At 46.8% G+C, this 71,699-nt stretch overlaps 1 protein-coding gene across 3 annotated transcripts; it reads left to right on the top strand.

Moving 5' to 3' along the window:
* The first annotated feature begins 33,625 nt into the window (after nucleotides 1-33,625).
* Nucleotides 33,626-58,874, top strand: tab2 (TGF-beta activated kinase 1 (MAP3K7) binding protein 2). Of its 3 annotated transcripts, XM_085981841.1 has the most exons (10): nucleotides 33,626-33,774; nucleotides 37,912-37,989; nucleotides 40,784-42,432; nucleotides 46,020-46,133; nucleotides 48,980-49,172; nucleotides 49,810-51,346; nucleotides 53,404-53,564; nucleotides 54,096-54,189; nucleotides 56,231-56,311; nucleotides 56,991-58,874. In XM_085981841.1, the coding sequence occupies exons 5-10, from the start codon at nucleotides 49,071-49,073 to the stop codon at nucleotides 57,134-57,136; spliced, it is 2,121 nt and encodes a 706-aa protein (XP_085837967.1). In that variant the 5' UTR covers nucleotides 33,626-33,774; nucleotides 37,912-37,989; nucleotides 40,784-42,432; nucleotides 46,020-46,133; nucleotides 48,980-49,070; the 3' UTR covers nucleotides 57,137-58,874. The 3 variants fall into 3 exon arrangements, with proteins under 3 accessions (XP_085837967.1, XP_085837966.1, XP_085837968.1); XM_085981840.1 differs by lacking the exon at nucleotides 40,784-42,432; XM_085981842.1 differs by lacking the exons at nucleotides 37,912-37,989; nucleotides 40,784-42,432.
* The last annotated feature ends 12,825 nt before the right edge of the window (nucleotides 58,875-71,699 follow it).

The following is a 71,699-nucleotide window of genomic DNA, read 5'->3' as shown; positions in this document are numbered from 1 at the left end:
CTTGCCCCCGGTCGCTCTCTCTCTTGCCCCCGGTCGCTCTCTCTCTTGCCCCCGGTCGCTCTCTCTCTTGCCCCCGGTCGCTCTCTCTCTTGCCCCCGGTCGCTCTCTCTCTTGCCCCCGGTCGCTCTCTCTCTTGCCCCCGGTCGCTCTCTCTCTTGCCCCCGGTCGCGCTCTCTCTTGCCCCCGGTCGCTCTCTCTCTTGCCCCCGGTCGCTCTCTCTCTGGCCCCCGGTCGCTCTCTCTCTGGCCCCCGGTCGCTCGCTCTCTTGCCCCCGGTCGCTCTCTCTCTTGCCCCCGGTCGCTCTCTCTCTTGCCCCCGGTCGCTCTCTCTCTTGCCCCCGGTCGCTCTCTCTCTTGCCCCCGGTCGCTCTCTCTCTCTTGCCCCCGGTCGCTCTCTCTCTTGCCCCCGGTCGCTCCCTCTCTTGCCCCCGGTCGCTCCCTCTCTTGCCCCCGGTCGCTCCCTCTCTTGCCCCCGGCCGCTCCCTCTCTTGCCCCCGGTCGCTCCCTCTCTTGCCCCCGGTCGCTCCCTCTCTTGCCCCCGGCCGCTCCCTCTCTTGCCCCCGGCCGCTCCCTCTCTTGCCCCCGGCCGCTCCCTCTCTTGCCCCCGGCCGCTCCCTCTCTTGCCCCCGGCCGCTCCCTCTCTTGCCCCCGGCCGCTCCCTCTCTTGCCCCCGGCCGCTCCCTCTCTTGCCCCCGGCCGCTCTCTCTCTTGCCCCCGGCCGCTCTCTCTCTTGCCCCCGGCCGCTCTCTCTCTTGCCCCCGGCCGCTCTCTCTCTTGCCCCCGGCCGCTCTCTCTCTTGCCCCCGGCCGCTCTCTCTCTTGCCCCCGGCCGCTCTCTCTCTTGCCCCCGGCCGCTCTCTCTCTTGCCCCCGGCCGCTCTCTCTCTTGCCCCCGGCCGCTCTCTCTCTTGCCCCCGGCCGCTCTCTCTCTTCCCCCCCGGTCGCTCTCTCTCTTCCCCCCCGGTCGCTCTCTCTCTTCCCCCCCGGTCGCTCTCTCTCTTCCCCCCCGGTCGCTCTCTCTCTTCCCCCCCGGTCGCGCTCTCTCTTCCCCCCGGTCGCTCTCTCTCTCTCTCTTCCACCCGGTCGCTCTCTCTTTCTCTCTTCCCCCCCGGTCGCTCTCTTTCCCCCCCCCCCCCCCGGTCGCGCTCTCTCTTCCCCCCCGGTCGCTCTCTCTCTTCCCCCCGGTCGCTCTCTCTCTTCCCCCCGGTCTCTCTCTCTCTTCCCCCCGGTCGCGCTCTCTCTTCCCCCCGGTCGCTCTCTCTCTCTTCCCCCCCGGTCGCTCTCTCTCTTCCCCCCGGTCGCGCTCTCTCTTCCCCCCGGTCGCTCTCTCTCTTCCCCCCAGTCGCTCTCTCTCTTCCCCCCCAGTCGCTCTCTCTCTTCCCCCCCAGTCGCTCTCTCTCTTCCCCCCAGTCGCTCTCTCTGTTCCCCCCCAGTCGCTCACTCTCTCTCTTCCAACAACAACATGCCCTCGAAAAAGCCTCGGCACCGCCGGGCACTCCAGCTAGTACATTATAATTCCTCCCCTTTTAGATTAACAGTTCCATAACACTCATTTAACAATTAAATATCAAACTAATTACAATTAACACTTTTAACATGCAACATTAGCTGAAAATAGTCTATTTATAAATTCAGTCTTTGGGGAGGCTTCCTGATCCTTTCTGGATAGCGCCTTTCCCGAGTGACTTGCTCTTGGTGCGGAGGCGATTCTGGCCCCCTGTCGTCGGTTGGTTCATCAGCTTCCGATGCTACTGTTTCTGGGGTAGATGCTACCTGTACGTCGGGTTCATCACCAGGTACGTATGGGCGAGGCATGGGGTTGACTTGTTCCTGTGACTCTAGGATCTGGTCAGCATGGCGTCTCACGATGCTCTCCCCAACGTCCACTGTGTACATTAGTGGGCCCTGCCGTGTGCATATCGTTCCTGGCTGCCATTTTTCTGTTCGGTAGTCATGGGCCAAGACTAGTTGCCCTACATTGAAGCTCCTTGTTGGCTTCTCATGGATGTGCTGGAATTGCTTACTCTCAACATCTCTTCGTACGTTTGGCCTGAGCAAATCCAGGCGAGATCTTAACCTTCGGTTAAAGAACATCATGGCTGGGGCCTGGTTGGTGACTGCATGTGTCGCATCCGGTAGGCGAACAGGAAATTGTCCACCTTGTGCTGCAGCGGAATGTAGTCATTGTACATAGCCTTTATTGCCTTCTTAAAGGTTTGTACGAACCTCTCAGCCAATCCATTTGTGGCTGGATGATACGGGGCGGATGTGTAATGCCTTACCCCATTCTTTTTCAAGAACCTCAGGAACTCTTCGGACACAAACTGTGGTCCGTTGCCGGAGCAAATCTGTTCTAGCAAGCCATTCCTGGCAAAAATGGTCCGTAGGACTGCAATAGTTTTCTCCGTGGTGGTGGAGGACATTTTGATGACCTCAGGCCATTTCGAGTGCGCATCCACGGCTATTAAAAACATTGAGTCCATGAATGGACCAGCAAAATCAATATGCACCCGTTGCCATGGAGATGAGGGCCACTCCCATGGGTGTAGAGGGGCCTGTGGTGGTGCATTTTGGACTTTCTGGCATCCTGAGCAACTCTTGGTCAGGTCCTCGATTTGTTTATCGATTCCCGGCCACCACACATAAGCCCTGGCTAGGCTTTTCATTTTTACCCCTCCCAGATGACCCTCATGAAGCTCATTGAGCACTCTATCCCTTAACTTGGGTGGAATTACCACTCGGGATCCACACATCAAGGTCCCCTGGCATACTGACAGCTGTTCTCTTCTGGATGAGAATGCTGGCAACAGTGAGTCGCCATGTGCTGGCCATCCCTTCACCGTCAAATCATATACCTGAGACAGTGTCGCGTCATTTCGGGTCTCCTCTATACCAGCGTTAGTTACTGGCAAGCATTCAATTATAGTCGAAATGAAATATTTCGACAGGATCCACCGCTGGTGCTTCCTCCGCAGTGGCAGGCGTGATAGCCCATCAGCGTTTCCATGCTGTTTCGTGCCCTTATACTCGATTTCATATTGGTGCGCCCCTAGAAAAAGGGACCATCTTTGTAGCCGTTGCGCAGTCATCACCGGAACGCCCTTCTTTGGATTAAAGATGGAGACAAGTGGTTGGTGGTCAGTCAGCAAGGTGAACTTCTGCCCATGCAGATAGTGATTGAACTTTTTCACTCCCCACACTAGGCTGATGGCCTCCCTGTCAATCTGGGCGTAGTTACGCTCGGCTGAGGTTAGTGATCGTGATGCAAAGGCTATTGGCCTCTCTGAGCCGTCCGAAAATTTGTGCGACAGCACCGCTCCAATACCGTAGGGTGACGCATCACATGCCAACCGAATTGGTAATGCCGGGTTGTAATGGGCCAATACCTCTTTCGATGTGATTAGTGTTTTGCTCTTCTGGAAAGCTCGTCTACATTCGTCACTCCACTTCCATGGCACCCCAGTTTGCAGTAGGGTGTTCAGTGGATGTCGTATTGTAGACAAATTTGTCAAGAACTTATGGTAGTAGTTTACCAGCCCGAGGAACGACCTCAGTTGTGACACATTTTCCGGTGTTGGAGCCTTGACTACTGCCTCAATCTTCTCTGGGGACTTATGTAACCCCTCTTTATCGATAACGTGGCCACAATACGAGATCTGTTTTCTAAAAAAACTCGCATTCGGGGCTGTTAGCTCGGAGCCCATATTCCTGCAATCTAGTGAGCACCTGCTCCAGGTTGGCAAGGTGATATACCTATCAATTCAGTTCATGAAAAGCGACGAGTTAAGTTAGTAGCTATAGGTTTTTATTGGCTAAATAACAGAGCCCACCCTCGTGGGTGATCGGATCCAACAAGGAGGAATACCAGCCAGTCGACCACCTTTATACCTGGCAAGCAGGCGGAGCCATGAGGCGGAGTCAGCTGTGGTCAGCCCAAGTATAACAGCGTGACAAGAGGTGACCTTGTGTGGTGATACAACGGTGTAAACAGTGATAACCATAGTGTAACGATATAAACAGTGATAACCATAGTGTAACGATAGTGAACGATAAAAGTGGTTTACCACATTCACCCCTTGTTTAAATTTGAGTCCGGCGGGGTGAAGTGTACTACCAGTTCGGGTATGTCAGTCTGTCCGGAGGCCTCGTAAGCCTTTCTGATCGGCGCGGCGGCGGTGATGCAGTATCCGATGTTAATGCTGGTGTCTGCGTGGTCGGCGAAGGATCGTGGGGTTCCGGCATGCCGTCTACCTGGGCTGGATCTGGGGGGGTGGTGGGGGGTAACGGTGGTGTCTCAGGGATGCCCGAAGGTGCGAGGTCTCGTAAGGAGACTGTGTCCTCCTGCCCGTCTGGGTATGCCACATAGGCGTACTGGGGGTTGGCGTGCAGGAGGTCCACCCTCTCGACCAGGGGGTCCGTTTTATGGGCCCTCACGTGCTTTCGCAGCAAGACGGGCCCCGGAGAAGTCAGCCATGTTGGTAGCGAGGTTCCCGTAGTCGACTTCCGTGTCTGGGTGGATGAAACTCTCCGTGCTTCCGCTGTCGAACAGGCAGGTCATGGCGTGGCCGTTTACTTTGATGTCCATCATGGACTTGGACAGGTGATGCGGGTGAGCTTGGTCAAGTGTGACGGAGGCTAGTGTATGGCTGAGCGAGCTGCTGTAGTCTGCGGGTGAGGCGGTGGTCGGGTCTGGAGACAAGGTGGCGGTCGAGTGTGGTGAACAAAATGGCGGTGCCCACGACGTTGAATAAAATGGCGGAGAAGATGGCCGCCCCCACAACTCACATGAGGCACTGCCGGCGTCGGTGGCCTTGATCAAAGATGGCCGCCCCCACGACTCACACGAGGGGATACTGGCATCTGTGGCCTTGATGAAAGATGGCCGCCCCCACAACTCGCATGAGGCACTGCTGGCGTCTGTGGCTTTCCCCCTGCAGGCCTTCGCGAAGTGGCCTTTCTTGTGGCAGTCGGAGCAGGTCGCGTTTCTTGCAGGGCAGCGCGCCCTCGGGTGTTTCGCCTGGCCACAGAAGAAGCAGCCGGCGGCCCGATCGCGGGGCTCCGATGTCGCAGCCGGTACCGGCGGTGGCGGTCCCGATCGGTTCCGGGACGCCGACGCTGTGGTAGGTCCCAGAGGCGGCGGTGCGAGGGGTATTGTGGCCGGGGTCGGGCCCAAGTCCCAGGGTCGCGCAGCACAGTACCTGGAGTACGCCTCGAGGTCCCGATGGGCCACTTCCAGAGAGCGAGCGAGGGCTGCAGTTGTATTCAAGTCGAGGTCCTTTGATTCGAGCAGTCTTTGCCGTGAGTAGTCGGACCGAAGGCCTTTCACGAAGGCATCGCGGATATTCCCTTCAGTATTTTCTGCAGCCGTTACAGCTTTAAAGTCACAGTCCCTGCCGAGTGTTTGTAGCGCCCGTAAAAATTCATCTACAGACTCTCCTGGCTGTTGCGAGCGGGATCTTAGGAGATGTCTGGCATACATAGAATTTACAGGGCTCCGGTACTGCTCTTTCAGCAGGTTGAGGGCGTCCTCGTATGTAGTAAGACCCCGGATGAATGCAAATACTTTAGGGCTCACCTGGGCGGTCAGAACTCTTAGTTTGGATCCCGGAGGCACGCCGGATTCTCCCAGGTAGGATTCGAAACAGCTCAGCCAGTGTTCGAAGTCGAGGGCTGAGTTCGCCGCCTGTGGGTTTAGATCCAGGTACGGCGGTCGGAGGGCTCGCAGCCAGGCCGGCTGCTGGGGCTGTTGTAGATGGCCGTTTGGCTGAGGCTGTACGTCTGACTGGTCGTTTGGCTGCTCCGTTGAAGACATTTCAAAATTTAGCCAATAAAATTGATATACCTATCAATTCAGTTCATGAAAAGCGACGAGTTAAGTTAGTAACTATAGGTTTTTATTGGCTAAATAACAGAGCCCACCCTCGTGGGTGATCGGATCCAACAAGGAGGAATACCAGCCAGTCGACCACCTTTATACCTGGGCAAGCAGGCGGAGCCATGAGGCGGAGTCAGCTGTGGTCAGCCCAGGTATAACAGCGTGACAAGAGGTGACCTTGTGTGGTGATACAACAGTGTAAACAGTGATAACCATAGTGTAACGATATAAACAGTGATAACCATAGTGTAACGATAGTGAACGATAAAAGTGGTTTACCACACAAGGTGATCACTGTCATTTTCGCCCGTGACCAGGATGTCGTCCAAATAACACTGGGTCCCTGGGATCCCTTGTAGGACTTGTTCCATTGCCCTCTGCCAAATAGCCGGAGCAGATGCTACCCCGAATACCAGCCGGTTGTATTGGTAGAGACCTTTATGGGTGTTGATTGTGAGGTATTTTTTTGATGCTTCTTCTACCTCCATTTGCAGATACGCCTGGGCCAGATCAACCTTAGTGAAGCGGTTCCCTCCAGATTGCGAGGCGAAAATATCTTCAATCCGCGGAAGTGGATATTGTACGGTGTGAAGGACCGGGTTCACTGTTACCTTAAAGTCCCCACAGATGCGAACCTTCCTTGGTTCCCCAGGCGTGCTGCTCAACGACTTTTTCATCACAGGGACGATGGGTGTAGCCCACTCGCTCCAGTCTACCTTGGACAGTACACCTGAACGTTCCAGACTCTCCAGCTCTGCTTCAACGGCTGGGCGGATCGCATAAGGTACCGGTCTGGCCTTAAAAAATTTTGGGCTTGCGTTTTCTTCAATTTTAATCATCGCTGTCATGCCTTTTAGTGTTCCGAGTCCTTGCTGGAACACTTCTTTCGCGTCAGTTAGGATCTTTGACAGTCGCCCAGGTGTGACGTCGTCATCCTTTTTGTCAGCGACAGTCAGTGCCTGTATGCAATGCCAATCTAGCTGTATCTTCCGGATCCATTCACGTCCTAGTAGTGGTGGTCCTCCATCTGACAATACATATAGGTCCATTTTTGGTGTTTCCTTGCCGTTATATATAACGTTCACCCTTATTTTTCCTTTGGGGTAGACTTTTTGCCCCGTGTACGTCTTCAAGACAATCTTTGTATCTCTCAAGGGTATATGTGAGAATAGCCGCTTGTAGTCCCTTCGGTTTATGACTGTTAGGGCTGATCCTGTGTCCAATTCCATTTTCACTTGGACTCCTGCTATCTTGAGCGTGACCCAGATAGTTTGGTGATCCTCCATTTTGATCACATTATGTAGTTTCAGACAACCCAGCTCCTTGCTTCCGGAGTCTGTATCACTCTTCTGTTCTTCTGAACTACTCTCCGTCACCTTATGTACCTTCTTGTACTTCTCCTGTGGAGATTTCTTGCTGCTGGTTTTCTTTCCCGACCTGCAGACTCTTGCTATGTGTCCTACTTTTCCACACTGTCTGCACACTTTGTCCTTGAACCAGCAATCATTATGGTCGTGTGTTGTTCTGCCGCAGCGATAGCACTTCACTGTTACGTATGACATTTCATTTGTGCCATATTCTTGCGGTCTCCGTTGTATCTCTGCAGCGCCCCGTGCTGCTGCTTCGTGTGATACTGCAATGCTGAAAGCCTTGTCCAGCATAAGATCCTTTTCTGATAGAAGCCGTTTCTGGGTTCCTTCACTTTGAAGCCCACACACAAACTTGTCCCTTAAAGTATCTGCTAGTCCCGTTCCAAACTGGCAGTGTTTCAATAGCTTGCGCAGTTCCGTTAAATACTCAGCATTACTTTCATCTTTATGCTGGTTCCTTTTGTGAAACTTAAATCTTTCTGCTATCAGCAGCGGTGTGGGGTTTAAGTGGTCCTGTAGGATTGACACTGTTTTCAAAATCCTTTTCTACTGGCTTCTCTGGGGTTACTAGGTTTCGTAGTAAGCCATACGTTTTTGCACCCATTGAATTCAACAATACCAGCGCTTGTCATCTGGCACTTCATTCGCCTTGCAGTATACTTCTATGCGTTCGACATATGTCGTCCAATCTTCGACTTCATTTTCGAACGCTGTGATACTGCCACTCCGGCATTTTTGGGTGTGGTTAGACTGGCTTAAAATGGCGTCTCCCGCGCTTTCCTTTCTTCCCCGCTGCTGCTTAAAATGGCGTCTCCCGCGCTTTCCTTTCTTCCCCACTGCGACTTAAAATGGCGTCTCCCGCGCTGCTGCCAATGCCGCTCTCAGCGGTCCTCGTGGCAAATGGCGACACCCTGTGGGTTTCTAGCGCTGCTCCTGCGCTGCTGCCAACGCCGCTCTCTGCGGTCCTCGTGGCAATGGCAGCGCCTCGCGTTTTCCTGCGCGCCTCTCTCCACCGTTGACGCTGCTTGGCCCTTGAACACCGGCTGCGCTCTGTGCTCTCTCGCCTCTCTCCCCCGTTGACGCCGCTCGGTCCTGAACACCGGCTGCGCCCTGTGCGCTCTGCCCTCTCTCTCTCCCCCGTCGACGCTGCTCGGCCTTTTTTTGTGCCGCTCGGTCGGGCTCTAGCCCGTCGCTGTCCGGGAAGGGTCTGCGCAGTACCTGTTGCCAGCCCGTTTCGCTGGACCACCGTGACTGGAAAGCCAAGCCTGGCTCTCGACAGCCTCCCCTGCGATGCTCAAATCTCCGCTGGATGACTGGGCGGTTGCCCGTGGTTGACGCCCCTGCTTCTGGACTCGACCTTCTTCCACTGTTCTCCAGGAGCGAATCCCTGGGAGGTGATGCAGAGTTGCAGGTAGGTTCGAATCTGCTCGTCGCCAATGTTAGATCCGTGTATCTTAATGTTGTGTCCTTCAATAATCAGACAACAGACTGCAGGAACGATTCAACAGGTGTTTACTGAATGAGAGTTACTCTAGAACTACCTGTACAGATCACTACTCGGGGTTTATATACAGGTGTGGTCACTGCCGGTACTACAGTATACAGGAGCTGTAAAAAGTAGTTCTCCCCTTAAAAGTACATACATTACACCTACCTGGTGCAAGGGTAAAGGATACCTCTGAGCAGCTGGAGAGGAACTTGGAAAGGGAGGGGGAAGATCCAGTTGTGGTCTATGTCGGGACCAATGACATGGGAAGAAAAGGGAAGATGTCCTACTAAGGGAATATCTGAAACTAGGAACTAAATTTAAAAAAAAAAAAAAAAAAACGGACTTCATGGGTGGCGATCTCGCGATTACTACCCAAGCCACATGCTAATTGGCATAGGAGTAGACAGATCAGGAAGGTGAATGCGTGGCTGAAAGACTGGTGTGGGAAGGAGGGGTTCCATTTCATGGGACATTGACACCAGTACTGGGACAGGAAGGAGCTGTACCACTGGGACAGGCTCCACCTGATCCGGAATGGGACCAGTGCCCTAGCGGAAAGAAAAAATAAGGCTGTGGATAGGACTTTAAACTAGTAAGACAGGGAGGGATCTGGTGAAAATAACACAAGCCTGAAGATAAAAGAAATAGGAGATAAGAGTAAAGGGTAACATAAACAGGCAAGGAACAAATACAGTTATAGAAGATAAATATAAAATGACTTAAAATTAAAGTGCATGGAACAATTAAATTGTGTGTACAGTAATGTGCACAGCATCCGAAACAAAACGGGAACTGGAGGCAGTAATTCGTAGCAAGGAGCCAGGTGTAGTAGGGATAACTAACGGGAGGAGGAGGCTCCATGAATATCCCCATCCTCAATAAGGGTGGAGCCCAGCACGTCGTTTTCACCCATCTTCAGCCAGAAGTGCCGAGTGGATGATCTATATCGGCCTCCTCCTGAGGTCCCCACCACCACAGAAACCAGTCTTCAGCCAATTCGATTCACTCCACGTGATATCAAGAAATAGCTGAGCGCACTGGATACAGCAAAGGCTGTGAGCCCCGACAACATCCTGGCTATTGTGCTGAAGACTTGTGCTCCAGAACTAGCCGCGCCTCTAGCCAAGCAGGCATCTATCCGACAATGGAAAACTGCCCAGGTATGTCCTGTCCACAAAAAGCAGGACAAATCCAATCCGGCCAATTACCGCCCCATCAGTCTACTCTCAATCATCAGCAAAGTGATGGAAGGTCTTGTCGACAGTGCTATCAAGCAGCACTTACCCAATAACTTGCTCACTGATGCCCAGTTTGGGTTCCACCAGGACCACTCGGCTCAAGACCTCATTACAGCCTTGGTCCAAACATGGACAAAAGAGCTGAATTCCAGAGGTGAGGTGAGAGCGACTGCACTTGACACCAAGGCAGCATTTGACCGAGTGTGGCATCAAGGAGCCCTAGTAAAAGTGAAGTCAATGGGGATCAGCGGGGGGGAAACTCTCCACTAGCTGGAGTCATACCTAGCACAAAGGAAGATGGTTGTGGTGGTTGAAGGTCAATCATCACAGCTCCAGGACATCGCTGCAGGAGTTCCTCAGGGCAGTGTCCTCGGCTCAACCATCTTCAGCTGTTTCATCAATGACTTTCCATCCATCATAAGGTCAGAAGTGGGGATGTTCGCTGATGACTGCAGTGTTCAGTGCCATTCGCAACTCCTCAGATAATGAAGCAGTCCATGCCCGCAGCAAGACCTGGACGACATTCTGGCTTGGGCTGATAAGTGGCAGGTAACGTTCGCGCCACAAAAGTGCCAGGCAATGACTATCTCCAACAAGTGAGCGTCTAACCACCGCCCTTTGACATTCAACGGCATTACCATTGTCGAATCGACCACCATCAATATCCTGGGGGTCACCATTGACCAGAAACTTAACTGGACCAGCCACATAAATACTATGGCAACAAGAGCAGGTCAGAGGCTGGGTATTCTGCGGCGAGTGTCTCACCTCCTGACCCCCCAAAGCCTTTCTACCATCTACAAGGCACAAGTCAGGAGTGTGATGGAATACTCTCCACTTGCCTGGATGAGTGCAGCTCCAACAACACTCAAGAAGCTCGACACCATCCAAGACAAAGCAGCCCACTTGATTGGCACCCCATCCACCACCTTAAACATTCACTTCCTCCACCACCAGCGTACCGTGGCTGCAGTGTGTACCATCTACAAGATGCACTGCAGCAACTCGCCAGTTCTTCTTCGGCAGCACCTCCCAAACCCGCGATCTCTTCCACCTAGAACGACAAGGGCAGCAGGCACATGGGAACACCAACACCTTCAAGCCCCCCTCCCAGTCACACACAATCCTGACTTGGAAGTATATCACCGTTCCTTCATTGTTGCTGGGTCAAAATCCTGGAATTCCCTCTGTAACAGCACTGTGGGTGTACCTTCACTACACGGACTGCAGAGGTTCAAGAAGGCGGCTCGCCACCACCTTCTCAAGAGCAACTAGGGATGGGCAATAAATGCTAGCCTTGCCAGCGATGCCCACATCCCATGAACGAATAAAAAAAACACCTGAAACATGGCTATATAAAGAACAGGCAGTTAAATACTGCAGGATTTAACGTATTTTGAAAGGATAGGGAAGGAAGAAGCGGGTGGGGAAGTTGTACTAATTCGAGATAACAATGGCAGTAGAAAAAAATTATAACTAACATTAAGTTGAAACAGAATCCATATGGATTCTGATAAGGGATCGATCATGCTAATAGGGGTAGTCTACAGACCACCTAATGGTGGAAGGGAAGTGAAGGATGAAATATGTAAGCAAATCTATGAAATGAGTAAAAGACATTGGCCTAGAAATTGGGTATCGCCCCGCTTGAGGCGTTAGAACTGGCGCTGTGCAAAGTTTATAGCCAGACGAAACTTATCGCCGCCTGGCGCGATATTGGGTTGCATCGCCCCCAAAGGGGATTGAGGCGCGAATTCAGACATTGCACGGGCCTCCTAAGGCGCAAAACTTCCGGCGCTACCCAATATCGGCGCGGACGGGCGCAGCGCAGGTGATCTCAATTACCGATAACCACGAGACTTCCAGGTGCCGGCCAGCTCTTAAAGGGGTGGGTCAGTCAGCCTCAGCTTCCACACTCAACGCCCTGTAGGCCTCAGAATCGGCGCTCTTCCTTCTCTGGCGCAAAAAACTTGGTCAGGATGGAGAAGGTGAGACAGAGCAGAGTGCTTCAGCACTGAGGCTCTGGAGGAGTTGGTGTCTGCAGTGGAGCGCCGTCGAGATGCTCTGAATCCTGACAATGGCAGGAGGCCGAATCAAAAGGATTACCGCCGAGCTTGGAGGGATGTTTCTCAGAGGGTCAACTCCAGCAGCATGACGACCAGGAGCCCTGTTCAGTGCAGGAAGAAATTCAACGACCTCACTCTGGTCGTTAGGGTGAGTGTTGTTTATGCAAACTTCTGATTCCCTCCATCTGCACCTGACTTCGCACACCCTGTTGCCATGATACCCCAATGGCCATCTGTCAGCAAGCACCCATGGCCCTTTCTGGGCACACACATGCACATTTGACTCAAGGCATCATGTAAGGGCTCTTGCACCATGGGGGGCATGAGATGATCTCTCAAGGCATCATGTAAGGGCTCTTGCACCATGGGGGGCATGAGATGATCTCTCAAGGCATCATGTAAGGGCTCTTGCACCATGGGGGGCATGAGATGATCTCTCAAGGCATCATGTAACAGAGCTTCCCCTTCTTTCCCCTGCAGTCCAAGCTGGCGACGATCCGAAAGGACCAGCGTCGAACCGGTGGCGGACCTCCACAAGTGGTCACTTTCACGGATCTCGAGGAGAGAGTGCACCAGATTCTTGGAGGACGTCTGAGTGGTCCTGTTACCACTGCAGTTGCTGACCCCCTTCTCGACAGCGAGGGTAAGACTCTCACCTTTTTCAGCTGTCTCCTTCCACTTGGTCCCCCCGCCAGCATGCTTTCTCAGTGTGCAGCCATGTCAGCGCCTTGCCGCAATCTGGCATGTCTTGCCGCCAACCTGACCTTTTGCTAAAGCCACTCTTCCACCTCCCTGCTTACAGATGCTACATCACCAACTCTGGATCTGTGCCCTGAAGTTGCCAGTGTCAGTGCCTCCGGAGGCGAGGATCAGGAGGAAGCCAGAGCATCTGTTCCAACTTCAGGGGAGCGTACACATCTGCAGACTGGGGATAGTAGTTCCCTGGAGGGGGGGGGGGGGCTCTGCTGATGAGCCAGTTGCTGGAACAAGCGGCATGCAGCAGCGCGGGGAGGGGTAGGCAAGTTCGGCCACCGGCTCCCCGGAGGGCAAGGCAGGGAGTGATGACTGCTGCACAGAGTGCAGAGGAGGTGCGTAGCCTTGCTGAAATGAGCACCCAGGCCCGGCTCAGGCACACTGAGCTAATGGCTGCAGTGGGGAGGATGCCTCAGTCGATAGAAACACTGGCAAAGAGTGTGTTGGACTTTGGAGCAGCAATGGAGAGGACTGTCCAGGGCTTCGGGGCAGCAATGGAGAGGACTGTCCAGGGCTTCGAGGCTGCTATGGAGAGGACTGTCCAGGGCTTCGAGGCTGCTATGGAGAGGACTGTCCAGGGCTTCGAGGCTGCTATGGAGAGGACTGTTCAGAGCCTCGGACAATCCCTGGAAAGGTCTGTCCAGGGCTTGTCCGAGGCAGTGGAACGGACTGCTCCGGCCTTGTCCGAAGCAATGGAATGAACTGTCCAGGGCTTCTCCGAAGCACTGGCACCTGCCACACAGTCACTTGCTGGCCTCGTCCACACCCAGATTGAGGCAACGCGAACTCTCACTGCAGCCACCCTATCTGCATCAGCTAGGATCACCCCGGGCCCTTCCAGTACCATACAAGGCCAGGAATCAGTGGAGCAGGCGATTGTGGCAGTTGAGCCGAACCGGTCTCCTCAGAGAGCCAGTGTGTCGTCCGACCATGGTGCAGGTGTCCTCTCTCGGCAGGTGACCATTGCTCATGCCACCGCTGGTACGTCTGCAGTGCAGCTGCCACCACCTGCAGGGCACACTGCTTCCAGCCATGCTCAGATCAAGCAGCCTGTGTCCGCACCCTCCAAGACCAGAGGTCGGCCAGGCCGTCCCTCGGGCTTCTGCGCTTCCACACAGTCAGCAGGCGTCCCCCAGCCTTGACCCCGCCACTGGGGTTCAATTACGTAGGAGCAGCAGGGAGGGAAGGGGTCGACCGCGAAAGAGAAGTCGTTCTCCATCAAGGGGCCAGCAGTAGAGGGAGGTGCAGAGACGTTTCTTTGACCAAATTCAAGGACTCCCTCACCTGTTGTGATTGTTGGAAATGGTTTGTTTAGTTTTGCGGCATTGCCGAAGAGTTAACTGTTATTTTGTTAGTTATGGTTTCTGTTGACATGATGTTGTTATGCTTGAAGGAAGGACTTTTGTGACAATAAAGAAAAGTTTTAATTTGCAATGGTACACGTAACTATTTACAGTCATGCTGGCCTTCAGAGCCTTTCAAAGATCCGAAGTGCGCAGGACAAATGACACCCATCATTCCGCCAGAGGGGCCTGGAACCGAGTCCTGATGAGCCTCTGACGGATGGCCCTTCCACTTTCAGGAGCCCGCCCATCTTCCTCCTCCTCCTCATCCGCATGCTCCTTCTCCTCGTCCTCCTCGTCCGCCTGCTCTGCTGGACCTTGAGGGACAGCTGGCACTGGCTGGGTGCGTCGAATCGCCAAGTTGTGGAGCATGCAGCAGACGACGACGATGTGACCCACTTGCTCCGGCGAGTACTGCAGGGCTCCCCCGAATGGTCCAGACAGCAGAAATGCTGTTTGAGCACACCAATAGTGTGCTCTACAATGTTCCTGGTCGCCTGATGGCTGCTGTTGTACAGCTCTTCTGCTGGGGTGGCGGCCAAACGGAGTGGTGTCATGAGCCATGGGCAGAGAGGATAGCCCTTGTCCCCAAGAAGCCAGCCTCGTGGGCGAGCCGGCCCCTCAAAAAGGTCACAAAGTGAGGTCTGCCGCAGGATGAAGGCATCGTGGCTGCTCCCTGGGAATTGGGCGTTGACAGCCATGATCATTTGGCAGTGGTCACAGACCAGCTGCACATTGAGGGAGTGGAACCCCTTGCGGTTGCAGAAGTCCTCAGGATTGAGCAATGGCGCCCGCAAAGCCACGTGTGTGCAATCAATCGCCCCCTGCACCATGGGGAAGTCCACAATAGCAGCGAAGCCCTGCGCGCGCTCCGCCTGCTTCTCCAGGCTCAGAGGGAAGTTGATGAATTGACGCCTTCATCTATAAAGGGCAGCTGTAACTTGCCGGATGCAACAATGGACTGTAAACTGAGAGATATTCGCAATGTCCCCAGTGGCTGCCTGAAAGGATCCGGTGGCATAGAAATTGAGGGCAACAGTCACTTTAACGGACATCGACAGAGAGGTCCTGCACCGTAGACGCGGCTGCAGATCCTGAGCAAGCAGGTGGCACAGCTCAGTTACAACCTCCTTCCCGAATCGGAGCCTTCGCACACACTGCTCCTCCGACATTGCAAGGTATGACACCTGCTGCCTGAATACCCTCGCAGCGTACCCTCGGATTGGCCGACCTCCATTGCCCCTCCTCCTTCTGGCCAATCCCGGCCCTCTCTCCCGCCGTCTCTCTGCCCCTTCACAGTGTCCGGCCATGAGGACGTTGCAGCTCCCATTCCGATGCCAGTCGGTCAAAACGCTGTTAGGTGTAGCGCTCCAACTGCTCCGGACAGGTTTGAAGGTCCCAAGTATTCTAAGACTAAATTCCAAAAAATCTGCTCCACAATAGCTCACCAACTCTCTCCAGCAACGATCACAATGAACAGGCCAAGTGGCTGCAGCCTTTATACTAGAGCTGTCCCCTTTAAATAGCGCCCCCCGACTATGAGAAGGGCCTGGTAGCGTTCCATCGAACTGTCACTAACAGCGCCAGGTGCAAAGGTTCCGGGCGCCACCGAATATCCAGTCCGGGGTGCCAAAAAGGCGTTGCACACTGAAATGATGTCATGATCTGCCTGCGCCCGCGGGCGCGCGCAAAGAGTTAGTGCCGGCTCTAAAAGAATACTCAATATGGGAGGTGGCGCTATATTCACTGCGCCCGCCCGAACATTGGGTAACGCCCCAATTCTCGTGCTCTTTAGGCGCTAATCGCTGGCACTACCAACTGAATTTCTAGGCCATAGAATAATAATCATGGGAGATTTCAACTATCCCCAAATAAAGTGGCAAGAAGAGGTAGGGAAAGGGGAAAAGGGAATGGAGTTTTTACAGTGTGTTCAGGATTCCTTTCTTACGCAATACATAAGCCCAACAACAGAGGAATCACTGCTGGATCTAGTACAGGTAGACTATCCTTTATCCGAAAACCTCGGGACCAGCCATGCTTCGGTTTTCGGAAAATTTCGGATTTCAGAAGATATTTTATAAGACTGGGAAATTTGTTGGGGGTGGGGGTCGGCGGGGGGTCGGGGTCGGCGGGGGGGTCTGGGGCGGGGGTCGGGTGGGGGTCGGCGGGGGGTCAGCGGGGGGTCGGGGTCGGCGGGGGGAGCGTAAGTCGTGCGCCACTCTGGTCATGTCGTGCGCACGACTTACGCTGAACGAAAAAACTTTCGGTTTTTAGAGGTTTTCGGTTTTCGGAAGTTCGGATAAAGGATAGTCTACCTGTAATGGGAAATGAACCGGTGCAGATATGAGAAGTAAGCATAGGGGAAGCATCTAGGCAATAGCAATCGTAACGTAATAAGGTTTAAAATAATTGAGAAAGACACAAGTAAGACAACGTAATAGATTAGCAAAAAGCTAATTTGAGGGGATGAGAATGGAACTAGGGAAGGGAAACTAAAAAACAAAATTGACAGACAAAGAGATAGAACAGCAGTGGGAAATATTTTAAAAGGTGATCAATAGAATTGAGGAGAAATATATTCCGCTACAACGCAAGAACAAACTAGCCAATAATGAAACGACATGGATGAATAAAGAGACGAGGGTAAAATTGAAACTAAAGAAATAGGCATAGACAATAAAGGAGAGAATGACAAAAGGGAATATGAAGAGATTAGGAAAGAAGTTTTAAAAAAAATTAGGAAAACAAAGAGAAACTACAAAATTAAATTATCAAGGAATATAAAAAGAAATAATAAAGTACTCTACAGACACATAAATAACAAAATAAAAATAAAAATAGGGATAGGGCCACTACAGAATGCACAAGATAAACTCGCAGGCAATGGCAGTGAATTGGCAGAAATATTGATTAGGTACTTTGCCTCAGCATTTACCAGGGGGACATGACATTAGAAGAGGAGATCAAAAAAGATATAAAGACATTTAAGATAGAAAAATTAGGAGATAATTGATAAACTAATCAAACTTGGGGAGGATAAAATTCCTGGTCTGGATGGATTGCATCCATGCATACTAGAAGCAGCTAGGGTAGAGATAGCAGACACATATTATATATCTATATATATGCATTTTAAAAAGGAATGCCAGAGGACGGGTGGACAGCTAATGTGATTCCTATATTTGAAAAAGGAGATAGAACAAGTCCAGGGAACTATAGACCAGTTAGCTTAACGTCGGTGGTTGGAAAGATAATGGAATCTTTACTCAAAGATGCAATAGAAAAACATCTAGAAACCAAAAATATAATAGAGTAGTCAGCACGGATTTCAAAAGGGAATGCTTGACCAACCGTGTTGAACTCTTTGAAGAAGTAACAAAAAGAGTAGATAAGGGTAATGTAGTATATGTAATATACTTGGATTTTCAAAAGGCCTTTGATAAGATACTGCATAAGGACTAAGGTCAGAGCATGTGGAGTCAGGGGACAAGTAGCAGAATGGATAGCAATTTGGTTACAAAACAGAGTAGGGGATAAGAGCAGCTACTCAAACTGGGAAAAGGTGGGAAGTGGTGTTTCACAAGGAACAGTGCTGGAAATAGGAACAGGAGTAGGCCTTTTAACCCCTTGACCTGTTCCGCCATTCAATGAGATTATGGCTGATCTGTGACCTAACTCCATATGGGCCTTTGCCCAATATCCCTGAATACCTTTGGTTAACAAAAATCTATCAGTCTCAGATTTTAAATTAACATTTGACCTAGCATCAATTGCAGTTTGTGAAAAAGAGTTCCAAACTTCGACCACCCTTTACTTGTAGAGGTGTTTCCTAACTTTACTTCTGAAAGGCCTGGCTCTAATTTTTAGATTATGCCCCCTAGTACTAGACTCCCCAACCAGCAAAAATAGTTTCTCTCTATTTTTAGTTCCCCTTAAAAAAAACTTTCGATCAAAGCACCCTTTAACCTTCTAAATTCCAGGGAATACAACCCTTGAATGTACTTGGATTTGAACAACCACAGCGGCGGCGACGGACCTGTGAGGAGCGAGGCGGCGGTGGTGATAAAAGGTGAGTCCGATACGCAGGTAGGTTTACCAATCTCAGAGAGAGGGAGAGAAAGAAGTAAAAAGTAATCGAAGTGTGATGTCACCAGAAAGCAGGTAAGTGATTGGTTGGTGAGTATTTCTCTCTTTCTCCTTTTTTCCAAACTTAAATTTTGTGGTTTACAGTTTATAGGAAGTCTGTGGTGTAGCAGGGACTGCTGGTAAACAAGGGCCCTTCAGTATATCATTTAATTGTAGTGTAATTGGTGGGATTGATTTGATTTAATTTAATTTGAATTAATTAAAGGGTAAGTCATGACAGGAGAGCTCTGTGCCGTGGTATACTCCTCCTGCACTATGTGGGAAATCAGGGACACTTCCTGTGTCCCTGACGACCATGTGTGCGGGAAGTGTATCCAGCTGCAGCTACTGACAGACCGCATTGCGGCGCTGGAGCTGCGAGTGGATACATACTGGAGCATTTGCGATGCTGAGGACGTCGTGGATAACCCGTTTAGGGAGTTGGTCACACCGCAGGTAAAGGCTGCACAGGCAGGAAGAGAATGGGTGACCGCCAGGCAGAGTAGTAGGCGCAGGCAGGTAGTGCAGGGGTCCCCTGTGACCATCCCCCTCTCAAACAGATATACCACTTTGGATATTGTTGGGGAGGATGGCTTATCCGAGGAAGGCAGCAGCAGCCAACTCCCTGGCACCGTGGGTGGTTCTGCTGCACAGGATGGGAGGAAAAAAAGTGGGAGAGCTTTATTAATAGGGGATTCTATTTTAAGGGCAATAGATAGGCGTTTCTGCGGCCGCAAACGTGACGCCAGTATGGTATGTTGCCTCCCTGGTGCAAGGGTCAAGGATGTCTCAGAACGGCTGCAGAACATTTTGGAAGGGGAGGGTGAACAGCCAGTTGTCGTGGTGCATATAGGTACCAACGATATAGGTAAAAAACGGAATGAGGTCCTAAAAGCTGAGTATAGGGAGGAGGTAAATTAAAAAATAGGACCTCAAAGGTAGTAATCTCAGGATTGCTACCAGTGCCACGTGCTAGTCAGAGTAGAAATAGAAGGATATTTCAGATGAATATGTGGCTAGAGGAATGGTGTGAAGGGGAGGGATTCAAATTTCTGGGGGAGGTGGGACCAGTACAAACCGGACGGTTTGCACCTGGGCAGGACCGGGACCGATGTCCTAAGAGGAGTGTTTGCTAGTGCTCTGGGGGAGGGTTTAAACGAACATGGCAGGGGGTTGGGAACCTGAACAGGGAGACAGAGGAAAGGGAAACAAGGATAGAAGCAAAAGACAGGAAGGAGAAAAACAAAGGTGGTAGTCAGAGAAATCAAGGGTTTAAATTAAACATGGCTACAGTAAATAATAATTCTAAAAGGTGTAAGAGTGTTAAAAAAGCAAGCCTGAAGGCCTTGTGTCTTAATGCGAGGAGCATTCGTAATAAGGTGGATGAATTAGCTGCGCAAATAGAGGTAAACGAATATGATATGATTGGGATTACGGAAACATGGCTCCAGGGTGACCAAGGCTGGGAACTCAACATCTGGGGTATTCAATATTCAGGAAAGATAGGCAAAAAGGAAAAGGCAGTGGGGTAGCATTGCTGGTTAAAGAGGGGATTAACACAATTGAAAGGAAGGATATTAGCTCTGATGATGTGGAATCTGTATGGGTAGAACTGAGTAATACCAAGGAGCAGAAAACGTTAGTGGGAGTGGTATACAGACCTCCAAACAGTAATGCGGAGTTTGGGAATGGCATTAAACGGGAAATTAGAGACGCGTGCAATAAGGGCACAACAGTTATCATGGGTGACTTCAATCTACATATAGATTGGGCTAACCAAATTAGTAACAATACTGTGGAAGAGGAATTCCTGGAGTGTTTAAGGGATGGTTTCCTGGACCAATATGTTGAGGAACCAACTAAAGATCAGGCCATCTTAGACTGGGTATTATGTAATGAGAAAAGATTAATTAGCAATCTTGTTGTGCGCGGCCCCTTGGGTCAGAGCGATCATAATATGATAGAATTCTTCATTAAGATGGAGAGTGAAGTAGTTGACTCAGACTAGGGTCCTGAATTTAAGTAAAGGAAACTACGATGGTATGAGGCGCGAGTTGGGTAGGATTGATTGGGGAATGTTACTCAAAGGGTTGACGGTTGATAGGCAATGGCAAACATTCAAAGATCACATGGATGAACTACAGAATTTGTTCATCCCTGTTTGGCATAAAAATAAAACAAAAAAGGTGACTCAACCGTGGCTAACAAGGGAAATTAGGGATAGCATAAGATCCAAGGAGACGACATATAAATTGGCCAGAAAAAGCAGTAAACCTGAAGATTGGGAGCAGTTTAGGATTCAGCAAAGGAGGACAAAGGGATTAATTAAGAGGGGGAAAATAGAGTATGAGAGTAAGCTTTCAGGGAACATAAAACTGACTGTAAAAGCTTTTATAGATATGTGAAGAGAAAAAGATTGGTGAAGTCAAGCGTAGGTCCCTTGCAGTCAGAATCAGGGGAATTTATAATGGGAAACAAAGAAATGGCAGACCAATTAAATACATACTTTGGTTCTGTCTTCACAAAGGAGGACACAAATAACCTCCCAGAGATGTCGGGGAACATAGGGTCTAATGAGAGGGAGGAACTGAAAGAAATCAGTATTTGTAGGGAAATGGTGTTAGGGAAATTGACGGGATTGAAGGCTGATAAATCCCCAGGGCCTGATAATCTACATCCTAGGGTACTTAAGGAAGTGACCCTAGAAATAGTAGATGCATTGCTGGTCATTTTCCAAAATTCGATAGACTCTGGAACAGTTCCCATGGATTGGAGGGTAGCTAATGTTACCCCACTATTCAAAAAAGGTGGTAGAGAGAAAACGGGGAATTATAGACCGGTAAGCCTGACATCGGTAGTGGGGAAAATGCTAGAGTCCATTATAAAAGATGTAATAGCAGAGCACTTGGAAAACAGTGACAGGATCAGACAAAGTCAACATGGATTTACAAAAGGTAAATCGTGCTTGACTAATCTACTGGAATTTTTTGAGGATGTAACTGGTAAAATAGATAAGGGAGAACCAGTGGATGTGGTGTATTTGGACTTTCAGAAGGCTTTCGATAAGGTCCCGCATAAGAGATTAGCGTGTAAAGTTAAGGCACATGGGATTGGGGGCAAGGTACTGACTTGGATAAAGAACTGGTTGGCAGACAGGAAGCAAAGAGTTGGAATAAACGGCTCTTTTTCCGAGTGGCAGGCAGTGACTAGTGCAGGGATCGGTTCTAGGACCCCAGCTATTCACAATATATATAAATGATCTAGACGAGGGAACTAGATGTAATATCTCCAAGTTTGCAGACGACACAAAACTGGGTGGGCGTGTGTGCTATGAGGAGGATGCCGAGAAACTCCAGTATGATTTGGACAGGTTGGGTGATTGGGCAGAAGCATGGCAGATGCCGTATAATGTGCATAAATGCGAGTTTATCCACTTTGGTGGCAAAAACAGGAAGGCAGATTATTATCTGAAGGGGAAGTGCAACGAGACCTGGGTGTCCTTGTGTACCAGTCGCTGAAGGTAAGCATGCAGGTGCAGCAGGCGGTTAAGAAGGCAAATGGTATGTTGGTCTTCGTAGTGAGAAGGTTCGAGTACAGGAACAAGGATGTCTTGCTGCAGTTGTACAGGGCCTTGGTGAGACCACACCTTGAGTATTGTGTGCAGTTCTGGTCGCCTTATCTGAAGAAGGATGTTCTTGCCATGGAGGGAGTGCAGCGAAGATTCACCAGACTGATACCTGGGATGGCAGGAATGACGTATGAGGAGAGATTGGATCGATTGGGCTTATACTCGCTGGAGTTTAGAAGAATGAGAGGGGATCTCATTGAAACTTATAAAATTCTAACAGGACTAGACAGACTAGATGCAGGAAGGATGTTCCCGATGGCCGGGGAGTCCAGAACCAGGGGTCACAGTCTAAGGTAAGGGGTAAGCCATTTAGGACAGAGATGAGGAGGAATTTCTTCACCCAGAGTGGTGAACCTGTGGAATTCTCTACCACAGAAGGCAGTGGAGGCCAATTCATTAAATATATTCAAGAAGGAGTTGGATATATTTCTTAAGGCTAAAGGGATCAAGGGATATGGGGAGAAAGTAGGGACAGGGTACTGAATTTGGATGATCAGCCACGATCTCGTTGAATGGCGGAGCAGGCTCGAGGGGCCAAATGGCCTACTCCTCCTCCTATCTTCTATGTTTCTATGTTTCACAATTTACGTAAATGATTTGGACTTGAGAATCGGAAGTACAGTTTCAAAATTTGCGGACGACACCAAATTCCGTATAGTTAATGCTGAAGAAGACTGTGACAAAATACAAGACAACATTAATAAACTTGCAGATGGGATGTAATTGGCAAATTAATTCCAATATAGATAAGTGTGAGGTGTTACATTTTGATCAGAAGAATAAGGAGGCCAAATAAGTGTCTCAATGGGGTAGAGGAGAAAAAGGATTTACACAAATCACTAAAAGTAGTTAACAAGGCCAAAATAAAAACAAGCAAAGCACTAGGGTTCATTTCTAGAGGGATAGAATTGAAAAGCAGAGAAGTTATGCTAAACTTCTATTGAACCTTGGTTGAACCACACTTGGAGTACTGTGCACAGCTCTGGTCTCCATATTATAAAAAGGATATAGAGGCACTGGCGAAGATGGAAGAAAGATTCACATGGTTGATACCAGATTCACAAGGATGATACCAGATCTGAGAGGATATAACTATCAGGAAAGGCTGAACAGGCTAGGGCTCTTTTCTCTAGAAAAGAGAAGGCTGAGGGGTGACCTGATGGAGATCTTTAAAATGATAGAGGTTTGACAGAGTAGACGTAGAGAAGCTGTTTCCACTTGTGGGGGAGACCAAAAAAGGGGCCATAAATATAAAATAGTCACCAATAAATCCAATAGGGAATTCGGAAGAAACTTTTTTACCCAGAGAGTGGTTAGAATGTTGAATGTGCTGTCACAAGGAATAGTTAAGCCAAATAACATAGGTGTATGTAAGGGGAAGCTAGATAAGCACATGAGGGAGAAAGGAATAGAAGGATAGGCTGATAGGGCGAGATGAAGAGGGTTGGGAAGAAGCTTGTGTAGAGTATAACCATGACAACAACAACTTGTATTTATATAGCGGCGTTAATGTAGTAAAACATCCCAGGGCACTTCACAGGAGTATTATAAGACAAAAAATTTAACAGAGCCACATAAGGAGAAATTAGGGCAGATGACCAAAAGCTTGGTCAAAGAGGTAGGTTTTAAGGAGTGTCTTAAAGGAGGAAAGAGAGGTAGAGAGGCAGACAGGTTTAGGTAGGGAATTCCAGAACTTAGGGCCTAGGCAACAGAAGGCACGACCACCAATGATTGAGCGATTATAATCGGGGATGCTCAAGAGGGCAGAATTAGAGGAGCGCAGATATCTCTGGGGTGGGGGGTGGGGCGTTGTGGGGCTGGAGGAGATTACAGAGATAGGGATGGCGAGGCCATGGAGGGATTTGAAAACAAGGATGAGAATTTTGAAATCGAGGCTTTGCTTAACCGGGAGCCAATGTAGGTCAGCGAGCACAGGGGTGATGGGTGAATGGGACTTGGTGCCAGTTAGGACATGGGTAGCCGAGTTTTGGATGACCTCAAGTTTACGTAGGGTAGAACGTGGGAGGCCTGCCAGAAGTGCGTTGGAATAGTCAAATCTAGAGGTAACAAAGGCATGGATGAAGCTTACAGCAGCGGATGAGCAGAGGCAAGGGTGGAGACGGGCGATGAGATCTTATTACTGATGAAATTTAACGCAGAGAAGTGTGAAGTGATACACTTTGGTAGGAATAATGAGGATAGGCAATATGAATTAAATGGTAGAATTTTAAGGGGGGTGCAGGAACAGAGACCTGGCACAAATCTTTGAAGGTGGCAGGACAAGTTGAGATGGCTGTTAAAAAAGCATATGGGATCCTTGGCTTTATTACCATCTACAAGATGCACTGCAGCAACTCGCCAAGGCTTCTTTGACAGCACCTCCGAAACCCACGACCTCTACCACCTAAAGGACAAGGGCAGCAGGTGTATGGGAACACCACCACCTCCAAGTTCCCCTCCAAGTCACACACTATCCTGAATTGGAAACATATCACCGTTCCTTCATCGTCGCTGGGTCAAAATCCTGGAACTCCCTCCCTAACAGCACTATGGGAGTACCTTCAGCACATGGACTGCAGCAGTTCAAGAAGGCAGCTCGCCACCACCTTCTCAAGGGCAATTAGGTATGGAGAGGGTGCAGAAGTGATTTACCAGAATGGTGCAGGGATGAGGGACTTCAGTTTTGTGGCGAGACTGGAGAAGCTGAGGTTGCTCTTAGAGCAGAGGTTTAAGAAAAATTTGCTAGAAGTGTTCAAAATTATGAACAGTTTAGATAGAGTAAGGAGAAACTATTTCCAGTGGCAGAAGGGTTGGTAACCAGACGACACAGATTAAAAGTGATTGGCGAAAGAACCAGAGCTGACATAAGGAAACATTTTTTTACACAGCGAGTTGTGATCTGGAATGCACTGTTTGAATGGGTGGTGGAAGCAGATTCAATAGTAATATTCAAAAGACAATTGAATGAATAGTTGGAAGGGAAAACATTTACAGGGCTATGGGGACAAAGCAGGGGAGTGGGATTTGTTAGATCCGTGGTTCAGTGGATAAATAATTACACGGATGCGGTACATAAACAAATAACAGGTCTTTACTGGAGGAGGGTAATTTCTAGACTGGAGTACAGAGGCATGCGCACAGCTTATATACCGGTACTACAGTATACAGGAGCTGTAAAAAGTAGTTCTGACTTAAAGCACATACACTACAATTCCTCCCTTTTTAGATTAATACCCCCTTAATATTCAAATAACAATTACATTTTTACATGTACATTCAATAACAAAAGTCCATTTATAGATTCAGTCTTTGGGGCGGCTTCCTAACCCTTTCGGGATAGCGCCTTTCCGGAGGTTCTTGTTCTTGGTGCAGAGGCGATTCTGACCCCTTTTCATCGGGTAGTTCATCGGGTTCCACTGCTACTGGGTCTGAAGTAGATGCTACCGGTATGTCGGGTTCATCCCCAGGTACTCGAGACATGGGGTTGACGCCTTCCTGTGACGCTAAGATCTGATCGACGTGGCGTCTCACAATGTTCTCCCCGACATCCACTGTGTACATTAATGGCCCCTGCCTTGTACATATCGTTCCGGGTTGCCACTTCTCTGTTCGATAGTCATGGGCCAAGACTGGTTGCCCTACATTGAAGCTCCTTGTCAGCTTCTCGTTGGTGTGCTGGAATTGTTTGTCCTCAACATTGCTTCGCACATTTGGTCTGAGCAAGTCCAGACAAGATCTCAACCTTCGGTTAAAGAACATCATGGCCGGGGTCTGGTTGGTAACTGCATGTGTCGCGTTTCGGTCGGCTAATAAGAAATTGTCCATCTTATGCTGTAGTGGAATTTCCTCGTCGCACATGGCCTTTATCGCCGCCTTAAAGGTTTGTACGAACCTCTCAGCCAATCCATTGGTGGCTGGATGATACAGGGCGGATGTGTAATGCCTTACCCCATTCCTTTTCATGAATATTTGGAACTCGTCGGACACAAACTGTGGTCCATTATCAGAGCAGATCTACTCTGGCAAACCGTTTCTGGCAAATATGGTCTGTAGGACTGCAATCGTTTTCTCCGTAGTGGTTGAAGACACCTTTATCACCTCAGGCCACTTTGAATGAGCATCCACTGCTATTAAGAACATTGAGTCCATGAATGGACCAGCGAAATCAATGTGCACCCGTTGCCATGGAGAGGAGGGCCACTCCCATGGGTGTAGAGGGGCATGTGGTGGTGCATTTTGGACCTTCTGGCATCCTGAGCAGCTCTTAGTTAGGTCTTCGATTTGTTGATCGATTCCCGGCCACCACACATAAGCCCTAGCAAGGCTTTTCATTTTCACTCCCCCCAGATGACCTTCATGTAGCTCCTTTAGCACTCTCTCCCTTAACTTGGGTGGAATCACCACTCTGGATCCACACATCACTGTCCCCTGGCATACTGACAGCTGTTCTCTTCTGGATGAGAATGCTGGCAACAGTGAGTCGCCATGTGTTGGCCATCCCCTCACCGTCAATTCATATACCCGTGACAGCGTCGGATCATTGCGGGTCTCCTTCTCTATATCCGCGTTTGTTACTGGCAATCATTCAATTATCGACGAATAAAATATCTCGATAGGGTCCACTGCTGGTGCTTCCTCCACCGTAGGCAGTGGCAGGCGCGATAGCCCATCAGCATTCCCATGCTGTTTCGTGCCTTTATATTCTATTTCATATTGATTCGCCCCTAGAAACAGGGACCATCTTTGTAACCGCTGTGCAGTCATTACTGGCACGCCCTTCTTAGGATTAAAGATGGAGACAAGTGGTTGGTGGTCAGTCAGCAAGGTGAACTTCTGCCCATGCAGATAATGTTTGAATTTTTTTACTCCCCATACTAGGCTGAGGGCCTCCCTGTCAATCTGGGCGTAGTTGCGCTCGGCTGAGGTTAGTGACCGAGACGCAAAGGCTACTGGCCTCTCCAACCCGTCTGGGAATTTGTGCGACAGCACCGCTCCAATGCCGTAGGGTGATGCATCACATGCCAAACGAATTGGTAGTGCTGGGTTGAAATGGGCCAACACCTCTTTTGATGTGATCAATTCTTTACACTTCTGGAAAGCTCGTCTACATTCGTCATCCCACTTCCATGGTACCCCTGTATGCAGTAGGGTGTTCAGCGGGTGTAATACCGTAGACAAATTTGTTAAGAACTTGTGGTAATAGTTTACCAGCCCGAGGAATGACCTCCGTTGTGACACATTTTCCAGTGATGGAGCCTTGACTAGTGCCTCAATCTTGTCAGGGGACTTATGTAACCCCTCTCCATCGATGACGTGGCCGCAATACGAGATCTGTTTCTGGAAAAACTCGCACTTGTGGCGATTAGCTCGTAGCCCATATTCCTTTAATCTGGCGAGCACCTTCTCCAAGTTAGCGAGGTGATCACCGTCATTTTCGCCCGTGACCAAGATGTCGTCCAAATAACACTGGGTCCCTGGAATCCCTTGCAGGACCTGATCCATCGCCCTTTGCCAGATAGCCGGAGCCGAGGCTACTCCAAACACCAGCCGGTTGTATTGATAGAGACATTTATGGGTGTTGATCGTAAGGTAATGTTTCGAAGCTTCTTCTACCTCCATTTGCAAGTACGCCTGGGCTAGATCAATTTTGGTGAAGCGTTTACCACCGGATAGCGAGGCGAAAATATCCTCAATTCGTGGAAGTGGATATTGCACCGTGTGAAGGACTGGGTTCACTGTCACCTTAAAATCCCCACAGATGCGGACCTTCTTTGGTTCCCCAGGCGCATTACTCAACGACCTCTTCATTACAGGAACGATGGGTGTAGCCCACTCGCTCCAGTCCACTTTGGACAGTACTCCTGAACGTTCCAACCCTTCCAGCTCTGCTTCAACCGCTGGTCTGATCGCATAAGGCACTGGTCTGGCCTTCAGAAACTTTGGGCTTGCATTTTCCTCTATTTTAATTGTTGCTGTTATTCCTTTTAGTGTTCCTAGTCCCTCCTGGAACACATCTTTTGCGTCAGTTAGCATTTTTGACAGTCGTCCAGGTGTGACGTCGTCATCCTTTTTGGCCTCCACCTTCAGTGCCTGTATGGAATGCCAATCTAAATGTATCTTCCGGATCCATTCACGTCCTAGCAGTGGTGGTCCTCCAATTGGCAATACATATATATCCATTTTAGGTATTTCCTGACCTTTATATGTCACTTTCACCCGTATTTTTCCTTTGGGGTAGACTTTTTGCCCCGTATACGTCTTCAAGACAATCTCTGTAGCTTTCAAGGGTATGTGTGAAAATAGCCGCTTGTAGTCTCTTTGACTTATGACTGTTAGAGCTGACCCTGTGTCCAATTCCTTTTCTACTTGGACTCCGTCTATCTTGAGTGTAACCCAGATAGTCTGGTGATCCTCTATTTCGGTTACATTATGCAGTTTCAGACAACCCAGCTCCTTGCTTCCGGAGTCTGTGTCACTTTTCTGTTCGTCTGAACCACTGTCCATCACCTGGTGTACCTTTTTGTACTTCTCCTGTGGAGATTTCTTACTGTTGGTTTTCTTCCCAGACCTGCAGACTCTTGCTATGTGTCCTGCTTTCCCACACTGTCTGCACACTTGGTCCTTGAACCAACAATCTTTCTGGTCATGTGTTGTTCTGCCGCAGCGATAGCACTTCCCTGTTCCATAGGTCATTTCGTTGGTGCCGTATTCTTGCAGTCTCCGTTGTATCTCTGCAGCGCCCCTTGCGGCTGCTTCGTGTGACACTGCCATATTGAAAGCTTTGTCCAGCGTAAGGTCCTTTTCTGATAGAAGCCGTTTCTGGGTTCTTCACTTTGTAGCCCACACACAAACTTGTCCCTTAACGTGTCTGCTAGTCCCGCTCCAAACTGGCAGTATTTCGATAGCTTGCGCAGTTCCGTTAGGTACTCAGCATTGCTTTCGTCTTTGTGTTGGTTCCTTTTATGGAACTTAAATCGTTCTGCTATCAGCAGCGGTGTGGGGTTTAAGTGGTCCTGTCGGATTTCTACTATGCTTTCAAAATTCTTGTTTACCGGCTTCTCTGGGGTTATTAGATTTCACAGTAACCCATAAGTTTTTGCACCCATGGAATTTAACAGAACCAGTGCTTTATTAGCATCTGGCACTTCATTCGCCCTGCAGTACACCTCAATACGTTCCACATATGTCGCCCAATCTTCGACTTCATTGTCGAACGTAGAGATACTGCCACTCTTCGGCATCCTTGGTTGCTCTGGACCTGTCGTCGGTCTCTTACTGTTCGTTGTGGCTGGGGAACCAAGCCCGGCTCTCCACAGCCTCCCCAGCGAAGTTGGATCTCTGCCTGACTGCTGGGCGGTTGCTCGCGGTCGACGCCCGTGTTCCTGGACTCGACTTTTTTTTTTATGTTGCAGGTAGATTCGCATCAACACTCGTCGCCACTGTTAGATCCGTGGTTCAGTGGATAAATAATTACACGGATGCTGTACATAAACAAATAACAGGTCTTTACTGGAGGAGGGTAATTTCTAGACTGGGGTTCAGAGGCATGCGCACAGCTTATATACCGGTGTGGTTACTGCCGGTACTACAGTATACAGGATCTGTAAAAAGTAGTTCTGACTTAAAGCACATATACTACAGGATTAATTGCATAGCTCTACCAAAGAGCCGGCAAGGCATGATGAGGCAAATAGAATCATAGAAATTAACAGCACAGAAAGAGGCCATTCGGCCCATCTTGTCCGCGCCGATCGACAAAGAGCTTTCCACTTTCCAGCACTTGGTCCGTAGCCTTGTAGGGTATCCAAGTACTTTTTAAATGTAATGAGGGTCTCTGCCTCTACCACCTTTTCAGGCAGTGAGTTCCAGACCCCCACCACCCCCTGGGTGAAAATATTTCTCCTCAACTCTCCTCTAAACCCCTGATCCAATTACTTTAAATCTATGCCCCCTGGTTATTGACCCTTCTGCTAAGGGAAATAGGTCCTTCTTATCCACTGTATCTAGGCCCCTCATAATTTTATACACCTCAATTAGGTCTTCCCTCAGCCTCCTCTTCCAAAGAAAACAACCCCATCCTATCCAATCTTTCCTCATAGCTAAAATTCCCCAGCCCAGGCAATATCCTCGTAAATCTCTTCTGCACCCCCTCTTGTGCAATCACATCCTTCCTGTAATGTGGTGACCAGAACTGCATGCAGTATTCTAGCCGCGGCCTAACTAGTGTTTCATACAGTTCAAGAATAATCTCCCTGCTCTTATATTCTATGCCTCGGCTAATAAAGGCAAGTGTACCGTATGCTTTCTTAACCACCTTATCTACCTGTCCTGCTACCTTCAGGGAGCTGTGGACATGCATTCCAAGGTCCCTCTGATCTTCTGCACTTCTCAGTGTCCTACCATTTATAGTGTATTCCCTTACCTTGTTCGCCCTCCCCAAATGCATTACCTCACACTTCTCCAGATTGAATTCCATTTGCCACTGTTCTGCCCACCTGACTAGTCCATTGTTATCTTCCTGCAGTCTGCAGCCGCCTTCTTCATTGCTAACTTCTTAATCATACTTCCTGCATTCAAGTCCAAATCATTGATATATACCACAAAAAGCAGAGGACCCAGACTGAGCCCTGCGGAACCTCACTGGAAACAGCCTTCCAGTCACAAAAACACCCTTCGACCATTACCCTTTGTTTCCTGCCTCTGAGCCAATTTTGGATCCAACTTGTCACTTTGCCTTGGATCCCATGGGCTTTTACTTTCATGACCAGTCTGCCATGCGGGACCTTATCAAAAGCCTTGCTAAAATCCATATAGACTACATCAAATGCACCACCCTCACCGACCCTCCTAGTTGCCTCCTCAAAAAATTCAATCAAGTTAGTCAGACGTGACCTTCCCTTGACAAATCCATGCTGACTGTCCCTGATTAATCCGTGTCTTTCTAAATGAAGATTGATCCTGTCTCTCAGAATTTTTTCCAATAATTTTCCCACCACCGAGGTTAGGCTGACTGGCCTGTAATTACTCGGTCTATCCTTTTCTCCCTTTTAAAACAATGGTACTACGTTAGCAGTACTCCAGTCCTCTGGCACCACAACTGTAGCCAGAGAGGATTGGAAAATGATGATCAGAGCCTCTGCTATTTCCGCTCATACTTCTCTTAAATGGCCTCTTCTATGCTGTATTATTCTTTGATTCTATGATCTCGCTCCCAGTAACCCCTGTTGCCCATCTTCAGCCTCCAGGTTGGTCCTGCAAGTCTGTGGTTCTTAGCTCGGCCTTAAGACTAGATAACTCTGCATTCACCAATTCTCCCTCCTGTCGACCAAACCTTGAATTCATTTTGTCATTTAATCACTTCCCTCTACCCTATCACTGACCTTTCCATTTGTTCTTTCCTCCCACCCCACCCCCTTTACCTGGCTCTGCACTTGGTTAAAAACTTAGACTTCTAACTTCCAGTTCTGATGAAAGGTCATCGACCTGAAACATTAACCCTGTTTCTCTCTCCACCGATGCTGCCTGACCTGCTGAGTATTTCCAGCATTTTGTTTTTATTTTATATTTAAGTCCCCGAATTTTGGTCTCCCCCTCAGATGGAAATATCTTCCATACGTCTACCCTATAAAACCCTTTCATAATCTTAAAGATCTCTATCAGGTGACCCCTCAGCCATACCTTTTCTAGAGAAAAGAGCCCCGGCCTGTTCAATCTTTCCTAAAAGATTTAACCTCTCAGTTCTGGTATCATCGTTGTAACTCTTTTTTGCACCTTCACTAGTGCCTTGATATCCTTCAAGCGTTGGACTCAATGCACTAACTGAGGTTGAATCAGTGATTTATAATGGTTTAACATAACTTCCTTGCTTTTGTAGTGGATATAGTGTATTTGGATTTTCAAAAAGCATTCGATAAGGTGCCACACAAGAGGTTATTGCACAAAATTAGGACTCATGGGATTGGGAGTAATATATTAGCATGGATTGAGGATTGGTTAATGGACAGAAAACAGAGAGTAGGAATAAATGGGACTTTTTTGGGTTGGTAGGCTGTAACTAGCGGGGTACCGCAAGGATAAGTGCTTGGGCCTCCGCTATTTACAATCTATTTTAATGACTTCGATGAAGGGACTGAGTGTAACGTATCCAAGTTTGCTGCTGATACAAAGTTAGGTGGGAAAGTAAGCTGTGAGGAGGACGCAAAGAGGCTGCAGACAGATATAGACAGGTTGACTGAGTGGGCAAGAACATGGAAAATGGAATACAATGTGGGAAGTGTAGTTATCCACTTTGGTCGGAAAAACAAAAAAGCAAAATATTTTTTGAATGGTGAGAGACTGGGAAATGTTTGTTTTCAGAGGGACCTGGGTGTCCTTGTACATGAATCTCAGAAAGTTAACATGCAGGTACAGCAAGCAATTAAGAAAGCAAGTGGTATGTTAGCTTTTGTTACAAAGAGATTAAGAGTATAAGAGTAAAGAAGTCTTACTACAATTATACAGGGCATTGGTGAGGCCACACCTGGAGTACTGTGTACAGTTCTGGTCTCCTTACCTAAGGAAAGACATAATTGCCTTAGAGGGAGTGCAACGAAGATTCACCAGACTGGTTCCTGGGATGAGGGGATTGCCCTATGAGGAGAGATTAAGTAGACTAGGCCTATATTCCCTAGAGGTTAGAAGAATGAGTGGTGATCTAATTGAAACAAATAAAATTCTTAAGGGGCTTGACAGGGCTAATGCTGGGAAAATGTTTCCCCTGGCTGGGGAATCTAGAAGACAGGGTTACAGTCTCCGAATAAGGGGTCGGCCATTTAGGACTGAGATGAGGAGAAATTTCTAAACTCAAAGGGTTGTGAATCTTTGGAATTCTCAACCCCAGAGAGCTGTGGATGCTCAGTCGTTGAGTATATTCAAGACAGAAGTCAATAAATTTTGGGGAACTAATGGAATTAAGGGATATGGGGATAGTGCGGGAAGGTGGAGTTGAGGTTGAAGATTAGCCATGATCTTGTTGAATGGCGGAGCAGGCTCGAAGGGTCAAATGGCCTACTCCAGCTCCTATTTCTTATGTTCTCATTCCAGATCCTAACCATTCGCTGCGTAAGAAAGTTTTTCCTCATGTCACCTTTGGTTCTTCTGCCAATCGCCTTAAATCTGTGTCCTCTGGTTCTCAACCCTTCCGCCAATGGAAACATTCGCTTTATCTACTGTCTAGACCCCACATGATTTTGAACACCTCTATCAAATCTCCTCAACCTTCTCTGCTCTAGGGAGAACAACCCCAGCTTCTCCAGTCTATCCTCATAACTGAAGTCCCTCAGCCCTGGAAACATTCTTGTAAATCTTTTCTGCACCCTCTCCAAGGCCTTCAAATCCTTCCAAAAGTGCGGTGCCCAGAATTGAACACAATACTCCAGTTGAGGCTGAACCAGTATTTTATAAAGGTTCATCATAACTTCCTTGCTTTTGTACTCTATGCCTCTATTTATGAAGCCCAGGATCCCGTATGTTTTTTTAACAACTTGATCAACTTGTCCTGCCATGGTTTTAAAATTAATATTGAAAAGCAGGTCAACTCCATCAGGATGAACGGATCTCTGTAATGGAAGTATTGTCCCACACTGTGTGGTGTGCAGAGTGAGAGAGGTTGGTTGGCCAGGAGCAGAGACAGTGTGGGGAGACTGACTCTCGCGGTGTCTACCCAGCCAGCTCTCGCGAGGTTCGGCGTTCTCGCGAGCTTTTGCCGCCAGGCCCCGCCATGTTGTGCTGCTATTTTGGTTTCTCTTGGATCGGTGACGGCCGCGGGTGAGAGTAGCCCGGCCGGGTGGGTGGAGCCGGCGGCCATCCGATTGGAGAGAGAGAGAGCGGGGTGGGAGGAGCGGCGGTGACGGTAAGGGGGGCGGCAGTGTCGCATCGCGCAACCGGGAGCGGGGGAGACGAACTCTGCCGCGGGGCCCGGAATCCGGGATTAGCCGTCATCGTGCGGCCGGGGGCTGTGGGCTCTTGGTGCCGATCATTGCTACCACTTCCCAGTGTAGGCCCCAAGCCCCCTGTTCGTGTGGCCCGAGTACCCAGGCCCCCTGTTAGTGTGGGGTCAGTGTGGCCTGAGTACCCAGGCCCTCCTAGCGTGGATCAGTGCGGCCTGAGCACCCTGCCCCAGACCCCCTATTAGTGTTGGTCAGTGTGGCCTGAGTATCCTATCCCAGGTTACTTGTTAGTGTGGGTCAGTGTGCCCAAAGTACCTGACCCCAGCCTTTCATTAATGTTGCTCAGAGTGGCCCAAGTGCTCAGCTTGCACACTTTGCACCTTTTGGGCTTTCCCTTTGAAACTGTTCGTGAGTTGCTGTTTCCCCACAGAGAGTCAATAGATATTGTCGGTTGACTTAATGACAAACTGGATTATGCCCTGAGGGTGGGCAGGTGTGAGCTGCATATGTTTGGAGTCAAGTTGGATCGAAGTTGACAGGCCTAACAATGGAAGATTGCAACCAACTTTGTCCTTTTGAGGCAGCCTCGGTAATCCACTGCCTGAGCTGGGAAAGTCTCCAGTACTTAAGACAACTCAGCTTGTCTCATTACTGAACCCAGGAGAGGTAGACGTGTCACTGTGGGATTGGGACTCTGACTACTCCGCTCCAGATAAGCCTGCAAGCCAATGGCCTAACAGTTCGGTCCTACCTGGGCAAGCAGCAGGATACTGGTCAAACTCATGTAATCCCTACTTGGCGATCCCTAACCCTTGGTTCCTCTCAGCCTTTGCCTAAGTTGATTGGACTCTGAACATGTTGATGGATTTCTGCACGTCAGTTACCCAACTGACCAAAAGAAATACAGAATTTTACAGCACAGAAGGTGACCATTTGGCCTGTGCTGACTCTTTGAAAGAGCTATTTAATTCGTCCCACTCCCCTCCTCTCTCACCCATAGCCCTGCAAATTTTTCCTTTTCAAGTAACTTTGAAAGTTACTACTGAATCTGCTTCCACTTTCGGGCAGTGCATTCCAGATCATCATAATTCACTGTGTAACAAAAATTCTCCTCATTCCCCCTTGGTTCTTTTGCCAATTATCTTAAATTAAAATATGTATTGTAGTTGGTGTTGACTTTGTAGGACTTTGCATGCTGGTGATATTGAAGATGCCTGTACATGGTGAATGATGCTAACTTTTGTTTGATTGCAATATGTGTTTATTTTTCTTAGACTTTTAGTGACATTTAAAGAAAGGAAAAAAAAGACTTGCATTTACATAGCACCTTTCAGGATGTCCCAAAGCATTTTATAGCCAATGAAGTACTTTTGAAGTGTGGTCACTATTGTAATGTAAAGGCAACCAATTTGCACACAGCATGGTCCCACAAACAGAAATGAGATAATGACCAGATAATTTGCCTTTATTGAGGTTGGTTGAGGGATAAATATTGGCCAGGACACCAGGGAGCACTCCTTCCCCTGCTCATCTTCAAAATAGTGCTTTGGAATTCGAAAGACAGCACCTCCGACAATGGAGCACTCTCAGTACTGCACTGGAGCATCAGCCTGGATTTTGTGTTCGAAGTCCCTGGAGTGGGGCTTGAACCCACAAACTTTTGACTCTGAGGCGAGGGTGCTACCAACTGAGCCATGGCTGGCATTTGACATGTCTGTTATTTCTGTGAGTCTTGCGCCTCTGCTAGATGAGGAAGGGCAGTAGCCTAGGCTTTTTGCGAGAGGTGGATCCTGAATTGCACGCGTGCGGTATTTTTTACCTTTTCAGGCCAAACTGCATGGAAAATTGTATCAGTACAGCTGAAGACTACTGAATGGCCTTTCTGGAATTGCCTGGTTTCTGTGCTGTAAAATTCTTTTGGTCCAGCATAGGAACCGAGCATTCAGCCCATCAAGTCTGTGCTGGTGTTTTGGTCCACATGAGCCACCGAGTCCAATCCCATGTCCTGCTCCCTTCCCAGACCCTTTAATGTTCTTCCATTTCCAGCAATTATCTAATTCCATTTTTAAAAGAATTTATTGGCTTTGCTTCGACCACAGTTTGTGGCAGAGAATTTAGCCTCCATGTAAAAAACATTTTTTCTAATCTCCCCTTTATCTTAAAATCTATCTTCTCTAAACACCATTTCTATGTGGAGTGGAAACACTACTTACCTTGTGTAGCCATGAAGACCTCTATCTGCTCTCCTTAGAACAGAGAAGGTTAAGGGGATATTTAATAGGTGTTCAAAATTAGATGGGGTTTTGATATAGATGGGGAGAAAGTGTGTCCACTGGTAGGAGGGTCGGTAATCAGAGGGGGCAGATTGAAGGTCATTGGCAAAAGAACCAGAGGGGAAATTTTTTGTACTTTGCACGATATGATCTGGAATGCACTGCTTGAAAGGGTGGCAGAAGCAGATTCAATAGTAACTTTCAAAAGAAAATTGAATATCTACTTGGAAAGGAAAAATTTGTAGGGTTATGGGGAAAGAGCGGGGGAGTGGCACTAATTGGATAGCTCTTTCAAAGAGCCGGCACAGTCACAAATGGCCCGAATGGTGGCCTCCTGTACTGTAAGATTCGATGGTCATCCCTTGACCTGATGAGCACCAATGAAGAAGCCCTAACTTCCCAAGTCCCTTCAGATCTGTAACCCCTCATCCCTGGTAACATCATTCGCATTTGGAATTAAGGGGAATGAGGAAAGCGTTGAAAGGCAGAAAGCAATGGGTAGAGGAAGATATGGTGAGTGGTGTTCCACAGGGGTCTGTCTTGGAGCTGCTCTTATTATCTACATATAACTGACCTGGACTTAGGAATTGAGGCATCAATTTGGGGATTTGCTGATGGCAAGAAATTGGGAGGTATGGCAAATTGCGCTGAGGATCACGAAAGACTGCAGGGGGGCTGAGGTAGAGAGGCCGCATGGGTAGACGAGTAGCAGATGCAGTTCAACGTAATAACTGTCAAGTGATACAGATTGAAAGCAAGAACAGGGAAAGGAAATATACTTTAAGCAGATAGAGGAACAGAGGGGTATTGGTGTGCAGATACACTGGTCATTAAAAGTACCAGTGCAGGTAGGTAAGTCAGAGAAAAGGCAGAAGGAATTCCCGATTTTGTATCTGAATGTAAAAGGAGCTTGTATGAAACTGTTAATCCACTGTTGGTGTATTGTGTACAATTTTGAGCCCCCATTATAAGGAGGATATGGTGTAAGGATAGGCACATATAGATACTTAAGGGCAATAGAGATATATGTCAATATCCTATATAAAGCCAAAAATTGGATTATAGAGATGTGGTGCGGTTAAGGAAAATGGGAAGTGAAATGTTTGAAGAGGTGGTTGTTGCTAAGGTCAGGGTCTGGTTATCTTTGGGGGTGGGGGGGGGGGGCAAGAGCTGTCAGTGACTGGCTGTTGTCCGGTCATCCCAGGTGAGCGCTGCCTTGCTGTGGCGTGATCGGTTTTGCTGCAGTTTGCTTAGCGATGCTGCTCCCTGCGTGTTTTTCTTACTGGTGCCAGAGTCCAGCCTGTTCTTTATGCTTCATTGTGGTGCCAGAGGCCTGTGTGTTCTCCATGTCTCGCTGTAGTGTAGGCTGGTTCCATTGTCGTTAGGTTTGTGCTGCTGCTCCTGTTGGCACCAGAATTTTTGGAGGTCTTGGTACGAACCACTTTGGGTATTGGTCTGGGCAGGTCTTGCTGTTAACGACTGTGTGCTTTTTGTGTCCCTATAAGAGTGAATCACTGAGAAAGGCAGGGAGTGTTCTGTTCTTGGTTGTTTGTCATGCAGGCTGCAGTGGAAATCCTGAAGGGTGGAGATGTCATTTTTTTTGTTAACATATGGGAGAGGAAGATTTTTAAGAATAATGTGTAAATGTCAGAAAATAGTTTTGAGGAAATGGAGAGCTGTTTCAGTTTGAAGGCAGTGTAGGGTGATGGTGAAGTGAGGGGGGAAGGTCAAGTGAATTTTTCATAATTTTTCTGATATAGATATGTTGTTGTAAATTAATTTGGATTAATATATATTTACTAATTACCCTCTTGGTCATCTATGTAGACGACCTTCTTCTGGATCTGGGAGATGCAGTTGGGAGGAGCAGGAGTCAGTCACATGGGAAGAATGAGTCAATCTGAGGTAAGTAAAGAAGAAAGAAAGACTTGCATTTATATAGCCTTTCATGACCTCAGGACATCCCAAAGTGCTTTACAGCCAATGAAGTACTTTTGAAACTCCCTCAGTACTGCACTGGAGTATCAGCCTAGATTAAGAACGTAGGAACAGGAATAGGCCATTGAGCCCCTCGAGCCTGTTCCACAATTCAATGAGATCATGGTTGATCTGTGACCTAACTCCATATACCCGCCTTTGGCCCATATCCCTTAATACCTTTGGTTAACAAAAATCTATCAGTCTCAGATTTAAAATTAACAATTGATCTAGCATCAATTGCTGTTTGTGGAATAGAGTTCCAAACTTCTACCACCCTTTATGTGCAGAAGTGTTTCCCAATTTCACTCCTGAAAGGTCTGGCTCTAATTTTTAGACTATGCCCCCTAGTCCTAGAATCCCCAAACAGTGGAAATAGTTTCTCTCTATCTACCCTATCTGTTCCCCTTAATATCTTGAAAACTTCGATCAGATCACCCCTTAATCTTCTAAGTTCTAGGGAATACAACCCTAATTTGTGTAATCTCTCCTCGTAACTTAACCCTTGATCTGGGTATCAAGGCACAAGTAAGGAGTGTGATGGAATACTCTCCACTTGCCTGGATGAGTGCAGCTCCAACAACACAAGAAGCTCAACACCATCCAGGACAAGCAGCCCGCTTGATTGGTACCCCATCTACCACCTTAAACATTTGCTCCCTCCACCACCGGTGTACCGTGGCTGCAGTGTGTACCATCTACAAGATGCACTGCAGCAACTCGCCAAGGCTTCTTCGGCAGCACTTCCCAAATCTGCAACCTCTTCCACCTAGAAGGACAAGGGCAGCAGGCGCATGGAACACCACCACCTCCAAGTTCCCCATCCAAGTCTCACACCATCCTGACTTAGAAATATATCTTCGATCCTTCATCGTCGCTGGTTCAATATCCTGAAACTACCAAACAGCGCTGTGGGAGTACCTTCACCACACTGACTGCAGCAGTTCAAGAAGGCGGCTCACCACCACCTTCTCGAGGGCAATTAGGGATGGGCAATAAATGCTGGCCTTGCCAGCGACGCCCACACCCCATGAACGAATAAAAAAAAAAAAAAATTCTGGTAAACCTACGCTGCACTCCCTCCAAGGCCAATATATCTTTCCTAAAGTGTGGTGCCCAGAACTGCTCACAGTACTCCAGGTGTGGTCTAACCAGGGTTTTGTATAGGCAGCAATAACCTCTTCCCCCTTGTATTTTAGTCCACTAGATATAAAGGCCAGCATTCCATTAGCCTTTTCGATTATTTTCTGAACCTGTTCATGACATTTTAATGACCTATGTACTTGGACCCCCAAGACTCTCTGGACCTCTACTGTTTTTAATTTTTCACCATTTAGAAAGTACCCTGTTCTATCCTTTTTGGTCCAAAGTGGATGACCTCACAATTGCCTACATTGAAATCCATTTTCCACAGTTTTGCCCATTCACTTAATCTGTCGCTATCCCTTTGTAATTTTATGCTTTCACCTACACTGCCACCTATCTTTGTGTCATTAGCAAATTTGGATATATGACTTTCTATGCCATCATGTAAGTCGTTAATAAATATTGTGAATGGTTGAGGCCCCAACACAGATCCCTGCAGGACACCACTAGTCACATCCTGCCCATTTGAGTATCTATCCATTATCCCTACTGCCTGTCTCCTGCTGCTCAGCCAATTTCCTAACCAGGTCAATAATTTGCCCTCAATTCTGTGGACTTCTACCTTAGTTAACAGTCTCTTATGTGGGAATTTATCAAATGCCTTCTGGAAGTCCATATAAATAACATCCATAGACATTCCCCAGTCCACAACTTTAAGTCACCTTCTCAAAAAATTCAACCAGATTTGTCAAGCATGACCTACCTTTCACAAATCCATGTTGGCTCTCTCTGATCAACTGAAAATTTGAGGTGTTCAGTCACCCTATCATTAATTATAGACTCTAGCAATTTCCCGACAACAGATGTTAGACTAATTGGTCTATAATTCCCTGGTTTCCCCCTCTCGCCATTCTTAAATAGCAGAGTGACATGCACAATTTTCCAATCTAAAGGAAAGGTTCCTGAATCTAGAGAACTTTGGAAGATAATAGTTACGACATCTGCAATGTGCTCACCTACTTCCTTTAAAACCCTGGGATGGAAACCATCTGGTCCTGGGGATTTGTCACTCTTTAGTGCCATTATTTTCTTCAATAGTTATTTTACTTATGTTAATTTTATTGAGTCCCTGTCCCTGATTCAATATTAATTTCTTTGGGATTTCTGGCATGCTATCTTCTTCCTCTACTTTTAATACTGACGCAAAGTAATTATTCAACATGTCTGCCATTTCCTTATCATTGACAATATTACCGCTTTCAGTTTTTAAGGGGCCAACATTGCTCCTGACTACCCTCTTTTTTTTCCCCCCAATGTAATTGTAAAAATTCTTTGTGTTGATTTTGATATCCCTTGTAAGTTTCTTTTCATACTTCCTTTTTGTAGCTCTTACTGTTTGTTTTGTGACCCTTTGCTGTTCTTTGTATCTTTCCCATTCGCCAGGATCTGTGCTATTTTTTGCATTTTTGTATGCTTTTTCTTTGTTTTATGCTGTCCCTCACCTCTTTAGTCGTCCATGGCTGGGTTTTTTTGGCAAATGGAGCTCTTGGCCCTCGGGTATAAACTGGCTGTGTATCACCTTGAATTCTTTTTTGAATATCTCCCACTGATCTTCTGTCATTTTACCCATTAACAGGTTTGCCCAGTTTACTGTGGACAGTCTCTGTCTCATCCCGTTGAAGTCAGCTGTACCCAAATCTAGAATCTTAGTAGCTGTTTTGCGTTTCTCCCTTTCAAATGCTACGTTGAACTCGATCATGTTTTGTTCGTTTTGGATAAATGTTCATGCACAGTTAGGCTATTAACTAAATCTGGCTCATTACTAAATCTAATATGGCATGCCCCCTTGTTGCCTCTAGGACATATTGTTGTAGAAAACTATCCTGGACTCATTCAAGAAATTCACTATCTTTCTGACAGGTGCTAGTCTGCTTATCCCAATCTATATGAAAGTTAAAATCCCCCATTAAAACCACTGCCTTTAATACACACTTGTCTAATCTCTACATTTATACAAACTAGCACTTCACAGCTGCTACCAGGGGGCCTATACACAACTCGTACTACAGTCTTAAATCCTTTCCTATTTCTTAATTCTATCCATAAAGTCTCCACTGCCTGCTTATCTCTCGTTATATCCTCTCATCATTGAAGTGATTTCATCCTTAATCACTAAGGCTGCTCCTCCCCCTCTGCCATTTTCCCTATCTTTCCTGTAGACTTCATAACTTAGTATAACTGGTATACTTAGTTCCCAGTCCTGACCGTCTTGCAGTTGTCTCAGTAATGGCTTTCATTCTTTCCTTTCTTTCTTCCATGTCATACCCTCCGATTTGAATTTGCGCCTGCAGTTCATTCAATTTATTCCTTATACTCTTTGTATAAAGAACACATATTTGAGCCACACACCCTAGCCTGTCTTTCAGATCTAATATTTTTACTCACTTGTTTCTTATTTCTCTCCCCTGGTTTAATCACTTCACATCTTTCAGTTTTCCCTTTACCTGTAGGTGGGGGAGGGTTGCTGGGAGAAATAGCTACAACCAGTAACATGATGGTAGGGACACTGCACGTCATGTCCTGCCCTTTAACTTTTCATTAACCTCATTAGTGCCTAGGATCTGAGCATAAAAGATGATATGAAATTCTGTGCATAGATTTAAAGATCAAGCATTGAAAATACGCATGACTTTAAGCCCTCGTTCGATCTCTCACTCGCACAGCATTCTCATTTACACTTGCACGCGTAATACTCTCATTGGATCTCGCACATGCACTGCACTCTTGCTGTTATACACTGCTCACAATCGTTGCATAATCACTTGCTCTTGCACCGTGTTCACTCACAATGGAAGCTATTTTTCAACTTGCCCATAAAACTGTTGGAAATACATCTTTAAGAACAAAATTATCGTCCAAGCCCAGGCATTTGGGAGACTGAGGCGTACACCGTACGCTCTGACTTACTGCGAATATCGCCATAAAAGATTCGCTAGTTGTACATTAAAAATCTCACACCTGCACAGAGTTCCTGTTGTGTAATACTTCTTGTCCAGTCCCATTTTGTTGATTGGTCTAAAGTAAAACAGCTACAAATCAGAACTGATTGGGATGGGGATTTTTGAATCAAGAATGCCAATGAGAAACTACTAAGGACTTAAGAGGACCACCAATCCTGAATGACCAGCCAGGAGAACCAACCAATACAAAAAAAGGAAAAAGCAAAAAAACTGCAGATGCTGGAAATCTGAAACAAAAGCAGAAAATGTTGGAAACACTCAGCAGGTCAGGCAGCACCTTTGTAGATAACAGATGTGTTAATGCTTCAAATGTAGAACTGAGTTCTGATGAAGGATTTTTTATTTTATTCGTTTGAGATCAGGGCGTCGCTGGCAATGCCAGCATTTATTGCCCATCCCTAGTTGCCCTTGAGAAGGTGGTGGTGAGCTGCCTTCTTGAACCACTGCAGTCCGTGTGGTAATGGTACCCCCACAGTGCTGTTAGGTAGGGAGTTCCAGGATTTTGACCCAGCGACGATGAAGGATCGGCGATATACTTCTACGTCAGGATGGTGTGTGACTTGGAGGGGAACTTGGAGGTGGTGGTGTTCCCATGTGCCTGCTGCCCTTGTCCTAGGTGGAAGAGGTCGCGGGTTTGGGAGGTGCTGCTGAAGAAGCCTTGGCGAGTTGCTGCAGTGCATCTTGTAGATGGTACACACTGCAGCCACGGTACGCCAGTGGTGGAGGGAGTGAATGTTTAAGGTGGTAGATGGAGTGCCAATCAAGCCGACTGCTTTGTCCTGGATGGTGTCGCGCTTCTTGAGTGTTGTTGGAGCTGCACTCATCCAGGCAAGTGGAGAGTATTCCATCACACACCTTACTTGTGCCTTGTAGATGGTAGAAAGGCTTTGGGGAATCAGGTGGTGAGACACTCGCCACAGAATACCTAGACTCTGACCTGCTCTTGTTGCCACAGTATTTATGTGGCTGGTCCAGTTAAGTTTCTGGTTAATGGTGACCCCCCAGGATGTTGATGGTGGGGGATTTGGTGATGGTAATGCCATTGAATGTCAAGGGGAGGTGGTTAGACTCTCGCTTGTTGGAGATAGTCATTGCCTGGCACTTCTGTGGCGCAAATGTTACCTGCCACTTATCAGCCCAAGCCTGAACGTCGTCCAGGCCTTGTTGCATGCGGACATGGACTGCTTCATTATCTGTGGAGTTGTGAATGGCGCTGAACACTGCAGTCATCAGCGAACATCCCCATTTATGACCTTATGTTGGAGGGAAGGTAATTGATGAAGCAGCTGAAGATGGTTGGGCCTAGGACACTGCCCTGAGGAACTCCTGCAGCGATGTCCTGGGGCTGTGATGATTGCCCTTCAACCACCACAACCATCTTCCTTTGTGCTAGGTATGACTCCAGCCAGTGGAGCGTTTTCCCCCTGATTCCCATTGACTTCAGTTTTACTTGGACTGCTTGATGCCAGACCCGGTCAAATGCTGCCTTGATGTCAAGGGCAGTTACTCTCACCTCACCTCTGGAATTCAGCTCCTTTGTCCATGTTTGGACCAAGGCTGCAATGAGGTCGGGAGCCGAGTGGTCTTGGCGGAATGCAAACTGGGCATCAGTGAGCAGGTTATTGGTGAGTAAATGCCGCTTGATAGCACTGTCGATGACACCTTCCATCACTTTGCTGATGATTGAGAGTAGACTGATGGGGTGGTAATTGGCCGGGTTGGATTTGCCCTGCTTTTTGTGGACAGGACATACCTGGGCAGTTTTCCACATTGTCGGATAGATGCCAGTGTTGTAGCTGTACTGGAACAGCTTGGCTAGAGGCACGGCTAGTTCTGGAGCACAAGTCTTCAGCACGATAGCTGGGATGTTGTCGGGGCCCATAGCCTTTGCTGTATCCAGTGCGCTCAGCCGTTTCTTGATCTCACATGGGGTGAATAGAATTGGCTGAAGACTGGCTTCTGTGATGGTGGGGACCTCGGGAGTAGGCCGATATGGATCATCCACTTGGCACTTCTGGCTGAAGTTGGTTGCAAATACTTCAGCCTTGTCTTTTGCACTCACGTGCTGGGCTCCACCATCGTTGAGGATGGGGATATTCATGGAGCCTCCTCCTCCCGTTAGTTGTTTAATGGCCCACCACCATTCACGACTGGATGTGGCAGGACTGCAGAGCTTTGATCTGATCTGTTGATTGAGGGATCGCTTATAGCCTTGTCTATAGCATGCTGCTTCCGCTTTTCAGCATGCATGTACTCCTGTGGTGCAGCTTCCCCAGGTTGGCACCTCATTTTTAGGTACGCCTGGTGCTGCTCCTGGCATGCTCCTCACACTCGTTGAACCAGGGTTGGTCTGCTGGCTTGATGGTAATGGCCCGGCATATCCCTCACTCTACCATGAGGTTACAGATTGTGGTGGAATACAATTCTGCTGCTGCTGATGGCCCACAGCACCTCATGGATGCCCAGTTTTGAGCTGCTAGATCTGTTCTGAATCTATCCCATTTAGCACGGTGGTAGTGCCACACAACACGATGGAGGGTGTTCTTAGTGTGAAGACGGGACTTCGTCTCCACAATGACTGTGCGGTGGTCACTCCTGCCAATGCTGTCGTGGACAGGCATCTGCGACAGGTAGATTGGTGAGGACGAGGTCAAGTAGGTTTTTCCCTCATGTTGGTTCACTCACCACCTGTCGCAGGCCCTGTCTATACCTGAAATGTGAACTACGTTTAAAAATAAAAAGGAGTTGGTGAACCTCTTAAGTGACTCGGAACATTTTTTGATGCCATTTATTTCCTTCAGTAACTGAAATTTCTAAGTACAAAATAATGTTTGTAACATAAGGACATTAAAAATGTACATATTTAACATGATTGAATGTTACAGTGTCAGCCAGTGGCTCAGTTGGTAGCACTTTCACCTCTGATTCAGAAGGTTTGTGGGTTCGAGCCCCACTCCAGAGACTTGAGAACAAAAATCTAGGCTGACCTCCAGTGCAGTGCTGAGGGAGTGCTGCACTGGCGGAGATGCCGTCTTTCGGTGCGACGTTAAACCAAGGCCCCATCTGCTGTCTCAGGTGGACCTGAAAGATTCCATGGCACTATTTCGAAGAAGAGCATGGGATTTATCCCCAGTGTCCCAGCCAATATTTATTCCTCAATCAACATCACAAAAAACAGATGATCTGGTCATTATCACATTGCTGTTTGTGGGAGCTTGCTGTGTGCAAATTGGCTGCCGCGTTTCCCACATTACAACAGTGACTACACTTCAAAAAGTACTTCATTGGCTGTAAAGCACTTTGAGACGTCCGGTGGTCGTGAAAAGTGCTATATAAATACAAGTCTTTCTTTACCATAAAGCTGTATTTTGCGCCTTTTAATGTTTTCATTTAATGTTTATACTCAAAAGTCCTCAGCCTCTCAAGCTTGGCCTTGAATTTTATATTTTTGACCAATCTGAGTGTATGCACAATGAACAATTTTCAAGAATGCTTTTAGCAATTAGTCTGCCCAACTGGTACAGTGCGCCTCTGCAGCCTCTAACAGTATCTGGTTGTTTTCAAAATAATTTGAAGAAAAGATAGAGAACAGATTTCAACAAGTTTAGTCTGTTTTATTTTACATTGAGTGCCTTTTAAAAGTGTGTGTCCCAGTTCCAACATGACAGACAGCAACGATTGCACACTTGTGCCTGGTTTCATTACAACAAATCTATTTTTCTCAGTGGAAAAATAAAATAGTATCTCTGTATAACAGTATTTCTGTTTGTGTCTTTTTGTAAATAACTGGAATGATGAATTTGAGTAGGTTTACAACTCCACTTTAAAATATTTCATTTTTTTTTACTTCAGAAAGCGAGTCAAGCTGAGAAAGAGAACCGCAGAGGCAGACAGTCAAATTGTTCACATTTACTCTTTGGAAACAGTGATTTATTTTCATAAGATTTGTTTATCCAGCTGCAGTGGGTGAGTGAATTATCAATTATTTGTTGTTGCGTGGGGGAAAAAAACAGATGCCTTATGAGGTGATTCATTTTTTTGTATGTTAACCTGATAGCAATTTATTTAATATATTAAAAATCATGTGCCTAGGCGCACCTGTGAACTTTTTCAATTTATTTGTGTCCACAGTTATATAAGCTGCCGTTGTTGATTTGTCATGCTGCAATTACAGTGTCTCCCCCAGTGGAGGCGCTGCAGTACCATACCAGCAGGAGGGTGTAATTACAGGGTGACAAGTTTACACAGACAATTTCCATTATGAATGTGGACAGAGGAATTTATAATGGAAATATAAAGCTAAGAACAGAATGTGAGTGTTTAGAATTGGAACTGAATTACCATTCTGGCCCAATTACCTGCCTACACTCATCTCGCTTTCCCTGAATGCAATGCCACGGAAGATGGACTAGTATAAGCTATTTGTTATTATTAGGTTTTTATGCAAGAAAACACAGAGGCTCATCCCAGGGAAATAATGTTTTCTTAAGTAATTTCTACAAGTGTTTGATTGACTGGGAGATGGGCCCAGACATAGACAATACTGGCTGCAAACCCCACTCTTCACATCTACTTTTCAAGCGATGCAAAGATTGTTGTGAGTTTGCTGTTTGAAAGCAGCCATCTGCTTTCTCATCCAGAGAGACAGAGACATTGAGTGCAGTATATTTATTTATGCAGCTGTGATACTCATTTATCGAAGGAAAACTGCATTTATTCATTTTCCAGAAAGCAATCAAGAATCTATTTCTTAGAACTTTATAAACCAATGCTGCCAGACCTGGGAACTCCTCACCTTCTGGCTATGCACCCACCAGTTCTGTCAGACCTATGCCCCCCCCCCCCCCCCCAGCATCCTCTCTGCTGACAAACCCCAAGAATCCAACAGTGAGCCCAACCCTACCCCACTGTTCTGCCAAAACTCAGGTTCCTCCTTCACTGTGCTGCCAAACCACAAACTCTACCCCAGGGCCATCCTCCTTATTGCTGCTAAGCCCCCATAACCTGCCCTGTTCCCAGTACAGCTAAACAGCAACCTCCCCACCCCTTCCCGGTTGGTCCATGTTTCATACCATCTTGCTGTATATAGAATCATAGAACCATACGGCACGGAATGGGGCCATCCGCATCTCGAGCTTTTTGGTAAGAGATAACATTAAATACAGATCGGTAAAGGTGTTTTGTTTTAATATGGTAGTGGATCTCCTGTTGTACTGATGGTAAGAAGTTGGAAGGTAGAGTGTTTTATAAGGTAGTGGACAGCGTCTGGTGTTGGTGTTATTAATGGATATAGAAGTGTAATGTGGGGAGTTGTGGAAATATTTTAGAAGACTGGTGAGATATAATGCAAGATGGTGAGCAGTTTGAGAGTAGGCAAAGAAAAGAATTAAGAATTTTGGGGCGAGTACTTGCATTCGGGTAGTGATGGGTTAGAGAGGTGTAGTGAGAAATGATGGGGAAAGGGGGTACGTGAGTATTTGGGGGAATTAGGTGGTCAGTAATCAAGGTGCATGGCGTAGTTAGAATTTGGATACAGGAGGAGATAAGTTCAGATGGTGGCTAATAGATATTTATTTGGGGTGAGTGGATAATTGGGGGAAGGGAATAGTTTGAAAATGGCGAGTGGGTATTGGGGAGACAGTGCTATCTAAGTGGATATCGGGTGACATAGAGCAGGGGACAAACAATATTATTTTACCTATTCTGCCATAATTATTTAATAAATTCACTTTACTGCATTGACTCAGTCACAGATTATTTCATTGCCAGGCACTAAAATTGGGTGGATGCAGTGGAGAAACAGAATTGGGTGGCTGCAAAAGGATAAAATCTGGGCAGGCTTCTTGGGTCTTTGCCTATCTGGTTTCCCCAAGAATTGGGCAGCGACATAAGTGTATACCATGATTGGTTCCTCAGTGAACCATTATTTCAGGCTGCTTAAAAATCATCTTCACCCACTCATTGCTTTCCCCCCCACCCCCTGCCTGCAGGTTAACACTTGCTCTGTGGTTCTGTCGCTCGTGATTTCCCTCCCCATAGTTGCGCTATTCTTCTCTGTGCCATTAGGTATCCATCAGCACAGCGCATCCATCAGGCAGCTTAAGACCCCCAGGAGCCTCTACCAGAGTTCTTGTTTTCCCCCCTTGCTCCCTCCCCTGTGCCCAGTCACTCACTTCCCTTACTCTGCTCACTGTTCTTCTCTCGCTGTGGGGTGACCAACTCGTGTAACATGTGTTCCAGGGATTATTCTTCCCTCTGTATGGTGGTGTAGTGTCTCCAACTGTGTCCCAAACACAGGAACTTGGAGCTCAACAAGTCCACCTGGAGCCCCTTCTTATGCCTGTGGTCGTCCCTGACAGTCAGATTCCTGAAATTCACACATCTTGCAATTTCCACTCAACATCGGACTAAGAGTAGGCCATTCAGCCCCTTGAGCCTGTTCTGCCATTCAATTGGATAATGGCTGGTCTTTATCTTTTTACCCACCTTGTTTCCATATCCCTTGATACCCTTATCTAATACTCATCTACAATCTCAGTTTTGACATTTTCATTTAACCTCTAGCTTCTATGGCGTTTTGGGGGAGAGTTTTCCAGATTTCCACTACCTTTTGTGTGAGAAGAGTTTAGTGAAGTTCCACTCAACATGGAGTTCCACTGCTCCAGTACAGGCACAATGAGCTAAATGGCCTTCCACTTTGCTGTAAATTCCATGAACTCTGCGCAGGTTCATGATGGTCTTAAGTTACATATATTTTAAGTAAACATGTTTCCAATATTCCAAAGCTAATTATTTCAACCCGTATCTTTTAGAAAATGCCTGATGGGAGACGAGAGTTTTGCTGTGATTGAGGCTTGCACCTTTGTGCCAACGCAGTGTCACACTTGACGAGGCAGAATACGAATGGCCCAGGGAAGCCAACAAATTGATATTCAGGTTCTGCATGACCTGCGGCAAAAGTTCCCTGAAGTACCCGAGTGTGTTGTCTCCCACTGTATACTGCAGGTAGGTGCAGTAAAATCTGAGCAAGCTGATTCCACAATCCTTTAGTTTTAGCAATTGACCTCTGTGGAAAACTAGTCCATTGATTTTTGCAAATCTAACATCCCTTGTTCATTATGGCAGTGGTGTCTTTTAAAAAGTCTGGCAAGTTATTCATAATCCCTCCTTCGTGCTGACTGTTCCTTTCCATATGTTCCACACAAGATTGCTTAATTCAGGCTGACACTCCATGGAAGTGCTGAAGGAATTCTGAATTGACAGAGCTGTCACTCTTGGGTTGAGATATTAAGCCGAGGCTTCATTGGCCAGGTGCATCTTCAAGAGCTCATGACACTGTAAAGAGCAAGGAGTTCTGGTGTCTCGGCCAACCAATCAACCGTCTTCCTTTTTTTCTCTCTTTCTCATGTACATGCTTCTAACATAAGAAAAACCTGACATTGAACTGGTATCTGGCCCACTGAGGAGGAAAATTGAGTGCTGAAATTTCAGAAGTATTTTAAGCAGTGCGGTTTGTGTTTTCCTTTGTAATTTAAATGTATGCAAATTCTCAATCAATGAATTAAGTCATTTAAAAGAGAGGGACTATTAATGTGAGGCACATTCATTTGCTTCCTAATTTTCTGTTGCTGTTTTTTTCTAGAACGGTAATAATTTGGATGCTTGCTGTAAGTTCTTGTCTCAAGAGAGCACCAAGTATCTTTATGGAGAAGGGGACCTGAACTTTTTGGATGAGTCCAACATTTCAGGACTTCACAATCACATGTCTGAACTCAATCTGGATGTCCAGTCCCAGAATGTGTATCAGCGCTGGAAGGAAGGAAGTCAATTGAATGGAAGCAGAACTCTGCCTCATAGCGTCAGTGATGGGGCACTCCAGACTGCTCTAAGTAGCTATGAGCCCACACAAGAGCCGCAGGTAACACCAACTCAGTTGACCACAGGCTTCAATATGTTTGGAACGATCGACTTGAGTCGCAGCCCTTCTTCGCCCCAGCAACTTGGACTTCTTCAGCCATTGGGCTCCAAGGGAATATCGAGCACAGCCCAACAAATGCCCAGGTTCAACCCAATTACTGTCACTCTGGCACCTAACATTCAGACTGGCCATACCATTCCTACATCTTTACACATACGTGGTGTGCCTCCGCCTGTACTTAATAGCCCTCAAGCTAATTCTATCTACATTAGACCTTACGTGACGGCACAAAGCAGTACAAGCCGCCAGATGTCACAGCAGCAGGTCTTCCAGCCTCCACAGTACTTGCATCAGCAGCAGGTGGAGCAAATGCCAGGCTTCTGCACCCCTGTTACTTCGCAGTGTGGTTCAGCATATACCTCATCCCAACAGTCTGTGTACCCAGGCCAGCAAAGCCATCAGACCTCTCATGTGTACATGCCTATCAGCTCCCCTACGAATTCTCAAGTGCCCCCGTATCAGTCCTCTAATAGCGCACAACCTTCGATTTACAGTCAGTATAATATTCAGAATATCTCAACAGGGCCAAGGAAAAACCAAATTGAGATCAAACTTGAATCGCCACAGAGGAATAATTCAACTATGCTGCGTTCCTCCAGCTCTCGCACAGCCCCTTTACCTTCCATCGGCAGCCAGCCTGTAGGCAGGAGTCAGCCCACAGTCTACATTTCTGCCAGCCCTCCATCCTGCGAGGAGATGGTCGGACGCAGCCAGCCGAAGGTCTATATCTCAGCAAACTCGGCAGCGGGCGATGAGCCAGGTCTGCGAAATCAGCCCACTGTGTACATATCGGCAAACCCAGGGTTGGCATCCTCCTCGCGGAGTGCCGCAGGACAAATCAGCATGGGTCCTCAGCAGGCCGCTTTCATTCAGCCTGCTTACATCCGTCATCACCCACCCAAGAGTCGCAGTGCAGGCAGTTGCAATGCTGCCACTTCTCCTCGAGTGGTGGTCACCCAACCCAATACCAAGTACACTTTTAAGATTACGGTTTCACCAAACAAGCCGCCTGCTATTTCCCCCGGGGTTGCGTCCCCAACATTTGAACCTTCCAATGTCTTGAGCCTCCCTGATCATTACGCGGAGCCCGAGCCTGTCCAGCATTTGCAGCTAGCGACCGACCCTGCTTCAACTCGCGACGATCGGATCAGCAACACACGAAGAATGAGTACGGGGTCTGATGATGCTGCCTATACAGAAGGTACAGAGAATTTTGAATGTTTATCTACCCCAAGGTTTAACACTTCTACCTGTTTGAGCCTGTGTGCATCCCAGATGGGTTTCTTATAGGTAGGTTAAAAACTGAAAATGCAATAGATTGAGTGCTGCTGCCATTGCAGATCTTGCAATGGGCAATGGATTCATGCGAGGCACTTAAATGAACAGAAAATTGTTTTGTTACTGTAGTATCACTGTAAAATCTGCTTTAAAGGAGCAATAAGTGTGGCCAGCGGCCTTTTAGTTAAAGAAATCAATGACTGCTTCCCCGCAGCTTTATGTAGTTGTATTTTTTTGCAATAGGCCGCTGTGGTGCCACACTAACTGCACAATGGGGCAGCAAAGTTACTTGGGAGTCCCGACTAAAATACGTTAAGTATAAATAAAATTAACTTCAGCAAAGATTATTCAAGTTTGGTCTAGAAATTAAATTACCAGAGTGTTGGGTGTTTTATTTGTAGCACAGTATTGCAGTCCTGTATAATATTCTAGCACATCCACTGTAATCCTGCTCTTACCTAGATTGCAGGACTACTGCTGTACTCCCTGCTCTTGTATTACAGTGCTCTGTATTTCCTGCTCTCGCATAGTATTAGCGCTACTTCTGTATTTCCTGCTCTTAGTATCGCAGCGCTATTGTACGCCGTGCTCTTTCATAGTATTACAGTACTACTGTACTCTCTGCTCTCATAATATTGCAGCACTAATACTATACTCCCTGCTCTCAATATGAGTTTGCATTTATGTAATATAACATGGAAAAACATCTCCAGACGCTTCACGGAGCTGTATTTTTAGGTGGAGGGGCATGGGAAGGAATTCCAGAGTATGGGGCCAAGGTGGCTGAAAGCACGACCATCAACAGATAATACACAAGAGGTCAGAGTCGGAGGAATGGAGAGTCCGGTTGCATGTAGTGCTGAAGGAGGGTAATATTACAATCACGTAGTATTACAGTCCTATAACTGAACTCTCATAGTATTACAGTCCTATAACTGAACTCTCATAGTATTACAGTCCTATAACTGAACTCTCATAGTATTACAGTACTACAAATGTACTTCCTGCTGTTGCATAGCACCAGTACTATAGTCCTTGCTCTTGAGTAGTATTTCAACACTAGTATGCTGCTTCCTTGCTCTCACATTGTACTCCAGTACTATAACTATATCTCCAGCTATCATTTCATCTTGTAGCAGTACTACTGTACTCCCTGCTCTCAAATGATATGCAGCCCTTCTGGGTGGAGGATTTAAACTAATATGGCACAGGAGTGGATAAAGGCAAGGTTCGAGTCCGGAGAGGGAGAGCCATATTAACAAATCAGTTGGAATAGAAAGCAGTAGGCTTATTTGAAAGAAAGTGGCTTTAAGGTGGTGAGCGATTTAAAATATATATGTTGGAGAATATAAAAAAAAGTTAGATAAGAAAATCAGGAAAAAGAATAAGGGTCAACATTCCACAAACTTGGAGTTAGGATTGAGAGGTATGTATGTGAGGATTTAAATCAAAGTTGGAGAGTTAGAAGCATTGATAACTGTAGGGGTGTGATATAGTAACTACAACGCAGATGTGGCTTTGAGTTGGATTGAAAATAAGACTTTACTGTTAATGTAATGAGTTTAAAATGCTAGAAGAGGTGAAGACAATAAGTAACTGGACCTGCCCCATTTGAATTAATTGACGAGAATAGTTCAGTAGCGGCAAGGGTTTACCGCTATTGTTTTGCCTGACATGCAAAACATAATTTCAACACTTCTTAGAATAAATAAAAAAATAATAAAAAATGTTATTTACTATCAGATTGTCTTTAACCACCTTTATCTCGAGATAGCTGTGTTAGTTTATTTCAAATTAGCAAGTATTGGGTGTACAATGAAATAAATCTTCTAATGGTTGAATAGTTAAACCAAGAAAGGTGTGTTCAAATCAAAAGGGTGTATTTTTGGGGTTTTAGTGTTAAGTTCTTTATGATGCACAGAATTATGTTTTGCCCACTTCCCAGTGATGTGTATGTTGACTTGCTGATGTGCATTGCAGCTTTATTAGTGCATCAAAAAGCCAGAATGGATCGATTGCATCGAGAACTCGAGCTGGAGAAGAAAAAGCTGGACAAACTGAAAAGTGAAGTTAATGAGATGGAAAGTGATCTCACCCAACGGCGCATGAAACGATCGAATTCAGCTGCCCAGATCCCATCGGTACGATTCACACCGCAACAATGTTAACAAATTTACTTTCTATTTTCCTTCCTGAAACTAATGTAAATTGCTAAGACTTATGTATTTATTCTACGCAGCAATTAAAACAGCTTTTGGATCATTTTGTTTTGAGTTCATATAGTAAAGCATAATTTTTTCAATTTAACTGTAGTATTCATTGCTGAAGATTCATATCCATTCTATAAAGAGAGCGTACCATAATGTGTGCTGGACACTAATTTGTCATATCAGGTGTTTGAATTAAAGTTGATAAGGGCCTTCCCTCATCAATCATTGGGGAACCTTTGTAAATGCGCACACTCAACCATTGTCGTGCAGACGGCTAATGACGATTCGAAGCTGTTTTTTGCTAAAAAAACTGGAACTATCCAGTGATTCAAATTAAGCACTAAGTGATGTATTATAATATAAAGTAAAATCAAAAGTAAAAACTATAATTTGATGATGCTGTGATTTAGTGTCTCTTTGAAATTGCTGAGAATGACAACAGTATACATCTTGGTCTTTCAGTTAGAGGAAATGCAGCAGCTACGAAGCAGCAACCGACAGCTGCAGATCGATATAGACTGCATAACCAAAGAGATTGACCTATTTCAAGCAAAAGGTACGTTTGATTTTCAAATTAATTGACACTACCAATATGCTGCACCAATATCAGTTTAAAAAATATATAAGTAGGCAGTGTCCACTGATATTTCCTGACCTTGATACAAATGCAACGTAACTTGTCATAACTTCCGTAACATCGCCCACCTCTGCCCCTCTACTGCTGAAACCCTCATCTATGCCTTTGTCACCTCCACATGTGACTCTTCCAAAGCTCTCCTGGCTGCCTTCCCTTCCTCCACTCTCCAGAACCTTCGGCTCATCCAAAACTGCTGCCCGTATCCTATCGCACACAATCTAACTTGTGCAAGAATCATCAATAACTTCAAAACAACTCCATGTGAAAACTATTATAACATTAAAGATGTTTTCATGTAACAGAGACCCTGAGCATAGTTATGTAATGAAAAGCCTGAACAGTAATGTAATGGATACCCTGCTCGCTCATGTCCTCCCCTGAAGGTACTGACTCAACTGCCCTCTTTCCCTGCAGGAAAAGCTTTTCTCTGTCTGCTGAAGGTGCTGGCATTGGCTGGGCCTTCACCCTTTCTCCCTTTAAGGGCCTTTATTGAGGTTGTTGGCTCACTTCTCTTTCCTTAAGGGATGAAGAGGTAGGGCTGGAGCTAGAGAGACATCATTTTCCCGGGTGGGGGGACGTTGTAGGACTGGCAAAGGTTACAAAGATTGAAACAGGAGAGGCAAGCGATGGATTTAAATACAAGGATGAGAATTTTAAATTTGAGGCCTTTGAGGGATTGGGTAGGAGTCTAGACAGGAATGATGGGTGAGCAGGACTTGGTGTGCGATAGGATACGGGCAGCAGTTTTGGATGAGCCGAAGGTTCTGGAGAGTGGAGGAAGGGAAGGCAGCCAGGAGAGCTTTGGAAGAGTCACATGTGGAAGTGATAAAGGCATAGATGAGGGTTTCAGCAGCAAGAGGGGCAGAGGTGGGTGATGTTACGGAAGTGAGGGTAGGCGGCCTTTGTGATGGAGAGGGTATGGAGTCAGAAGCTCAGCTTGAGGTCAGATAGGCTGCTGGATTTAAAATTGCCTGGTTTCAGCCTGAGAGAATGTTGAGGAGGGGTATGGAGCTAGTTATAAGGCAACGTAGTTTGTGACTGGAGCCGAAGACTAGCTTTGGTCTTTACAATTTTTAGCAGAAGGATATTTCGCTCCTCCAAGACTAGATATCATCCACGCAGTCTGACCGCACAGAGGCAGTGGAGAGGTCAATAGAGGTGATGGAGTAGTAGAGTATCATTGGTGGATCCTGACCCCATGTCTGTTGATGCTATTACCAAGGGGCAGCTTGTAAATGAGGAAGGAGCCCAAGAATGAGCCCTTGAGATACTGCAAGTATGTCAGTGCTGGGGTGGGAAGAGAAGCCATTGCTCGACATGCTCTGGCTATGATTTGGATAAGTCATACTGGAATCATTAGAGACATTCCACTGAACTGGGCAGTCAAGGGCGATGGTGTGGTCAATCATGTTGAAAACTGCAGACAGGTCAAGAAGGATAATACACCACGGGCACAGTCATAGAGAAATGCCATTTGTGGCTTTGGTTGGGGCAACTTTGGTATGGTGGGAGGAATAGAAATCTGATTGGAAGAATTCAAGCAAGGAGTTGTGGGCATGGATCTGGGAAAGGACAACATGCTCAATGACCATGGAGTGGGACAAAAGTTTGGAGATGGGGTGGTAGTTAGTGAGGACAGAGGGGTCGATGGTGAAGTTTTGAGAGTGGGGGAATGATGATGGAAGTTTTGAAAATGAGGGAGACGGAGTCTGAAGAGGGGACCATTTACAATATCTGTTCATAAGTGCCAGGAAGGGAAGTTGGGTGAGCAGGAGTTTAGTGGAAAGTGCTGACTCTCCCTCACTAGCTGGACCACCTTCCAGTATCTTGTGCAAGGAAGTGTAAATACAAAAATAATGTTATAATATGTGGCTTATTGACATGTTGACTCGGTATCTGCAAGATGGAGCATCTAGCAAACATTGATATATTGCCAACCTATGATCTCTTCTCTGTGCAGGACCACACTTTAACCCCAGTGCTATCCACAATTTTTATGACAATATGGGATTTCGAGGTCCTGTGCCGCCCAAACCAAAAGGTAAGGTATAGATTTTATGACCGCTATTCTAACAACTTCAAATGGTGATTGTATTACGAGAGGGCTCTGTCATCTGTCCTCAAAATCTCCCTTTTTGACTAAGCCTTTGGTCACTCCTCTTAATCATTGTCATGTTTGGGGATTTTTTGATTATTTTTCCACAGAAAGGTTATGGGAAAAACTTTTGCATGTTGAATTTTAAAACAAAGTGCATTCAGACAGGTATAAGAAGAAAAGCAGGGCACTCACCACTGAAAGCAGTAAAACCGAGCGATAAGCTAAGTCAAGAAGTGGTGATTAATAGTTGCATGGGTCGGAGAGGAATTTCCCAGATTTTTTTCTCCCAAATTGGCCATTGGTTTTTTTAATCTGGTTTTTCGCCTCTCCCGGGAGATCACATGGGTTCGGGTGGGATGGAGAGTGATAGTAGATTTGAGGTTAGGATCAGATCACCCATGATCTTGTTGAATGGTGGAGTAGGCTCGAGGGGCCGATTGGCCTACTCCTGCTCCTATTTCTTACGTTCTTATGGGTGGGGGAAGGGTGGACAAGGTAAAATCGTTTTTGAATTCTCGACTATTTCTCTTGAATTAACCTACCATTAAATGCAATAGGTTTGAGAAAGTTAAGGGGGAAAACATTATTTTCAACACCCTTTTTAACATTTTGTTTCCAACAGAGCAGAAACCTGCAGTTAAACTACCCAAGCCTGTACTAGATCCAGAGGAGGATGAAGAGGCTCAGTGGAACTGTAGCACCTGTACCTTCCTGAACCATCCAGCCCTGATTCGCTGTGAACAGTGCGAGATGCCCAAGCATTTCTGAGCCATAACGGTTCCAGTGAAAGGACGAATGCCCCAACAAATCCCGGGAGAAAGGAATTGTTTACAAAGACTGCAGTGACTCAGCAAATACAATGCTGGAAAGAAATTTAGTCTGGACCAGGTGGTCTTTAATGGAGATTATTATTTCAGCACAGTGGTTTTCGGAATTGAACGCACAGATTCAAGATTGTGCAGTCGGTTGCTGGGGCCTGAGCTGAAGCCAGGTTTGCCCGTACCAGATGCATTGTTACAAACCGAGACACAAGGTTTTCACAAAGCCACATCTATATGAACTGCTGTGGGTCTTATTGCCTCTCCTGTCCTCTTCTCCCACTTTCCTCCCCAAGACACATTTTAAGGAGACAGAATATATAAATTCTCAGAATACTGCAGATGAGAATGAAAAAAATGTTCGACAAAAAATAAAAGCAACCGAATGAACTGAGAGAAGATCAGAGGGCATTCGGAAAGTCTGCCCTCAAAGAACCTGTGGATGGGGTGGGACAGAATGTGTGCATCACTAACAAACCGCACTGCTCTGATCACCTTTCTGCTCTGCAGCTTTTATAAGATTCAGCGTTGGGACGAAAAAAACAAAATGACCATGTTACACATGCAAATTACTTCAAAGTTTCCTACAATCCATACAATCTACTCTTCAAGCTTCCTGTACTGAGCCCTAAAATCAGGGAGGTTCTAGGTTGATTCCTTCCTGTGTGCTCAGGTCAGCAGGGCCGCAATAGGTACAAGAGATGGCGAGGAAAACTTCAAGGGTTGCTGCTCCTAATTCCTATCTGTTGAGCCTCCTGCTGAAGGAGTTAACATGTATTCATCTGGTGAGGGCAGGTTTGGGTTTGGCTGTGTTGGCCCCACCCCCGTGACTGAATGGCCTACTGGCAGTCACCATCTAAATTCACACATGAAGGATGGGTAATCGGGTGGACTGGCACTGGTGAAACCATGCGTGCCGTTACCGTACCTTAGGGGAGAAACTTGGGGAGGGAAATCTCTTCTCTTTTCCTCTGCTCCTGAGTTTCCTGTATTACCTCTATGTATCATGCTTTAGACTTTGGTAGCTAACTTCATTGAACGGTTTTTAGTAAAATCATTGTCTCAGTCGACTTGATACCTATGAGAAGTGAAGCCTTAAATTAACTTAAAAAAAAACGAAGCTATGTATAAAGCAGCTTTCAGTGGCCTTTCTGTACAGCATTTCTATAAATTATGCTCTTGGAGACCTGCAAATGCAGTTTATAAGACATCAGTGTGACGGTCATGTGTTAAAATACACAATTTATCCATTTGAGACGGATTTTATTTTTTCAATGATATGCAGTACTTGATCACAGCTTTCCTGGCACTGTGCAATTATACAGTGCTTGATCGCAGCTTTCAAAGTGTCGAAGAATTTGAGATCAACAGACCAGAAACACTCAGTTGCCATGCCACAAGTTCTGTACAGTCTATGCATAATTCAAAGTTCACAAATTCAAATTACCTGCTAATTCAAATTTTTTAAAGTACTAAATTCCTACTTTTGTTATTTATGTTGCTCAATTGACCTTACTGGATAATTCAACATTTTTAGTGTAAAAAAAAAGGACTTTGAATTATGAGAAGTAGAATGTATATAGAAACAGTTATATTGTCACACAGCGGTCCTGAGCTTCATCTGCAGATCTAAATGAAAATTGACTGGTTTTACGTTTTATTAATAAAACATAATGGGATATCTTAAATTGATGCTTTTCCATTGTAATGAGGTACATTGTCTTTCTGACACAAAAGCTATTTATTTATAAAAGGTAAAATTGAAATTTACTTGAATACCTCTGGGTTAGTGTAGGGTATACGTGGGAGATTCCCCATTTGTGATGATTTTTAGTATGAGGTGCTGTACATTGGAGAGAGATCCCCATGTTTCGATGCTTGAGGAGCTTTCGTGTACATGGTGGAGAGTGGCCCCTAGGTCTCTGCTCTAGTATCTTAGATACTCTAGATGGCAGAGAGAGATCCCCAGGTCTCAATGTTCTCATTTCTGAGGAAGTGGATGATATACCTGACATTTTAGGGAAACTAATAATGAATCAAGGACAGGAATTCATTAAAGTTAAAGTAAGAAAACGGTATTAGAAAAAATAATGGCACTAAATACTGAGAAATCCCCAGGACCTGATGGTTTCCACTCCAGGGTTTTAAAGGAAGTTGGTGTGGAAATTGCAGATGCTATGGCCATAATCTTCCAAAGTGCTCTTGATTCAGGAATTGTCCCTTTTAGATTGGAAAATTGCAAATGTAACTCCATTATTTAAAAAAAGGTGAGAGAGAGAAATTATAGATCTGTTGTGGGGAAGTTATTGAAATCTATAATTAAAGACAAAGTGACTGAGCACTTAAAGAAATTTGAGCTGATTAGAGAGCCAACATGGATTTGAAACGGGTAGGTCATGTCTAACAAATTTAATTTATTTTTTGAGGAAGTAACTAAAATAGATGGGGAATGTCTATGGATGAATTTTTAGGGACTTCCAGAAGGCATTCAATAAGGTTTCACATAAGAGACCATTAGTTAAAAAATTAGAAGACTGGTTAGGTGGTAGAAGACAGAGAATAGGGATAATGAGTATGTACTCTAATTGGAAAGAAGTGACTGGTGGTGTTCCACGAGGAGCCAAAGTTGCCAATGACAATGCCAATAGGTGGCAAAGTAAGTAATGGAGACGGAAGCATAAAATTACAAAGAGACATTGATAGATTAAGTGAGTGGGCAAAACTGTGACGGTTGGATTTCAATGCAGGTAAGTGTGAGGTCATCCATTTTATCCAAAAAAGGATAAATCTGAGTTTTTTTAATAGTGAAAAGCTAGGAACAGTGGAGGTTCAAAGAATTTCGGGGTCTATGTACACAGATCACTAAAATGTGGTCAGGTACAAAAACGAATCAAAAAGGCTAATGGAATGTTAGCCTTTATAAATAGAGGGCTAGAATATAAATAGGAGTAAATTTTGATACAGCTATACAAAGCCCTGGCCTACTCCTGTTCTTAACTCTAAGGAGAGAGTCCTCTGTCTTGATGCTCTGGTATCTGAGGTACTGTACATGGGAAAGAGATTGCAATATGTCTCCATGAATAATGCAGTACATCAGATAGAGCAGTGACGCATGGAAATCTCTCCCAAATACATAGTTCAATAGATACTAGTGCATTGATCTAGGGGAATCTCACCCATGTGTACAGTATAGTACAGCAGATATTAGTGCTTTGAGATTTACGGGAATCTCTTCCACATGTACATACACAATACCTGCTAGAGTATCAAACAGCAGCTGCTGTTATCATGGATTGTTTGTTGATTTAGAAAAGAAAGCGAAGATATTGTTTAAAGAAATTTTTAAGTCAATCATCTTTTGGTTGTATATATCCAGTTAACATGATCACTCCTGATCCATTTTTGCATGCTTAAGGAATGTTTATATAAAAATTGGAAACTGCATAAATCACAAACTTTTAAGCCTTTTATGAGGTAATTTTTATTTAAGCAAATTTATGTTTCTTAAAGATCAAATCAGCAAACACAGTTACAATTGCTCCTGACACAAGTCCGGGGTACATGTCAGACAAGTGAGCACTGTCATATTGCGATTTTCTGTGCACTAATTTAAGAAATTTACATCTATATAGTTTACGGCAGGAATATAAAGCTAGGAATTGGTTGAAGATGGGGGAACATTGTTGGGAGTACAATGAGCTGCGACAGGTTGGAGGAGGTGTTTGGCAGGTGATTCCATGGCTCACCTCGGTGTTCCGATAACCTCCTTCTCCAGTGTTCTTGGAGCACTCCCCAAGTAGTGGTATCCCAGTGGTAGCACACTCGTCAGTCGTGGATCCAGCTGCTCTAGAGCAGTGGTTCTCAAACTGGGCTCCGCAGAGACTTTCCAAGGGGTCTGTGAAATAGCCAAATGAGCGGTGGCCGGCGACGTCGTGCAGCGATTGGATGAAGATCACGTCGGCGGCACGTTTGCGAGCCTCTGGGTTATTGCTGATAGTGAGCAAAACAGTGACTGCCCATCGCTCCCATGAGCGCCTCCTCACTTCCAACCGTCACCGCACTCACGCAGGAATATTTCAAATACTCGCAAACATGCTGCTCATGAGCGACATGATCCTCATCCAATCGCCGCACAACGTCTCATCAATGAACCAATGAAAAGTTAGGGATTTATCTCTTTTTTTCTATGTAACCTTTCCTGTGGGCATGAGTGGCGGCACAAGAAAATAAACAAAGATTTGGCTACGGCAGCTGAGAGGAAAATAATCTGTTTCAAAATATAGAGCATCTAAAGAAGCTGGCCTGGGTCTTTGGACTAGTCCAGAGTTCTACTGCATGCTGCGAGTTTAAATTGATGTCTTGCATCTGGGGACTTCACTGTGAAATAAAATCAGCTGCTGCTGGTCATCTATAAAGGAAAGAGCGGTTAGCCTTACGTGGGAGGCCCTCAGGACTTCGCAAGCCTCACACCAAGGACAGACAGACTCGGCAGTGAGAAGCAGGCACGCCCATCTCACTGATAATACCTGTTTTCTTAAAAGCATTATTAAAATACTCCTCAATGATGGTGGAGCCCAGCACGCAAGTGCAAAAGACAAGGCCCTGAAGCACTTGCAACCGTCTTCAGCCAGAAGGGTCGAGTGGATGATCCAGCTCTGCCTCCTCCTGAAGTCCCCACCATCACAGAAGCCAGTCTTAAGGCAATTCAACTCGCTCCACGTGATATTAAGAAACAGCTTCCGACCTCATTACAGCCTTGGTCTAAACATGGACAAATGAGCTGAATTCCAGAGGTGAGGTGAGAGTGACTGCCCTTGACATCAAGGAGCCCTAGTAAAACTGGTCAATGGGAATCCGGGGGGCAACTCCATTGGCTGGAGTCATACCTAGCACAAAGGAAAATGGTTGTGGTGGTTGACAGTCAATCATTACAGCCCCAGGACATCGCTGCAGGAGTTCCTCAGGGCAGTGTCCTAGGCCCAACCATCTTCAGCTGCTTCATCAATGACCTTCCCTCCAACATAAGGTCATAAATGGGGATGTTCGCTGATGACTGCAATGTTCAGTGCCATTCACAGCTCCTCAGATAATGAAGCAATCCATGCCTGCATGCAACAAGACCTGGACGATGTTCAGGCTTGGGCTGATAAGTGGCAGGTAACATTCGCGCCACAGAAGGGCCAGGCAATGACTATCTCCAACAGGTGAGAGTCTAACCACTGCTCCTTGACATTCAACGGCATTACCATCGCCGAATCCTCCACCAACAACATCCTGGGGGGTCACCATTGACCAGAAACTTAACTGGACCAGCCACACAAACTGGCTACAAGAGCAGTTCAGAGGCTGGATATTCTGTGGCGAGTGACTCACTTCTTGACTGCCCAAAGCCTTTTCCCCCATCTACAAGGCACAAATCAGAAGTGTGATGGACTACTCTCCACTTGATTGGATGAGTGCAGCTCCAACAACATTCAAGAAGCTCAACACCATCCAGGCCAAAGCAAAGCAGGCCACTTGATTGGCATCCTATCCACCACCTTAAACATTCACTCACTCCACCACACCGTGTCTGCAGTGTGTACCGTCTACAAGATGCACTGCAGCAACTCGTCATGGCTTCTTCGACAGCACCTCCCAAACCCGTGACCTCTATTACTTGGAAGGACAAGGGCAGCAGGTGTATGGGAACACCTGCAACTTCCTCTCCAAATCACACACCATCCTGACTTGGAAATATATCGCCGTTCCTTCATCGTCACTGGGTCAAAATCCAGGACGCCTCCAAAGGGATATGAATAGGTTAAGGGCAAGGGTAATAAGGTGGCAGATGGAGCATAATGTGGGGAAATGTGAGGTTACATACAAGATTCTGAGGGGTATCGACAGGGTAGATGCTGAGAGGTTGTTTCCTCTGGCTGGAATGTCTAGAACTAGGAGGCACAGGCTCAGGATAAGGGGTCGGCCATTTAAGACTGAGATGAGTAATTTCTTCACTCAGAGGGTTGTGAATCTTTGGAATTCTCTGCCCGAAAAGGCTGTGGATGCTGAGTCATTGAGTATATTCAAGGCTGAAATTGGACTCTAGGGCAATCAAGGGATTTGGGGATCGGGCAGGAATTTGGAGTTGAGGTTGAAGCCATGATCTTATTGAATGGTGGAGCAGGCTTGAAGGGCCGTATGACCTACACCTGCTCCTAATTCTTATGTTCTTAACTTCCCTCCCTAGCAGCACTGTGCGAGTACCTTCACTTCAAGGGTTACGGAGATAGGGTGGGATATGTGTTGGTGTAGGGGTTACGGGGATCGGGTGGGATATGTGTCGGTGCAGGCTCGATGGGCCAAAATGGCCTCTATCTGCACTGTGGGGTTTCTGTGATTCTGTGACTGCAGCGGTTCAAGAAGGTGGGCAATATAGCGACACCCACATCCCATGAATGAATATAAAAAGAAACACTTTACATGTAGCACTTTCATATTATGAGTATTGTGTACATGTATGTGAATTACTAACCAAAAAAGTTTGAGAACCACTACCCCAGAGACTTAAGCACATAATCGAGGTTGCCACAGACAGTGCAGTACTGAGGGAATGCTGCACTGTCGAAGGTGCCATCTTTCAGATGAGAAGTTAAACCGAGTCCTCGTGGGTGGATGTAAAAGAAAAGGGGAGTTCTCACGGTGTCCTGGCCAATATTTGTCCCTCAACCAACAGCAGCAAAAAACCAGATGATCTGGTCATTATCTGATTTGTGCGACCTTGCTGTATGCAAATTGGATGCTGCATTTTCCAAAAACAGCAACTACACTTTAAAAGTACTTCATTGGCTGTAAAGCACTTGCCACAGGTCGTGAAAAGTGCTATATAAATGCAAGTTCTTTGATAAACCAGCAACAGCAGAGCCCTTGGGTAAGTTACTGCTACTTTAGTGCTGGGATTTGCTTTGAAATTGCTGCAGTCAGTATTTTAGGTTTTAACTGGTACACAATTAAAGTGGCATTTTGAGGCACTTAATTCTATAGTTGCTGGCCCTGGCCGCCGGGGGCGCTGCAAGCACGTGCCCGCTCGGATAGCCGTGCACGGGCGGGCCCTGGCCGTGAGCGATAATGGCGGCGAGCTGGAGTTGGCTTTCGCCCTGACCGTCCGCCGGCTTCGGGGTAACGAAAGCGCCGTGGATCTTGGGACCTTTGCTGGACACCACGCCGCCCCCCCCCGCCCTCCAGACTGAGGACCCGCGGCCCGGGCAGCGCTCATCACTTCCCATGACGGCAGGGCCCTCATCCCCGGACGCACAGCAGCTTTCCGCTTACTCAGTCCCCGACCCCCCTCACCAGCCCCCCCGCCGCTGGCTCTCCTGACCATTATCCACTGCCTGCCGCTAACCAGTGCAGGTACCTCAGGTGACAGCAGAATCAGGATGCCCGCCATGGTCGACTAGCTGGCCAATTGTCACTCCCTAAGCTCACAGGTGAGGGTGGGGTGGGGTTTTCCAGGGAGTTAAACCCTCCTCTCCCAAGTAAAAGTCGGCAGCCTCCGAAGAAAAATACTGGGGATAAAATGCTTTGAGATGGCGGGAAGACAGATACCTCCCACATCCTGCCCCCACCACACACGGACTGTTAGGAGAGAGCTGGAATTCGGAAGTTGGACCAATCACTCAGACCATTCCCTCGTCCTCAGAATGCAACTAGACACCAAAGGATTGGATGCAAACAGCCCTTTCTGATTCCCTGCCACTCCCCACCACCACCACACACCCTGGCAGTGAATGCCAACAATTAGATGCAATGGTTAACTATGCCTTTATTGCAGTTTTCTAGTTGAATACAAACAAAAAAAGGAAGCCTTCTATTTGTAAAGCACCTCATCACCTCTCAGAAACAGACTTTGAAGTGACTGTTGTCAAATGCACCAGCAAGATCCCCCAACAGCGAATGATCTGAGATAATCTGTTTTGGTGGTGTTGGCACAAGACACCGTGAGAACTTGCAGAGTAATTTATTTGCACATACAGTCCGATCCAAATTGAGCAGGTACTGAATGAATCTGAATATCAACAACAACTTGTATTTGTATAGTGCTGTTAACGTAGTAAAACGTACCAAGGCACTTCACTGGAGCGTTATCAGACAAAATTTGACACCAAGCAACATAAGGAGATATAGGGCAGATGAAGAGGTAGGCTTTAAGGAGCGTCTTCAAGGAGGAAAGAGGGAGGGAATTCCAGAGCTTAACATAGAAGATAGGAGCAGGAGTAGGCCATTCGGCCCCTCGAGCCTGCTCCGCCATTCAATGCGATCATGGCTGATCATCCAAGTTCAGTACCCGGTCCCTGCTTTCTCCCCATACCCCTTGATCCCTTTAGCCTTAAGAAATATATCCAACTCCTTCTTGAATATATTTAATGAATTGGCCTCTACTGCCTTCTGTGGTAGAGAATTCCACAGGTTCACCACTCTCTGGTTGAAGAAATTCCTCCTCATTTCTGTCCTAAAAGGCCTACCCCTTATCCTTAGACTGTGACCCCTGGTTCTGGATTCCCCGACCATCAGGAACATCCTGCATCTAGTCTGTCCAGTCCTGCCAGAATTTTATAAGTTTCATTGAGATCCCCTCTCATTCTTCTAAACTCCAGCGAGTACAGGCCCAATCGACCCAATCTCTCCTCACATGTCATTCCTGCCAGCCCAGGTATCAGCCTGGTGAATCTTCGCTGAACTCTTTCCATGGCAAGAATATCCTTCCTCAGATAAGGCGACCAAAACTGCACACAATACTCAAAATGTGGTCTCACCAAGGCCCTGTACAACTGCAGCAAGACATCCTTGTTCCTGTACTCAAACCCTCTCACTATGAAGGCCAACATACCATTTCCCTTCTTAACCGCCTGCTGCACCTGAATGCTTACCTTCAGTGACTGGTGCACAAGGACACCCAGGTCTCGTTGCACTTCCCCTTCTCCCAATCTATTGCCATTCAGATAATAATCTGCCTTCCTGTTTTTGACACCAAAGTGGATAACCTCACATTTATCCACGTTATATTGCATCTGCCATGCTTCTGCCCAATCACCCAACCTGTCCCAAATCACCCTGTAGTTTCTCGGCATCCTCCTCACAGCACACATGCCCACCCAGCTTTGTGTCGTCTGCAAATTGGGAGATACTACATCTAGGTCCCTTGTCTAGATCATTAATATGTATTGTGAATAGCTGGGGCCCAAGGACCGATCCCTGTGGTACCCCACTAGTCACTGCCTGCCACTCGGAAAAAGACCCGTTTATTCCAACTCTTTGCTTTCTATCTGCCAACCAGTTCTCTATCCAAGTCAATACCTTGCCCCCAATCCCATGTGCCTTAACTTTACACACTAATCTCTTATGTGGGACCTTATTGAAAGCCTTCTGAAAGTCCAAATACACCACATCCACTGGTTCTCCCTTATCTATTTTACTAGTTACATCCTCAAAAAATTCCAGTAGATTAGTCAAGCACAATTTACCTTTTGTAAATCCATGTTGACTTTGTCCGATCCTGTCACTGTTTTCCAAGTGCTCTACTATTACATCTTTTATAATGGACTCTAGCATTTTCCCCACTACCGATGTCAGGCTTACCGGTCTGTAATTCCCCATTTTCTCTCTACCACCTTTTTTGAACAGTGGGGTAACATTAGCTACCCTCCAATCCACGGGTACTGTTCCAGATTCCATCGAATGTTGGAAGATGATCAGCAATGCATCTACTATTTCTAGGGCCACTTCCTTAAGTACCCTAGGATGTAGATTATCAGGCCCTGGGGATTTATCGGCCTTCAATCCCATCAATTTCCCTAACACCATTTCCCTACAAATACTGATTTCTTTCAGTTCCACCCTTTCATCAGACCCTATGTTCCCCGACATTTCTGGGAGGTTATTTGTGTCCTCCTTTGTGAAGACAGAACCAAAATATGTATTTAATTGGTCTGCCCTTTCTTTGTTCCCCATTATAAATTCCCCTGATTCTGACTGCAAGGGACCTACGCTTGACTTCACCAATCTTTTTCTCTTCACATACCTATAAAAGCTTTTACAGTCAGTTTTTATGTTCCCTGCAAGCTTGCTCTCATTCTATTTTCCCTTTCTTAATTAATCCCTTTGTCCTCCTTTGTTGAATCCTAAACTGCTCCCAATCCTCTGGATTACTGCTTTTTCTGGCCAATTTATATGTCCTCTCCTTGGATCTTATGCTATCCCTAATTTCCCTCGTTAGCCACGGTTGAGTCACCTTTCTTGTTTTATTTTTATGCTAAACTGGGATGAACAAATTCTGTAGTTCACCCATGCAGTCTTTGAATCTTTGCCATTGCCTATCCACCGTTAACCCTTTGAGTGACATTCCCCAATCAATCCTACCCAATTCGCACCTCAGACCATCGTAGTTTCCTTTATTTAAATTCAGGACCCTAGTCTCTGAGTCAACTACTTCATTCTCTATCTTAATGAAGAATTCTATCATATTATGATCGCTCCGACTCAAGGGGCCTCGTACAACAAGATTGCTAATTAATCCTTTCTCGTTACATAATACCCAGTCTAAGATGGCCTGATCTCTGGTTGGTTCCTCAACGTATTAGGGCCTTGGCAGCTGAAGGCATGGCCACCAATGGTGGAGCAATTAAAATTGGGAATGCTCAAGAGGCCAGAATTAGAGGAGCGCAGATATCTTGAAAGGTTGTGGGACTGGAGGAGATTGCAGAGATAGGGAGGAGCGAGGCCATGGAGGGATTTGAAAGCAAGGATGAGAATTTTACGAGGCGTTACTTAACCAGGAGCCAATGTAGGTCAGCAAACATCAGGGTAATGGGTAAGCGGGACTTGGTGCGAGTTATGACAAGGGCAGCAGAGTTTTGGATGACCTCAGGTTTACGGAGGGTAGAACGTGGGAGGCCAGCCAGGAGTGCGTTGGAATAGTCAAGTCTAGAGGTAACAAAGGCATGGATGAGCATTTCAGCAGCAGATGAGCTGAGGCAGGGTGGAGTCAGGCGATGTGCTGGAGGTGGAAATAGGCGGTCTTAGTGATAGCGTGGATATATGGTCGGAAGCTCATCTAAGGATCAAATATGAAACCAATGTTGTGAACAGTCTTGTTCAGCCTCAGACAGTTGCCAGGAAGAGGGGTGGGGACTGAAGACAATGGCTTCGGTCTTCCCAATATTTAGTTGGAGGAAATTTTTGCTCATCCAGTATTGGATTGTCGGACAAGCAGTCTGACAATTTAGAGACAGCGGAGGGGTCGAGAGAGATGGTGGTGAGGTGGAGCTGGGTGTTGTCAGCTTACGTGTGGAAACTGATGCTGTGTTTTTGGATGATGTCGCTAAGGGCAGCATGTAGATAAGAAATAGGAGAGGACCATGGATAGATCCTTGGAGGACACCAAAGGTGGGAAGGGAAGCCATTGCAGGTGATGCTCTGGCTACAATTAGATAGATAAGAATGGAACAGGTGAGTGCAATCCCACCCAGCTGGACGATGGTGGAGAGGCGTTGGAGGAGGATGGAGTGGTTAACCGTGTCAAAAGCTGCAGACAGGGCGAGAAGGGCAAGGAGGGATAGTTTACCTTTGTCACAGTCACAAAGGAAGTCATTTGTGACTTTGATAAGAGCCATTTCGGTACTGTGGTGGGGCGGATACCTGATTGGAGGGATTCAAACATGGAGTTCCGGGAAAGATGTGCATGGATTTGATGACGACAACACATTCAAGGACTTTGGAGAGGAAAGGGAGGTTGGAGATGGGGTGATAGTTTGCAAGGATGGAGGGGTCAAGGGTTGCTTTTTTGAGGAGAGGGGTGATGACGGCAGATTTGAAGGAAAGGGGAACAGTACCTGAGGAGAGAGAACTGTTAACAATATCAGCTAACCTGGGAGCCAGGAAGGGAAGTTGGGTGCTCAGCAGTTTATTGGGAATAGGGTCGAGGGAGCAGGACATGGGTCTCCTGGACAAGATGAGCTCGGAGAGGGCATGAGGGGAGTTAGGAGAGAAAGTGGAGAAAGATGCGAGTTCAGGGCTAGGGCAGGGAGGAACATTAGAGGAAGTTTAGCCCGGTGGACTAGGGGAAGGAAGGGAAGTGGCAGAGGCAGCTGATCGGATGGTCTCAATGTTAGTGACAAAGAAGTCCATGAGCTCCTCGCACTTGTTGTTGGAGGAGACGGGGGAGAGAGGTTTAAGAAGACGGTATTTAGATCGTTTTCGTTTATATCTCTCCTCACCTATATTTGATTTAATTATATATTAGGTGTCATTTGTGGCTCAGTGGTAACGCTCTTGCCTCTGAGTCGGAGTGTCCAGGCCAACACTCCCAGTGCAGTACTGAGGGAGTGCTGAACTGTTGGAGGTGTCCCCTTTCAGATGAGACTTTAAGGGGGCAAAATTGGGTTGCGCCCCCTTTGGGGCGCTAACTTCGCTGGGGTGCTACTTTTAGCGCCCCAAAAAAGTTAACGCCCGAAATTCACTGGTAGCACCCCAAGAGGAAGGCAAGGTGCACTGGAAGCGCCTCGCCTCTCTCTTGGGGAGATGCGAGTGAATATCGCGGTGCTACATGCTGCAGCGCCACGTGCACCAGGACGTCGCACCGCGGTACTGCAGACCTCCCTCCCCTTATTAAAGTGGAGGGGCCTTGCGCAGCGCGACTCTCGGGGCCCAGTTGGGACACCAGGGATCGGAGTGACGGCAAAAGAACCCGGCACTCAAGAAGATTGCCTGGCTCACGGAGCGCAGCCGGCACCCCGTGGGGGGGGGCTTCACAGGAGGCCGGAGACAGCAACGGGGCCAGGTACTGGCAGGCGGCCAGCAACAAAAATGGCCGCCCGGCACCTCCCCTTTAATTTGTGCCGCCCTGGCCACACGTATGTCCCCCTGTCCCTGTCGGACATAGCGTCAGGCTGCAAGTCGGGGCACTACCGAAGATCGCGAGCGGGATGCTGCGCACAGTGATGACGTCATCGCTGGAGCCGCTAACTTCCTGCTGAATTTCGCGAGACACAAATCAACCGAATTTTTCCCCCTAAACCTTTAATGTGGACGTAAAAGATTCCATGGCACTATTTCAAAGAAGAGCAGGGGAGTTCTCCCCGGTGTCATGGCCAATATTTAGCCCTCAATTAACGTCATTAAAATAGATTATCTGGTCATTATCTCATTGCTGTTTGTGGGAGCTTGCTGTATGCAAAATGGCTGCTGTGTTTCCTACATTGCAACAGCGACTACACTTCAAAAGTATCGACTGTATAGCTTTTTGGGACATCCTGAGGTCGTGAAAGGCGTTATGTAAATGCAAGACTTTCTTAAAGATATGTGCGCCAGCAACAAAGTGACTTATTTTGATGGAATGATCATCGTCATCTCACTCTGAGGAGCTGCTTCCATTTCTGATCCTCAAAAGACGTCTCAGTATTTGACTTCTTGAGATTCTGCAATTAGAGGCAAACTTTAATCATCCCACTTCTGAAAAAACACAGGCCAAAACTGGCATTAGCCATTTGGAAGCCCAGGTTCGAACGACTTGGCCGTGCTATCCTCTGCACTCGCTCAGATAAATGTCCCATGGAAGGGTAGTAGTGGAGGAGCAGCAGCAGTCGAAACATTATTGATTCTGACGGTGATGGGCCCAGTGGTGTCCATAGGTCAAGGAGCCCAGTGAGGATGGCTTTCTAGGTAGGAAACTATGATAAGAATTAGCTGCAGTGTAAGTAACTGACTGTATAATTGCTGGGTGTATGTGGTTATGTGCGATAGTGAGGTCAGATCTCTTCACCTCAGAGAAAGGCCTCCCAGCTTTCCCTTTAACAGACATGACTGCTCTTGCAGTCTTTCAGTTTCAAAAAGCCAACGTAATGGGCATCAGGTTTTTTCCGATTACCTCGAACAGAAAACAAGTTGCTCATTGTTTAGTCTCTGGGGAAACAACTTCCATTAACCACCCTGCATCTATCTGTCCTTTTTAAAATTATGAGAATAAACTCTGCTTAAAAAAAATTAATATAAAAATCCTTCTGTGGAAAAATTATGCAATAAAATCTTGAGGGTGTGTATATCGATGACTGTCAGTGTAAGGGTGTGTGTGGTTCGGTTATGGTGTGTTTGGCAGTGCGAGGGTGTGTGTGGTTCAGTGATGGTGTGTTTGGCAGTGTGAGGGGGTGTGTGGTTCGGTTATGGTGTGTTTGGCAGTGTGAGGTTGTGTGTGGTTCGGTGATGGTGTGTTTGGCAGTGTGAGGGTGTGTGTGGTTCGGTAATGGTGTGTTTGGTAGTGTGAAGGTGTGTGTGGCAGTGTGAGGGTGTGTGTGGTTCGGTTATGGTGTGTTTGGCATTGTGAGGGTGTGTGTGGTTCGATGATGGTGCGTTTGGCAGTGTGAGGGAGTGTGTGGTTCGGTTATGGTGTGTTTGGCAGTGTGAGGGTGTGTGTGGTTCGGTGATGGTGTGTTTGGCAATGTGAGGGTGTGGTTCGATGATGGTGTGTGGTTCGGTGATGG

The sequence above is a fragment of the Somniosus microcephalus genome, chromosome 3 (assembly GCF_052327205.1).
Source record: "Somniosus microcephalus isolate GS21.2 chromosome 3, FLI_Smic_1.0, whole genome shotgun sequence".
Taxonomy (NCBI): domain Eukaryota; kingdom Metazoa; phylum Chordata; class Chondrichthyes; order Squaliformes; family Somniosidae; genus Somniosus; species Somniosus microcephalus.
Note: the sequence above shows the minus strand (reverse complement) of the source record. Positions and strands in the feature narration are given on the sequence as shown.

Bases quoted from the DNA above. Each gene is read 5' to 3' on its own strand.
- tab2 (XM_085981842.1), top strand. From the start codon at position 49,071: ATGGCCCAGGGAAGCCAACAAATTGATATTCAGGTTCTGCATGACCTG. The intron at 51,347-53,403 runs GTACAGAGAATT...TGTGCATTGCAG, and splicing joins TGATGCTGCCTATACAGAAG to CTTTATTAGTGCATCAAAAA. The intron at 56,312-56,990 runs GTAAGGTATAGA...TGTTTCCAACAG, and splicing joins TGTGCCGCCCAAACCAAAAG to AGCAGAAACCTGCAGTTAAA.